Source organism: Meleagris gallopavo, chromosome 10 (genome assembly GCF_905368555.1).
Source record: "Meleagris gallopavo chromosome 10, MGAL_WU_HG_1.1, whole genome shotgun sequence".
Lineage (NCBI taxonomy): Eukaryota > Metazoa > Chordata > Aves > Galliformes > Phasianidae > Meleagris > Meleagris gallopavo.
In genome coordinates this window covers 5,589,807-5,645,886 of record NC_139413.1, presented here as the reverse complement: position 1 = coordinate 5,645,886, position 56,080 = coordinate 5,589,807, and the positions used below count along the sequence as shown (strand labels likewise).

Sequence of the window (56,080 nt, the reverse complement as noted above, 5' to 3'; positions counted from 1 at the left end):
TTCTCATGGTCACGTCACCTCTGGATTTGCTACATTCAAACAGACCCCACCTCCCCATCGCAGCCTGCAGACTGTGGCAGTGTCCTCAGCACAGGAGCCCAGCACACTGATGGAGATCTCCTCACATGGGCATTTCAGTCAAGCTCCCCTCCTCCCGGATCTGTGGGTGAGAGGAGGCAGGGAGAGACTGCAGGTAGCAGAGGGGACCACACAAGGTGACATCGAGAAGAAATCCCTTCTTGACAGAAGAAAGACTCACTGCTGTCAGCCACAGCACAAGTGCTGTTTCACAAGTGAAGTGCACAGGAAACACCTTCAGGATCTGAGAAAAAGTCAACGTGAGCAGTCACATAGCTCTTGGCCATGCAGCACATGCTTTAACCTACCTAAGCAAACTGGTGGATTTGTCCACTGCCCATTAATACATCTGATCTGCTGAGATCCTTCCAGGATGTAGAGATTTGGGCATTTCTATTTCAAAGTTGCACCTTGTGAATATTCTGGCCATGGGAAGGAAAGAATATCTCCGTTTTCAATATCTGGAGGTGGGTCACATTTTCCACTCTGTCCTGGAAGAACATTAACACTTAGAGAGAAAAGCATCAGAGTTTAATTGCAGGGGCAGCCTAGCCTTGAATTTATAATTCCGGTAAGACATTCCAGCGATATCAGGCTTGGTTGGGTTCAAAAGGTTCAAAAGCTGGAAACAGTTCTAGGAGAGGTAACTTTTCTGTTCTTCCCTCCTTCCAGTATGATACCAACTGGATAGCAAACAAGAGAAACAGGGATCAAGTGGCATAGCTAGAGATTGAAAAGAGGCAAGAAATTGCACATATTGTACATAATACAAATTGTACAAAGGCACCTATGCTTAGAGTTGCACTAAGTAGTGGTGAGGGATTAACATGGGTGATGTAATCATAGATTTATTGGTTTCAGTTAGAAACTGTGACAAAAAATAAGCACACTCACCTTTACGGATACATCTTGGAGTAGGTGACCAGCCATTCTTTGTGCACATAATTTCACCATCTTCATTTTCAGTACGATGATTTGTATTGCAGAACTATTTAGCTCTTTCACCTTTGTAATAGTTTTTCCAATTATTTTGGGTAATACCATTTTCCAGATACTTGATATCATATATTTCTAAAGAAGAAAAGTAAGTACATTTAAGCACATTAATAAAAACAGCCAAAACTGTAGTAAAATAATTCTTATAATGAAATAATCACCGTGTCCCCAAAACAGGAGTTTCATAAAGCACTAAGAACTGGCCTTGTAAACTGAAGTCCTTTCTGTAGTTAATAAGCAAGGCTGGCTAACTTCACTGCCTCTAGTGTCATGTACAACAACTTTGGTATGCTCTGCTAAGTCTCTCAAATTTTGTTGTGTGTGCTGAGACACATAAGGCATATGCTCCCAGGCAATTTTATATCCCTGTGCAAGTGCATCAGCCTCTCAAACCAGCTTTGGAGAATTTATCAACAGCTAAGCGTGCTGTCCCTACAGCATCCTGTATCCCAAAAGCCAAAAGACACATGGAAGGAATGTTGTGGTTGTGTTATTGGAGTAAGTGGCTGTTTCCACCGGGCACAACTCTGCTCATTCCCTGCATTGATCTCCTGTCCACTGAGGACAGCAGGAGAAAAATCAACCTTCAGTTGATCCTTCAGGTTCTATAGATAGGTAGAAACTGCCCTGTGACCAAAGATCTGGGTTATGAGAGAAGTCCTCAGCTCTCTGGTTTAAATTTGTTTCCCATAGTTGAATGATTAATTCAGTGCATCTGGATCTCTTACTGCAGACATTCTTACCCTCGGGTTCAGGTTGGATATTAGAAAAAACTTCTCAGAAAGGGTGATGGTGCATTAGAACAGGCAGACCAGAGAGGTGGTCTGTGATTCTATGATTTCCCATTGCCTCAAATTTGACTCATTCCTAATAAACGGAACAAATGTTTTTCAGAGGACATCTCTGCAAAAGGACAAAACACAGGCAATCCAAATCCGGCTCTGTACTCTCCATCTTTTCCTCACTGAAAGTCCATCCATCAATTCCTGGCCTCCACTTCAAATAAAATAGAATGGAGAATGCCAGCAAAATGGTTGAGCAACCAACCAACCAACCAGACCAAAAAAAAAGAAATAAATAATTTTTCCACTGTCTGACAAATTGGTTTGGGTTTCAAGGGGACAGTTACGGAGTCATGATTAAGTGGACTTAATGCACATAACCTGCCAAGCTGGCTTTTTGCATTCCCAGCCTAGAAGAGACATGGCTCTTCCTCGTGACTCCAGAAGGACATAATCTGGAGGAGGACGACTTCTGCAAATGAAGACATTTGTCAGAAAAAGACACTTGGAACCAAAGAGAGGATGGCAGTGCCTGCCTGGCATGAGGACAGCAGAGAGAGGGCAGCAGGAGTACAGGGGGAGTCAATCATTACCCAGTGACACAGCTGCCAAGTATCAGGAGCAAAAAGGTCAAGGACCTCTTGACTCGTCATTTCCCCAGTGCCGCTGTCCTAAAAACAAAGATCTTGGATATTTTCTTCCGTTATTCCTCTCTAGAAAGGGAAAACAAAGAGAAGGAAAAGGCTGCAGATACGGGAAGGCAGAGGAAGAGAGAGAAGTTAAGGTGTGCAGAAGTCTGTAAAAACATGATAAAAATCAACATTTCTAATGGCACCAAAGGCAGCTCTGCCCAGCATCTGCAGGCTCCTATTTGATTTTTTAACAAGCGCTACAGGAAAGAAGCAGCAGAGAGGAGCTCTCAACCTCCAGAAGAGCAACAGCAGATGGGAAAAAAGTGGTCTCTCTTACAGAAACCTACGTTTCCAGCCCAAAGCCCTCTGTCACTAATGGTGTGCAGCTTAGTGGATGGAAGTGGATTTGAGCAGGCACTGTGCTGCAGCTGAGGTGTGAAAGCTGAAGGATGAACATCAGCAGATGGACAGGTCAGAAAGGATGTTTTATGCCCACTGGGGAGCTGCTGGGAAGCACAAAACCCATTGAAACCACAAAGCTATGGATGGGTTCCTAGTGCTGTTGGCAGCAAGAGACAAGCAAAGCTTCCAGAGGCACTGCGGCTGCCTTGCAGGGCCGCTCTCATCCCTCAGCCCTCACTCTTTGAAGCACAGCCCCATTGTTTGCCCGTCTTTGAAGTGCCAAATGGGAAACATCACAGCAGTCCTGCGTGCAAACAATAAATCAGCATCGCATTAAGGAGGGAGGCAATGGGTAGCACCCACCTCCCATTTGCACTAATTGCATCCCTCTTGTTTTTGGAGGAATGCTTAATGAGGCATTTTTCATTTCCTTCTCCGCATCCCTCCTCCTCATTATTGTTTGTGAGCAAAATCCTTCCAGGAAAGGGCTGCAAGACCTTGTGTTGCTCTCTCCATTAGCTGAAATCCAAGGCATCTCTTCTTAACTCTCCCCTCTTAGCCCTGGGACAGCTCCTGTCCAGAAGTCCCTAGGACCTTTTCTCTTCTGCAAGTGCAACCCAAAGCACTTCAGACAGGGTCAAAGCCCCCCAGAAGCCCATGAAATCTTTTCCAGCTATAGCTGTGTCGGTTTCAAATACATCCCTCCATAGTAAAAGCTCTCCTCTAACCCCCACACCACCACCCAGCACTGGAGCTGGATGCCCTGCAGATCATCTCCTTGTCTTCACCAGTAACTACCTATTAGCAGATTCTCTGTTCTTCTTAACTTGATCTCCTGCCCACATGCTATTTTCCAGGGGTGCTGTCTGGATGTAGGCAGGATCCTCAGAGGAATGGCTGAGAGCAGCAGGTGAAACCTTATCCACTCCATTGTCTCTCACACCCAACTCTCATCACCACTGCAGCTGCCAGAGGCCGCCCAGCTCAGGGCTGCCGGATGAATGTCCAAAGGCACCTGGCTCTTTGTATGAGATTGTCCTTTTCTTGAGCAATCACCTGGCAAAAACAGGTTCCAATGTTTACCTGGCTTCTGTGTTACTTTAATTCTTACACAACCTGGCAGGAGGAGTGGAGGACTCAGGGACGTGCCTTTGTTATCGCATGAGTAAAACCCTGCTTCTGTCAGTGACACAAAGAGGACTGCTGCCACCCTCGTAACAGCTGCTAAGGCCAGAGGCACCATGGTTATGGGCAACCCATTGGGTTTGTTCCATGCATGGGAAGAGAAGCTGCCCCATCCCTGGAGGTGTCAAGGCCGGAGCCCCATCACTTAATGGGGGTCCAGGCAGTCTGATTTGGTGGGGGGCATCCAGCCCATGGCAGGGGGTTGGAACTGAGTGATCTTTGATGCCCCTTCCAACCCAAGACATTCTATGATTCATCCCAAATGTCTGCCTCCAGCTTCACTTTTTGCGGACTACTGTGGCCAAGGAGGAACAAACCCAGCCCTCATGCACAGAACCAGACACCACAGGCTCAAATCTCAGCAAAGAACACTTTGTCACCAAGCCTGAAACAGCTTTTGTGGATTTAACTGCTGCATAATTCCTGCTAATTAACCATACCCCTTTTGTCCTGAGGAGAGAAATACCTGTACAGAAGGCATCTGGTTCAGCCACTCTGGAGCAGGATGGCAGCACCTAACTCCTATACCTTGCCCTCACCCCTCCTGCCCCAGCAGCACAGATGAGTAGAGCTGCAAGCCAACAGGATGAGGTGGTGCCAGCAGGAGAGGGGCTCCTGCAAGCTGGACACTTCCAGCTGCTTTCCCCAAAGCAAAGCAGGACATTTGCTCATACCCTCATGCTTGGCTGTCCCAGGGCATTGCACAAGATCCCTTTTCTCTTTGTGTATCACAGACGCTCCCCAGCAGCAAGGAATCAAACTGCCTCATTATGGTTTTAGGACTGCTAATTGCCAGTTACAAGAAACCCAGCCAAAGAAGACAATGTCTCTCTCTACTCCCTGAAAGACAACACCTGCCCTGGGGATGATCTCTGGGTGCAGCAGCCCATACACAAAGCACTGAGCGGGTGATTTTTCCTGGCTTCTCCTCCTTGTGCATAGACTTGTTGTGACATGGTCATTCACGAGGCACCAGCCTCAGTGAGAGCTGAAGAAGCCCAACTTGCACCCTGGTTTTTACATCCATTCTCACATCACAGCCAGCTCTGCTCTTTTGGGATGCTGAACCACAGGCCAGCCTGGAGGAGCTGCTTCAGCCTGAACTTCTGGCCTGGTTTTGTTGGCCCTGCAGATTGCTTTCTTCACACTGCATTTGATTACCTGCCATATATCTGTGGGAGGTTTTACCTTTTATAACTTCCTCATATCACGTATTCAGGATTAACACAGCTGCTGCTAGAACACCGTTACGCTTGTATTCTTCATCCTATTTACCTTACAGGCAACCCATATATGTTTCCCATGCTCCGCTCCTGGGCAGTGCTGGAGATCAGACTGGTTTAGAAGTGAAACCACCCAACTACTCATTGTGCACAGTGAACAGCTTTGAGCAGCAGTATAAGTCACACAGCCCCTTCTTCAAGACCCACGCTCCTCTGTGTGCCAAGTGCATGCCCCAAGCACTCCCTGTGCTCAGGTCAATGGTCAATCCCAGTGAGCCCATCCCAACCTGCAGATAGCTCAGACTGATCTCCCTGTGTGCTGCAGTGATATTACTAAATCATATTTTTATTGCTGTCATACTGGTAAAAAAAAATATGCTCTTCAGTACAACCATTAACCACAATTACCACTCATTTGCACAGAATCTGAAACTAGATGTACATTTGCTCTTCTGCTACCAACCAATAAATCTCCCCAGGTGCACATGGACCAGACAGCAAGGCAAGAAATCACTTCTCCTGTAGCTACTTTTAGTTGCCCTAGCAAAGAGTTTTGCAAAAAGCATTTTCTCCATTTTTGTTGACTGGTGGATGCCCCGTCCCTGCAGACAGCCAAGGTCAGCCTGGATGGGGCTCCGAGCACCCGATGGAGCTGTAGGTGTCCCTGTTCACTGCAGGGAAGTTGGACCAGATGGCTTTTAAGAGTTCCTTTCAACTCAAACAGTTCTATGATCCTGGAACCCACAGCTTGTCCTTGGGCTCTGACCATCTGTAATCTCTTAGCCATGTAAATCCTTTCATGACGTTATGGGGCATTGGCCATGGTGTCTGCTCAGAGCTCCCCTGTGAAGTTTGCCTTTCCTCCAGGACAACGGGCATTTGGATTAAAATATCCGTTAACTTGCTGGATTGTTGACTCTCCCCTGGACTCTGGAGTGCAAGTGGTGCAGAATTGCTTTGCAGCTTCATGCAGCTCTTTATGGGTCCATGGGCATCCAAGCTTGGCAGGATCCAGCACGGTGCCAGCTAGCTCAAATTCAGCAGCACTCCAGCCTTGAGGCTTGAGGAATGGGCTCATGGAAGCATCCTACCAGCAGAGAGAAAGAAAAAAACAAACAACAAAAAACGACACCCTAAGGCCATAAGAAAGGCATTAAAACTGAGCACACTCTACACAAAATTCAGCATGGGCAAAGCTCAGAAAAGGGATGCTGCACAGCTCTGAGCTCCTGAGCGCAAGGATACGGGCCCAGGTGGGGCTACGTAGGGGAACCGAGGTCTATAAAGCCCCAGCACCCACCCATGCCGATAGGCGTGTTTCTTCCTTAGGCTTTATCACCGCATGCACTCGCAGCAGGCGGTGATGGTACGGGACCGGCGTCCTCCACCCGCATCCAGCGCTCCGCCCCAACGCCGGCAGCGGTCCGCGGACGCTCAGCGCCCCCTGGCGGTACGGGGTGAGCAGCGAGGCGCAGCGGGGCCGGGGCGGGCTGAGCTCGCGGAGATGTTTCTGCCGTGATTCAAGTTAATTAGCTCCGATGATGCCTCCGAAGGGAAACGTTCCTCCTTTCGATTCCAGCCGACTTGGGCCCAAGCCTGTTTTTCATAAGAGCCGGTAAGTGCAAACAGATAGGGCTCTTCCATTGGAAACAGGCGGCGTGAGACATAATTAAAGAAGTATGAGCTGGCGTTTCGAAGAACCGTTTTCAATTACTGCTATTTTGAGAGTATTAAGGGGAAATATTTTAAACAAGACCGCTTCAGAAACAGATGATGTTTGTCATTAGTTTTGAAATAATATTTGATTTTGAGACCGAGGTTTTCGTACGCCAGATCTCCCGTGGATGGCCACAGTGGGGCTGATGCACTATGGCATGGGAGCAGGAATGCAGGTCCTAGGGTTTCTTTTCCCATAGGAAATGCCCTCCTTCTCCCATCGCCCATTTTTCAGTTATAGGATCATTCAGGTTGGAAAAGAGCACTAAGCTCACCAAGGCCAACCCCAATCCCCCCCACACCATGCCCACAGAGCACATCCCTCAGTGCCACATCTCCACAGTTCTTCAACACCTCCACAGATGGTGACCCCACTGTATTCCATACTGACACCCATAGGTTCAGCACCACATTACCCAGCAGCCTGAGGTCAATGAACCTCTCCAAGCTTCCTTTGGCCACATGCAAAGTGGGCACATCCACGTTCCCTGAATCTTCTGGATTCTTCCAGCACTTTAGTCACTCGGGCTCCTATGAGACCCCCAAAGCCTTCATGAAGCCAGCAGCATGGGAATTGCCTGGCCATGGAGGAGGGCTCTCCGTTGACATCTGCCCAGCGAGCTTGTGAGGCTCAAGCAGCAGAAATGCTGGTCCTCGACGGACCATGAGAAATCATTTCCTTGCGCTATTTACAGCAGCCAAGGACATTTTTTTCTTCTGGAAACATCACAAGGAGGATGTTTCTCAGGGCTACTGAGAAAGGGGGGCGTCTCCTCTGGGGAATAGTGTGAGCTGGGGCAGCATCACAGCACATCAAAGTGAGCCCAGGAGGCCAAACCCAGTATTTCGCTGCTCCTGTGTCAGAGTGCAGCATTGCTGGTGCCAGCACAGGCTCTCATATGTAGGATGAGCATCAGCAGGCTGCAGGGACATCCAGCAAGTGAAGGCATCAACAGACAGCTCCTCTCCATGTTCCTGGGCCCACAGGTATTCCCAAATCCATGGCTGCTGGATCTGAAGCACACATGACAGCTTCCCTGTCTCACTGAGGGTTAGATGATCCCTGCAGATTCGGTGCTCAGCTGGTGGGGCTGGACATGGGTGGCAAGCAGGAGCAATGCCTCCTTTTCCATGCATGGATTTCACAGGGGCTGGAATATCAAGTGATTTTATAACTGGTGCAATTCATTCTCCTGTGGGTAACTCATCATTTTCTCATTGAGTCACCATTGCCATTCCCAGTGCAGTTTCCCACTCCTGCTGCCCACTTCGAGGCATGCAGGGGTCCAGGCCCTTTCCCCCCGTCTCCACTCCCATCCCCTTTCCCAGCTCCATCACTATTACCACCCCCAATCCCATCCCACCACCCCCCTTCAGCCTTTGGCACAGAGGTTCCAGCACTGGCCTATGGCCTCCTAGGTGCATGTATGAGCAGAGCACTGTGATGATCCAGCAAATCCTCCCTTCCCACACCCACCTCTCTCCCTTCTCACACCGCAGCCCCTCAGAAAGGGACCATCCACCTGCATCACCATCAGACACCATCCCTTGGCATGGTCCCAAGATAATCCTGGTGCTTTCCAACCACTTGTAAGACCATGACAACACCACCAGCCCTGATTTCTGCTTGCCTCCTGCTTCCATGAGCCTGCAGGAAGCATCCTGCAGAGAGCGGCCACTGTGTCAAAGAGCAGAAGGTTTTCAGCTTTGGCCAAGCTCTGGCAGGTCCCCAAAGCCGGGAAGGAGAAAAACGTTATGAAAACACTCATCAGAAGGCAGTGAGAAATTACATGTGGGTCACTTGAACTCCAGGCCCAAGAAAAGGGGTCAAGCCCACAGGGTAAAGCACAGCTGGATGGGAAGAAGCCAGAAGAATTTTGGAGGAGAAATAGCTTGATCTGTTAATTTGCTGACATTCCCCAGGCTGGGCTTTTCCTCCCCTTGGGGATGCAGGTCCAGCCTCACGTGCACACAACGGGATGTGGATAATGCCTCAGGGATGGGGTCTGGCCCAGGTGACTGGGACCATACATCTGCTGCGAGAAAGCCACAGTGCAGTGCAATTCTCCTTTTAACACACATTTTGGGGATCATGTGGTGCTTTTTTTACCATTTGAAGACATTTAAAAGAGCACAGGGCCTTGCTTTCGCATCCTCTAAATCTAAGTGAATACGTCTGAAATTTGTATTAACACTGATTGCAGAAAACATGACTTGCAAAAAACTTAGCGCAGTTCTGCCAGTGAAGTTCTTTCCTTTTCGCTTGCACACATTTACCAGTAATTATTGCAAACACCAGTTCCAGCACCTCCACTGCTGCCCCTTGCCCAACATCAGGCAGCTCTTCACAGATGTCAAACTTCCAATTTCAAAAGCAATTTGTACTTGAGAACAATTATCTCCCAAGAAACAACAACCTTTGCTTTGGGCACTTTGTATATTGCAGTTTTTAAAGTGCTGCTATTCAGCAGTATGAAAATTTGACGGAGAGCAGGAGAACATAACTTCATCTGATTTCTGTCTGTAGGGAAGAGCTGAAACCTGGCATAAGGGTTGCTGTGAGGCTGGAGATCTGGGCTGGGGAGGAGCTACCGAGACATGACCAAGCAGATGTTGCTTTAGCCATGAGCTGGAAGAGGCAAAGGGGAGCAAATCCTCTGTGCCAGCCCAAAGTACAGCTCAGCCATTTAGATGTAGAATTACAGAACCAGCTTGGTTGGAAAAAACCTTCAAGATCATTGACTCCAATCACTGACTTGACCTACAGAGTCCTGTCAGCAGCCCAAATCCCTTAGTGCCATGCCCTCACATCTGGGGACACAAGATAGAACTTCCCTCTGAAGAGCCCAAGACCCTCTACAGAACAGAGGAACCATGAGGACCACGTGACCCTTGGAAAGCACAGGGCAGGGCCAAATACCCAGATCTCCAGCCAGCTAGGTGGCGGAGGCTCTCCAAAGACGGCATCCCCCTGGATGCTGCATTCAGGGCCATGGGGAGCCAAGAGACACATTCAGCCTCCCTCTGCTTCCAACTTCAGCTTGCCCTGGAAGGCTCTGCAACTTTGCTCCTTCTGGGAGATTTATAGCTTGGCCCCGCGGCTGCACTCAGTTCAGAGTTTACATAAATGTTGGGCAAAGTCCATCGTTGACATTTCACGCCATCAAGGACCGTAACAGCTGCTGAAACAGCCAAATCATAGGGGTTCATGCCCTGGAGCGAAGGGGCTTTAAATCTTCCCCTGCCCAACCACTGACCTCATGTCATTGGACTGCTCCAGCTGCCGGCAGGGCTGATTCATTCTCCTGCAGGGAGATTTCCCTGGGCAGTTGCACAGAGGCACCATCAGCCCAAGATGCTGCCACGCATGATGGAGGCTCCAAGGGATGGAGCGCAATCACAGCCTCACCTGCACTTCAGGGAGCAAAGAATACCCTTCAACGTAAGAAAAAGCAAAGCCTGAGAATCAAGGAGACTCCCGCACATTGCTGCTCCCTGATGCTCAAGGCAGAGACAGAAGCCATAGAACCTGTTTACGACTTGAACAAACGTGATGAATGGCTGCTCCGAAAGCATTTCAGATGGGCTGCTCCTTGTCTGGATCTTCATAAGCTGATGTTTGGGAATAGTTAAGGAGCTGTCTTGACTTGGTTAACTTGATAGCCACAACGTTTCACCAAGCTGACGCAGGATTTATGTCTCAATCAGGCAATAATGTTTCGTAAGCATTTGGTTTTGGGGGAGATTTACATCCTATCAGAGATCTGACAGATTTACATGGCTGCCAGAGGTTGAGTTTCAAGAGGAGCCACCTGTGAAATACTGAGCATGGGGTCTTAGTGCTGGAGGGCAAGTCCCTGTGAACACCGTGTCCTGGCCCCCGCTGACGCATTGCCCTACTAATGTTTTCTAGTAATAAAGTGAAACAAAGTCTAAGGGAGCTGCCTGGTGACAGAAAGCATTTGCAACGTTGTTCCCTTCCTCCATCTCTTTGATGAGAACCCATCACAACCCAGCCTCAGGAAGGAGGTGATGCCCATCTCCTTCTCTTGTTCTTCATAGAAAGAGCCCAGCAGAGCTGCCACTGAGAGGAAATATCCCTGTGATGCAAGCAATGGCCACAACAGCTTCGTGCTTCAAGCAGATACACCAGCATCTTGAACATCTACAGGTATGGCCAAAAAGTAGCTGGAGTTGATGGCTGGTGTTTGATTGATGGCTCTGAGCATGTTCTGGCACTGGAAGGAGCCAGAGGTCCCACATCACTAAGTTGGCATGCTGAGCTTCAAATCCTGGCTCCTTCTCCATCGTGTTCATTGTTAATGTGGGAATCGCTATTAATCAGCAAGTGCTCATTTCCTCATTACTCACCCATAACGGGACAGGGCCAGCGTGCCGGCACCTTCAAGCAGTGGTTGTTTAATGACTCGTACCTTGAAGGCATCTCAGGAAAAACAAGCATGAGCAGAGTCACTCGGCGTCAAATAAACCACAGATTTCAGAATTTGCTGAAACAGTGACGTTTAAGTGCATGAAACTTCTGGAGGGGGTCATCAGATTTCAGATTTGGTTGCACAAGGTAGCGTTTGGCCAGGACAAACAACGAGTTGTGTTTTTTTTTTTGTTTTGTTTTGTTTTGTTTTCTTTAAACAACTCCCTCCAATCCCTTCTTTGGAAAAGGAGGAAAGGTGAAATATGGCAAGAAGGGCGCTGGGGAAACAGCTTTTCAGCCACACTGTGCAAACTCCTCCTTTCCCAACAAACAATACTAGGGGCAGGAGCCCCACAGCAGTAGCTGGGCAGAGGGACATGAGGGCTTGTCTCAGTCCCAAAGCATTGCAGACCCTTCCTCAGCTCCCCCCAGCACCTACCTTCTCTTCATGCCCTTCTCTTCCTTTTTCTTTATCACTTTTGCTGCCCCTGGGGAGTTTGTGTTACCTGTTCACATTTAGTGGAAAACATGGCACGTGCAGAGCCTGGACCCACCACTGCTCTCCTGACTGGAGATGCTCAAAACCTGGATGTTTTCCTGCTCAATCTACTGTAGGGAACCTGCTTTAGCTGGGAGTTGGGCTTTGTGATCTACAGAGGTCCCTTTCAGCCCCTACACCTACAGCTGTAGCTCAAGAATATAGCTGCGTGCATTAGTACAGAGCAAACAAATATCAGTTGCATGTGTACAGCACATGCAACACGCATTTCCCAAACGATTTTGGGCACAGGCACCTTCCTGCTCCTGTACAGCCCACGCTTCTCTCTGTTTGCTTCAATAAACTCAACACATGTGATGAAATCGACTTACACGCATGCAGCAACGCCGTCCTCGAAGAGAAAATCTGCAGAATGAGCCATCCTCAGGCGTGCAGCCCCTGGAGCTGTGCAGGTGGGGACACACATAGCTGCACGGAGACATCTGTGATTGTCCCCTGTGTGTCACTCCCGTCCCCACGTGGGGGCTGGAGGTTGAGATCTGCACGAAGGCGCTGCCAGGGCTCCTATCCAACAGAAGGAGTGTGAGTGTTCTGGCACAGTTAGCAGTTTAGGATGTGTTTTTTTAATTAGGAAAATAACAACTTTGCTGACTTTTCTATTCTGGTCTTGTTCTGCTCTCGTTAACTGCTCTTGTTGTATCAAGCAGCACCCCAGCCCAGGCTCAAGCCCTTATGACTGCTGATGGGAAGCATTTTGTTTCGTAACAGTGGTCTCAGCCAGCAGAGCACATGAGAACATTTTTTCACGAACATGAAAGATGCTATTTTAGAAACTGTTCTCCCCCATGTTTATGGTGCTCTGAGATGCGCCAGCTCAAACACTTTGCAGCCACGTGCACCATTTAACCCATTGAGGCCAGGCAACAGGGTGTGCAGAGTTCCCGTGTGCCAGATGTGTGGTGGAGTGGCCGTGCCCCTTGTAGGTTGGATTCCTGCTCCTTATTCATTTACAGCTTAGCAGCCTTTCCTCCTCTTTTGGCATCCTTTATCCTCAACAGGAAAGTCCTTCTCTTTCCTGATGAGCAGACCACATGCTCACTGCCTTGTCCACCTTGTCTCCTTTGTGCTTACAAAGCCCCATTCAGCATTGTGATTTCACATCTTCAGATCTCCCCAGAAACCAGGCCTGCAGAGGCCAGCAGGTCAGCTTCAACACAAGGCTCCAGGTAGGTCTAAAAGCTCCCACGCAGCACTGGGGATGCCACAAACCCAACAACACTAGGGCAGGAGGAGGGTTCCAGCAAAAGCTCCACTGAGATCACTATCCATTGTGTCCAACAAAAATACACACTCCCCTGTCACAGAGCTAAGTGGAGTCACCCAGAGTTATGATTTCCTTTCAGCAGATATTTCATCTTCAGGCTGTCACTTTTGCTCAGGCCACGATTAAAACAATAAACCCCAGAGAAGCCACCCTGCTCCCCGTCAACAGCTGCTTCTCCTCGCTGCAAGACATTCATCACCAAGAGGAGAGAGGGGAAATTAAAGACAGATTATTATTATTATTATCATCTATAATTTGAGGCTGCCACGCTGGGTGAGTGAGCTCTCCTTGGCGAAGCCCGAGGTGGACCTGTTGGTGTGAGGGATGTGCCACATGCCAAGCACCTTCTGCAAGTCATCACCCTGGGTAGATTACTGCTGCTTACCTCTGAAATCCTTCTTGGCCATTTGTGTTAGATTCAAAACCTCATCTTGACAAACAAAACGCCCAGTAAGTGCACCACCTTGACTACCAATGTGGCCCTAGACATCCTCACCCAACCCATTCTTCATCATCTCTGCCATGTCTCAGCTGGGATGGCAGCATGGGACCTTCATGGCCCTAAACAAACTGGGTTATGAGGATGAAGCAGGATCCTGGTTGTCCTCTGAGCCTGCAATCACAGAATCATAAAGATTGGAAAAGACTACTTAGATCATCAGGTCCAACCATCCACTTACCAACAACATTGCCCACTGACCGCGTCCCTCAGTGTCACATCCCCATGGTTCTTGAACACTTCCAGGGACAGCAATACCACCACCACCTCCCTGGGCAGCCTGTGCCAATCCACCACCACTCTTTTTGAGATGAGATGTTTTGTAATATCCAACCCGAACCTCCCCTGGCACAACTTAAAGCCATCCTCATCCTATCGCTATTATCTGGGAAAAAGAAGTCAAACCCCACCTCATCACAAAACGTCCATGTGCCATTACATAGACATGAAGAACCATCCAGCCAGGCTGACTGCAGGGCTTGTGAAGGAGATACCTAGAACTGTCTGCTTGAGAGATGCTGAAGAAAACAGCCTTCATCCTGCCAAGCTCTGGACACAAAACATCCTGCTCAGATGTCTCACTTGAGCCATGGTGACGAGTGGCTGTGGCAGACACATAGCAGCTTTCCTGGGAGTTTATTTTTCAAAGGGCTCAGTGTGTTCCATTTCAGTACGGATGGAAAATCTATTGTGTCAGTGCCCCGGCCATGCCTGCGCATATTTGCATTTTCTTTACAGTATTTTTAGAGATTTCCACTCCTCAGCCTGATTTGGGAAGAAGTCAAAAATGTGAAATCTTGGACACTACCACAGGAAAAGAAACTCATTTTTTCAGTCAGCATTAGATACAGCTCTCAGACGTGGTGATGGATGTGCTGCCAGCCTGGAGAGCTGCACTCACCCCACAGATAAGGGCCTGATGTGTCCCAGGAGGACTCTGTCCCTGAGGGAGCTGCTCCCAGCCCATCCTACCCAAAAGCCACCCCAAAGCCCAGCAGCGCTAAGGAGCCACGCCAGCAACATGGTTTGACTGCCTCTGCACTGAGAACTCACCTACTTCTAATCTGGTTGCATTTTGGGCAGATAGAACCAGCCTTTCTGTCCACCTCCATTGCACATGGTGCACTTTGGGGTGAAAACCTCCTGGACCAACAGCTGCACCCAGAAACCTATTGAGCACATTTATCTAGTGACTTCCTGTAAGAGCAAAGCTCTACAGCCACACAGCTTTCCTCCATCAGGTTGATGTTTCAAGTATTTCCCACACACCCAGGAGCACTGAGTAAAGCAACAGCCTAGATTCTCACTAAAGGGTGCCTCAGTCCATTGGCCCTCACCTCTAGCCAAGCAAATTTATATCAGATGAAGGTCAGCCCAACACCTCTGTGACAAGGCCAAGAGGGATGGATGTACTGGGATCCCAATGAGAGGTCATGTTAAGCTGAGCTCTGCTGGTGTTTCTCCCCAAAGCAGGGCCCCACATCTTGCTGAGGAGCAAAAACAACTCCAGTTCTGTGGTTGGCTTGGAAGCTACGCCATTTGCAACTCTGCTTCTTTTGACAACCAGGCAATCACACGCAAGGGGCTGAAATTATCATTTCAGTGTCACAGGAGGAGCTTAGCTCAAGGCAGGTAACTGCAGAGGCTCAGCAGGTACCCTCCTTCCCTTAGTGGGTTCCCAGACATCAATCACTCCAAACTTTCAGCCCAGATGCTTTAATTCAGTAGTCAGGAGCCCGGTAGGGAAGCAGGAAGGTAACCAATACACACTCAGGAATCCCCCCAACAACAACTGCTGTATCCCTGAAACACAACTCACCAACTTCAACCAAGCTTGATACCTTCCCCCACGAAGAAAAAAGCTCTACCCTAGCACCTGCCCACTCCTATTTTAACAGCTGACTGCACTAATTAGCCCTCATTAGCCTCTGTGCCCCTCCTTTGTTTGGCAGTGAAGCCTCTTCCCTATTGAGCTGATCCCATTTTGTCCCCCAACCAGGCAGTGAGACCAAGCTCTTTTCCTCTTGTGGTTTCCTCACCTCCCACCTCCTTGCCAGCCTCCTGCTTCCCCCACAGCAATGCCCAAGCCTTAGCCTCACCCACTCAGGGATCTTCCCATTGCCAGCCCATGCTGTAGGACCCACATGTCACACGTGGGGCAGCTGATGGGGACTGGGGAGCTTTTCCCCCACCTTTTATTGAAAATCATTTCTATTCTAGTGCAAACACTGTACATTTTACATCACAAAGCCAGAGATAATTTACAGGATATGCTTCTATGTGGGAGTCCCTCCCGTGACTTCATGTGGCAAAGCCCCCCAGTTTCATCCATCATCCATGCTGTGATTGCAAATCCCATTCACAGAGAATTGGTGCCTGTTCCTGTGTCGGGAAGGGGGGAAGGCTGAGAAATCAGTGCTTGCACAGAACAGGCAAGTATGACTCAAGATCATTTTTTCCCCTGAACCGTACTCAAATGTGGCAATAATGGGGGTAACCATGGCAACGTCCTTGGAGCTGCAACTGAACGCCTCCTAAAACCCCACAGCACTCCATGCCTTCAGGACAAGGCTCTGAATTTGCAAATCTATTTACACAGTTCAGTAAAATACAGATTAAATGTACACCATGGTAACACTTGACTTGACAGATGACACTGCATGTTGGCTGAGGCCATCGGCGATTGAGTACAAACAAAACCTGCCCATCGATCCAGCTGCACTCGTTTAGCAGATATATGTGAACAAAGCACTACTGATATTATGTGAATCCTTTGTGCAAACATCCTAGCAAGGGCCTTGAGATGTGTTTCTCTGTCCAGAATGAGTAACACTGGTGGGGTGCAGGAGAGGGCAGAGAGGCAAGGAGCGGGTGAGCCAGGTACTGGGCAGACAGCTGAGGAGCAGCCTGTTGCATCAGTCCCTTTTCCTTCTGATCTTGTAGGACACAGTTTTCAACCATGGCTCTGTTTGTGTAGGTGCAGGAACCAAGATTGAGTTTCTAAATGAAGGCTGAGATTTCCAATAGGATAACCAAGCCCCAGGAGCTGGAACTGCATACTTGTGATAGAAATAGTTTGGTTAAGAAATGTGGCTCTGTACTACAGAAGGAAAGGCCAAAAAAAAAAAAAAAAAAGGGATCAAAACAGAACATCAGGGATTTCTTAAAATCCCTGGTCAGTCTTGCTTTCTTTGCTTTGTGTTCTGTTCTGTATAGCTTTAAGCCCTGATCACAAGTGTATTTCTTCTTTTGTCAAAAATACCTACACAGGAAGAAAAAAAAAGTCCACAAGCAATCACACATGCAATCAGCAGCACAACTTACACCCGTTTGGATTAAGGGCTTTGTTTCCAGCGTAGCTCAAATACCTTGTCTGGACGTAAGTTCATACTCTGCCAGTTTAAATTTCACCTTCACTTTAAAGAGATTTATTTCTCATTTCCTGCAACCTGCTATTTTAGACAACCAAACCCCTGTGTCAGACATCTGCACATGCCCAAGGCAGCAAACACCAAGATGGAGACCTCAGACCTAAGGAGTACCCCTCATGGCCAAGCTTCATTCTCTTCCCCACATCCCTGTGTGGACCATAGATAAGCTCTGCTGAATTCAGTAGGGCAACTCTGGGGTTGGCATGGGACACGTCTCTTGGAGAAGCACTATTTGCCATAATTAAACCCCTTCCTCACCCAAGGTTTCCAAGAGGCAGGCACAACAAGCAACACGAAAGATCCCAAGATCTTTGCTTGCATGGAAGACACCCCTTTTGGGTTGCATCTCCTCTGCTTTTCAAGGAGAGGAGGAAATAAGGTCCTAATTGGCCCTTCAGAGGAGGGAGGGCAGGTGGGAAGAGTAAAGGAGAGTGGTGAAAGCTACAGGGCAGGTGGTAATGATAGGTCTGTGTGTTCTCCCTGCTGAGACATTACCCATCCTCTCAGGGATTGGTGGAAACTTTCCACCGGGATGTCCCTGTGCATTCCCAGTCACACGAACCTACCCAGTCAGATAGATGATAAGATCCTCATCTTATTCTATCAGGATGCAAGTGCCCAAGAGAAAAATCTGCATAGAATTGTGGCTTCCCTCCCGCCCCACTGCTGTGGGCTTTCCCATGGGAAGAGGAGAGCCACTGTGAGTGCTGCAGGAGGCTGTGGGGAAGGGCTCTGACAAGGGTGAGAGAGGCTGTGGCTGGAATCTCAACGCACGGCTCCAGGAACCTGGATGCAGCACAAACATCCCAAGCATTTTCAATGGATTTTATTTCGTTTAATAAAAAACACCAACCAAGCTTGCATGTATATCTTATATATATAAATATATACAGTATATATAAAACAAATGCATCTGGACAATGCCTCTCCCTGTGGCACAAGCCGTAAGGCATGGAAAGGAGTGTCCTAACAGTCCTATTCTTGGCACTACAGAGCAAACCCTTCTCCATCCTCCCCCCACTCACAAACACACATTGGTTTTTCTTCTTCTTTGGCTTTTTGAGGCAACGTGTGTGAAGCCCACAGAGATCTTCCTTGTGTCGTGGTCCAGGCAACCTGGCAAGGATGCTCCCAGCCCATCGCGCCAATGGGCTTCTTGCAGTCAACATCAACGGCATTGCCTCTGTGGAACAAGGGATGTGGGAGGGGACGGAAGGTCAGGTGGATACAACGGAAAGCAGTGACCAAACAATTTCTTCTTCTAGGGTGAGCTGGGGTGGGGGAGCAAGCTTTGCGCCTCAGCGCGGTGTTGGGTGGGAGGCGGCCGCGGGCTGAGATCAGCGAAGGTTTCTTTTTGCAGTCCCATACAAAAATGGAAAACAACAAGGGTGAGACTGTCCTTAACTGAAGAAGCTCATAGTATATTGAGCAGAAGCAATAAACCTGACAATAACAAGAAAAAAAATGGTGGCATTATCCCAAAAGGAAGGAGGAACCTTGTCACTCGAGCGGTTCAGTTTGCTCCCGCTTTGGTCCCAATGTTCAGTTCTGGGTTGGGGTTGGCTTTTTTTTTTTTTTCCTTTTTTCTTTTTTTTAATATTTTTTAATATATATATATATTTTATTTCAGCACAGAAGTTGCGAAGCAGGACGGGTGTTGTCGTATTTTCTCCTTCTGCGAAGCAGCTGCCTCCAGTCATTAATTGACTGTGGGCACTTGATTCCTCTGTAAACTATATTCTTTTGCCTTCAGTCTCAGGTTGGCAATACTGTTGGCCATATTCATGCCCTGCGCCGGGCTGGCGTTGGTACACGTGGTGGAGTAGGTGGCCATGGCACTGCAGGGTGGGGAGAAAGAGAGAAACATTGGGTCACAGTGAGGTCCCTGCACTGCAGCACAATTCTGCATTACCGAGGTTAAACGCTGGGGTTTCCATCCCTGTGGGATGTGATTCTTACATGAGCATGGGATTGTCACAGCCCTTCACAGAACACCCTTGGAAATGTCTGCACTGCAGCCCACTTGCTGAGGGACAGCCAAGGCCAGAGTTGTTCAAGGCAAGAGGAAATTTTCCACTTCCTATTCACTAACCCAAGAGGTTTGCAATGAGGTCAGGGTGCCCGGCCTGCCAACTAGCCCATTGTCCTTAAAACTATTCCCACTGGAAGCAACGTCCTTTTGATGAGACCAAGTTTTGTTTTTACTGCTTGAGAAAACACGTCACTTCTGAAACATATGTTACTTCAAAGAAGCGCTCCGGGAAAAACTCATTTCAACAGTTGTGATGCCTGTAGGTTGCAGAATCTTGGAAGGCAAAATTCCACATTTTTTTTCCCTCAAAACTTCAGCTGATCCTATAGAACAAGCCTTAAAGGCTGAGAGGAAAAAAAAAAAACCAACAAAAAAAACACATTTTTGCTGCTTTCAAATCACGTCTTTGTTCGTGAAAAACAGTATTTTTGGCAGTGGAGGCTGAACAAAGATGTCAGAGTCCTTTCTTATCCTACAAAAAATTTGCAAGTCTGCTTTCCAGACCACTAGAAAACTTGTTTAACTCATGCATCCCAGGCTTCTGCAAAAAGAACCCATCCCAAAAGCCACCAAACTATCTGATGTGGTGCATTTCTTTATGGGGGTCCACAAACAAACACCGAGTGAACCAGAGATGCCAATTGCATCTCTTGCATTGTCAGTGCATTTAGGAGGAAACTCCAAATGGTGTTGGTGCTCAGCCTCCCAGATCACCTTCCTGGGTAGCTCATGTCTGACGTTCTGAGAAATACTCTCCTCTACCCATAGAACCATGGAATCATAGAATCTTGAAGGTTGGAAAAGTCCTCTGAGATCATTTAGACCAACCATCAACCCATCCCATCATGCCCATGGATTCCCTCAGTGTCACATCTCCACGGTTCTTGAACACCTCCAGGGATGCTGATCCCCACACCTCCTTTCTTTCCAGCACCGACTTCCATGACTGGAAGAGTTTTTGCAACAGCAAAGCTTCCCAGAGGGTCATGGGGCTTGCTGCATACACAGATCCAAGCAGTGGCTGCATGCTCATTCCAATGCACTGGCACTGCCTCAGACACCATGGGGCAGACCTCCCAGCAGTTTAAACCCAATTCAGCACTGCCTGAATTCTCCGGCTGCCAGGAGATCCAGACCAGTGCTATTGGAAAGTCCCACCTTAGGCGATATTTCTCATTTTATAAGCAGGGGAAAGAAGAACTTCAGGGAGGAATGCTATATCTGCATGGAAACAGAACAGCTCACACCCATGGAAATGGATGCTAAGGGCCACGGATATACAACTGCTTACAACATTTGAACAGCACAAAACCTCTCGCAGGAGAGAAAACACTCAAGACACTTCCAGAGTTTCTAACATGGAGGTAAGACACTGAAATACACATATTAAAGCACACCTTTTCTTCCTATATTCCTCCAGACAACCCAAGAAATGTCAGTCCCTCCTGCAGCCGCGAGGGCAGGAACTGTGGGGTGAGCTGCTGAGCCCCTGCATACCCCTGGGGCTCAGGGATGCTCCAGTTCTTCCATGAACTTCCATCAGCTCCTTCCCCATGTCCACCTCTGGACTGCTCACCACCCTCTGCCCCGTACTGCAGCAGCAGTAGGAGGAAACCTATGCTGCCTGGGGCTTCCTAAGATGTATGGAGAGCTGGTAGGCACAGAGCAGCCTTTCCCACAGGTACATCTTCCCTTAGCTTAGTGCTGGAAGAAATGAGGAGAGGCTGAAGGATGCTCCAGCTTAGATAAAAGAGGAATTTTCAGCCTCGGGTGAAAACCATCCCCATTCTTTTGCTGACATTCATAAATTTGGCTGTATTTATGACTACTCCACTATCTCCCTTATTGAGACTCAGGTTTCCTCCTCTCCTCCCTCTCCCACAAGATCATTATTATTTTTTTTGGCGTCCAAAAACCATATATAACTGCTGCCCAAGTCCTGCCTACAACTCCGAGGAGCCTCCTGCTCCCCAAAGGCCTGGGGGAAATTGCTGCTGGCCTGCCAAAGCAAAAATTCACAGAAACACTCTCCTTTAGCAAGTTACTCCATCAGGAGCAGCACATGCAAAGGCTTCTCTTAACACTGCTCTGCTTTGAGCTGTTGTTCTAGAGACTCTCCGAGGTCTAAAGGTTGATATCAACCTGAAGTCCCCCCATTTCTCAGTCCAGATGCAGAAGCCAGGCTTTGTCCTCTCCTCAGCTGCCTATTTTCATGAAACATGGAGGAACATCATGTTTCTGAGTCCTAAAATCTCCCTTTCAAATACGGTTTTCAATGGACCACGGAGTCAAAGGTTGTTGGAGTGGGAAGTGCAGGCTGACAGCGTGACTGCTAGTCTTGTTTTCTTAGGAACGTACGCTAAAATATGTCTAACCAAAACATTTCAGCTTCAAAAAATAATAGTATCTACTTGGCTATCTATGCAACGCAGATCTGCAAATAGCTTTGGTTGACCTGTAGCAGAATGTATTTGGAAAATAAACACACTGATTGAAAACTTGTCCCAGATCTAACAGTAAAAACAGCATCGGCCACGCAGCTCTCAGTCCTATCTTGGAGCAGCTGTGAATCAGAGGCTGCTGGGGCAGCCCGAGGAGGTGGGGAGGGGGCAGAGGGCCATGCAAACACTCTGCACGGCTGTTTTTTCACCAAACGTCCAATATTTTAATAACCCTACTGAGTTCAAAGCCTTTATGAGGCTCTGACAACCTGGCCCAGGTGCCCATTAAAATGAATATGACTTAAGTGATGCCCGGCAGAATTAGAAGGCGGGGGAGCAGAAAGTGTCTAAAGGACCACGACCACCTCATGCTGGGGAAACCAACTGCTCTGTTCCTCTGCCAGTGCCACCCACCCCACTGCAGGGGCAGTGGGAGAAGACAGCCTTCCTGGTTTGGTGTATTACTGAGAATGGCCGCAAGTTGCAAATGCCTTTGGCTGAAATGCTTTGGCTATAAACAAGAGGAAGAAGTCAAGACATTGGGAAAGTGTCTTCTCACCATGGAGAGGCATTGCCAGGTGTGGATCTCACTTCAGGGGGAAAAAAAATTTCCCAAGACTCTCCCTTTTCCCTTGCTCTACTTGTTTGCACGCCCCTGATGTGCTGGGCTTCCCCTTGCCCAGAGCAGCCCCGGACAGCCCTTCCCCGTGTGCCCCTGAAGTTACCTTTGTAGGGTCTTCTCCTAGAAGCCGTTATGAAGCCCCTCGTGTAAACAACATCTTGGGAGGGACGATCTATTTTTAAAAGTGTGAGAGGTAGAAATGAGCCACAAGTGTTCAGCAGAGATCTGGTGCTGTGACCAGCACAGACTTAGCGGGGTGGGGAAGGACTTGTGCTTCTCTCCCCTAAGCTCGCCACCCAAACTCCTCCCTAGGATGCAATGCTTCACAGAGAGAAAGCCTTAACCTCTAATTGGGGATTTGCCAGTCAGTAGTCCTCAAATAAAATCCAGAGGATAAGGGCCATCTCTAAAACCAAACCGGTGGTCATCAGAAGCATCTTTTGCAGTTTCTGCAGCGGATGAACCTAAGACTTACTCTTCTGGAGCCAATAGGTGGGCAAGGGTGACCGCATGGCACTGAAACAACAAACTATCAAGGAAGCAAAATGTTTCCAGACCTCACTGTGCAAACAGTATTTGGGGTGCACAAAGGAGGTCAAGGCAGCTAAGGAAGAAAGGACCTGGGTTTGGTGTAACTCCTACAAGCCAGAGGGAAGCTGGCTGTGACAAAGCCAGGTGAACAGGAAGAAATTCAGCCAAGGGCTACAAGAACTTGACCAACAATGAGGTCACTACGCTAAAAAAAACCCACCAACCTCATTTTTACTTGCCTGCAAGTCAGATAGCTCCCCACAAACCAACATATCCAGTGGATCTTGCATCCACAGTCAGTTCCCACCAGGTTGTGGAGAGGACAAAAGAGAGCAGGGAGACCTGTGATATGTGTGGACATCCCAGTTCCATTCAGCAGATCAGGGCTGACACATCTGCATTTCTTTACCACCACTCCTTAAGCAATGCTGGTCATGGGAGACGGACATTGAACCCCAGTCTGCCACCCAAAAATACCAGGTCCTGACTGCAGGCAAACCACAGTACAGCAGGACAGCTCGTTCACACACATGCTTGTGCTCTAGCAACTAGAGAGCAACCACTCCATGCTGACAACTCTGGGGAGGGTTGGGAACAATATGCCTGGGGTGAGTTCCCAACTACTTACTGCCATGGAACAGCCACAGAAATCCTTCTCCTGGTCACTGCACAGTGACCAAGTCTCCCTAAGTGCTCTGCCATAACTTCTCCAGGCTATGCGCCCTGGAAACATTTCCTCCTTGCTTCAAATTAGATGCACAAGAGAAGTGAGTGTTACCCCTTCTGCTTCCACGTACTCCTACCTGATCCTCTTTCAATATTTCCAGAACTGCAGAGAATGTGCAGCCTCCCTTGGAAGCAGCTCTGGGGAGCCACACTGATGCTCTACCAAGCCCATCCCGCAAGCCTGGCAGTGAGATGGAGCAGGTTGGGAATATGTACAGAAAACCCGTGGGATGGTGAAACTGCTGTACCTCCAGCTGCCCCACATGAGCATAAACAGCCCATTAGAGCTATTGAAAACAAATGCACCTAAGGGCCGTGTTCAGGCTGCTCTGAATCATGCCAGCAACTGGTCAGCCCCAGAGGGGTTACTGACTCACCTGTAAGGCGAGGCGGTACCCCAGGAGAGATAGTCGGTGGGTCTTGGAGCTGGGCGAGGTACTATGGGCTGCTCCACGGCGGTCACATCCCCTGAGTAGGATTTGAGCAGAGAAGCATTCTTGCTGGCCAGCATGGCCCTCTCATTCCGGCGAAACTTGGCTCTCCGGTTCTGGAACCACACCTGGGATGGGAAGCACACAGACCAACCACCCATCACAACCAGCACTGCTGCGGTGATCGCTCCTTCACCACACCACCCCAGCCCTGCTGGGCAAGATGGGACTCTGCAAAAGCAAGTTCTCTATCACTGGAAACTCTAATGCAAGACAATCTGTAAGTCCGCTCTCGTAGAGCTCTTGTGTAATAAATTGACTCAGCGTGGTCCCTGTTCTGTGCTGTACAACCCATCATGTTCCCCAATGTGCTTTCACCTTCAGGAGGTGCAGGTTTGCAAGCTAAATGCTCAGCAGCTCAAATTAACATCAGCAACCTGAGCACAGGACATCCAGCATCCTAACCTTCAAAAGGCTCTATGAATACATCTGTATGAGTAGGTGGCAAGTATGGAGGCAGATCAGGCCTGGCAGTCTTCCTCAAGACATGACATCCTTGGGACTGCTACATGGGATAACCCAAGAGTTTGGTGACCTTACTGTCCCACGTGGACTTCAATGATATCTACTGCCATACTGAATGGCCTGACGATGCCAACTAGGTGAGGTATGCCTATACAGGCTGTGAGAATTTACCTGAACTCTGGCTTCAGTGAGGTTGACTCTGCGTGCAAGGTCTTCCCGTACAAAAGCATCAGGGTAGTGTGTCCTCTCAAAGACTCTCTCTAGTGCCTGGAGCTGGCTGCTGTTGAAGGTAGTCCTGTTCCTTCTCTGCTTTCTTTTCTTCTTCTCTTCTGAATTCAGCTGATCATCTAGGAGAGACAATTGGAGATATGAAAGGCTAGAAGTTTCAGAGTCCATAGCAATGTTGTGATGTGAATGTTAAGAAGCACCAGGGTGGACAAAAGTTCCAGTATGCCACCATCCTCACTGTTCTGCCATCTCCAAAATGTCCTCTGATTTGCCAGCTAGGCATGATCAGAGGTTGCCCTTGTGGGTCAGCTGCTTTAGGAAGGTTTGACATAATTTCCTGTCTACTTCGGAGAAAGATTCTCCTCCTCCACTCTCTTGCCCTCATCTACTTGCATGCATCTCTCACATATGCACAGACTTCACGTGCTGGTCTTTACTCCAGCTTCCCTGAGAGCACTCCTTCCAGAAGACATTTCTCGTAAATGGAGAACCTACACATGCCCACAGACCCAGTTCACCTCCCTACCCCATTCTGACGACACCAGAGACTTTTCTGAGTATGAAAAATCACAAACTGCTCCTCTCTGGGCTTCTAATTTCCAAGGATTGCCCTTAGAGAAATGAAATAGATCCTTCAGGGGTAAGTACGAATCCCATGCCTGCTTTTACTGGAACACAGCGTACTCATCTCTATGTAAGGAAAAGTAAGGAGCCAGCTACTACTCTGGGATTGACTATTGCCAAGGCAGTTCCACTCTCTGTAAGCCACTCTGTTTGGCTTAAACAGGAACTGCACTTTTCCTGCACCCAGATAAGAGACACCAATTTGAGCAGAGTTGGGGAGATGTTAACAAAGAGGTGTCAGGGCTAAACAAGAAACAAGCACAAAAGATGGTTTTACTTCTATGCTCATAGGCCTCTGCCTTGCACTTGTCCATCTTTAAGTGCACCGGTCCCCACATTTCAAGATTAACATGTGATGGGTCCCACCAAAACCAGCACAGCTTTCCATGCTGCCAAGCACAGTGCGTGGGCAGCGGTGGAGAGGTCCTGTTGTTTCGTGTAGGGGAACAGTAGCTAAATCTGGGAGGACCACAGCCAATATATGTATGAACACACATTAAAATACATCAATTATTGTATCTACAAAACACACAGTGAATTACGCTTGATGTTAATTAATATGCACCTGGGCCCAGATGACAGTACCACCACTCAGCGTCCAAGGGCTTAAATCATGCTATGCAGTTTCAGAATAACCCACCAAACATCATTCCTTTTGCCATACAGAAATGTGACAGCTCCCCTCATCTTCCCATTCTCGAGAGGGTACGTAAGGCACAGAGAGATGCTGACAAGGAAATTAAAGTCCACAGCTATTGTCCTCACCACCTGTTTGTGCTGCTTTCCACAGCCCATCTGGTTACAGTTACCGCACCTGAACGCCTTTGGAACAGCGCCTATCCATTTGGGAACAAAAGGACATTCCTCTTAAATTAAAGGAGCTTTTCCAAATTCCTGCAGGTTTACAGCCCTTCCATCCCCTCTCCAGCAGCCTGACAATCCCCATCAGGCTCCTCTCCAGCCTGGGGATTCCTAGGTGCAGAAATACACCCACAGCTCTCTAGTATCTGAGAGGAAGTGTTTGGAGATGAGCCAGGAGGGGACTTGCAATGGGATGTGCAAAGAAAATAAATACATGTAGGAATCCTGAGAAAGCTCCAGAGAGACTTCATTACAGCCTTCCAGAATTTGAAGGGAGCTTACAAGCAGGAGGGGGACTGACTTTACATTGTCTGACAGCGGTGGACAAGGGGAATGGCTTTAAACTAAAAGAGAGGAGATTTAGACTAGATGTTGGAGAAATGTTTCATTCAGAGGGCAGTGAGGTGCTGGCACTACTGTCCAGAGCTGTGGGTGCCCAAGGCCATGGATGGGTCCTGGGCAGCTTGAGCTGGGGAGCAGCCAGCTCACAGTGGGGGAATGGGGGGGTGCAGAGCCTGGGGGGACTTTGAGGTCCCTTCTGACCAAAGGCATTCTATATTTCTATGATTCTATGCAGTTCATCACATCTCAAGATGTGGAAAGAGAAACTGGGAAGCAGAGGGATGGAATCAAACTGGTACTCGTATAGAGCACTGTGCATATTTCTACTTGTAGGGTCTGCCCACAGCAGGGAGAGGGAAGCCCTGCAACTTCCACCCCAGAGTGCTCATCCAAAGAAGCTGCACAGGTGAGCACTGCTGCAGCTGTGCACCATGCAACCCAGCAAACAGAGAACCAGCCTCGGGGCATGATCACTCCTTCAAATGGCATAAACGCTGCAAGATCAGCTGCTATCAAAGTCAATGTCAACATGGACATTGTTCTTCCTTCTGAGCTCTCCATTCAATTCTCCTTTTGAATCTAAACTCTGTGTATGCAAATCAGATGAACAAATCACTGACAGCCTTGGGAGCTTCCCGGGAGCCCGCCAGGCTTTTCAAGATCCTCTCCAGCCCAGAAGACACCCAGTGGAAGGCTCTCGAGGCTGCCTGGCCATTGCTCAGATCCTGCGTGACGCTTCCATACGAGGAAACGTGAGCACAACGCCCTGAGGGACAAGAAGCAAGCAAGCCAAAGGCTGTACAAGGCTGGGGAACAAGAACCCCTCCTGCCAAGCACGTTAACACCATTTGCCTGGTTTCCTCCCGGAGCAAAGCGAGACAGCGATGATTCACAAAACTCACCTCCTAACCGCTGGGCTGAGCGGCGGAAGGATGCCGGCATTACCACAGTGACTCAGGGCCAGGTCACCTCCAGCCCTGGCTGGCACCAGGCAGGGACGTGAGTCAGTGTCCCGGCACCGAGCGGCAGAACTCAGCCTGCACTGTGGGCTGCAGCTTTGAGGTCTCCCTTTGCTGCACATCTGGAACAGCGCAGCACAGCTGGATCCAAGAGATGTGGGCAGGAGGAAAAAAAACTACAGAACAGCCGTGTGAGCCCAGAGCTGGGCTGACAATCAGCCCTGTTGGAACTCCTTGTCGCGTTGATACGCCATAGGACAACTAAAAACTGCTAACGAGGGAATGCAGGCACTAAATCCCATGTGTCTGCAAATGTCACCTTGCTCACAGCATTTAAGGCAGCCTTTATTGACAGAGGGTTTTTTTTGTTTTTTTTTTTTTTTTTACACCAGTCGCAGAAACATAGAATTGCTCAAGCTGGAAAAGACCTTCAAAGTATTTGCTTTTCCTTATCAGGAAGGAGCCCTGACAAATGGTACCCCTAAATTATGTTGACAGCATCAATGCCTGGAGTCAGCAGAAACAGAGAGAAGAGGAAACAAGCTCTAAAGTTCTTGAGATGGGTCAGGAGCCTTTCATCAACATTCTTTTAATCAGAAATATTATGAACAGCATTCTTCAAAGCCCTGCTTCTTGCGAGTGAGGCCCCTGGGGAGAAGGGGATGCACGTTCCTCTGCTCCGGAACCAGTGCTGGATATTCTGAGAAGTTCATTTCCAAATACCAATGTTTCATGCTGCACTGGGGGGATTTTGTTTCCTGTTTCCATATACGTGTTTTTCCTGTACGAGCTCTAAATTCACGCACTACTTACAAATCCAAATGCACTTCTAGGATGCTCCAGAGCACCTCTAACTGCTCCCAAATAACACAGTGTCCTATCCTTTCCTCCTTGCTCATCACGTCTCCCCACGCAACGGGGCAGAGCCACTGTCTTCATGTCAGGGACAGTCACTGGAGTATCATCAGATGGCTCTGTTGGGACGTCACATTGAAAATATAACAAACTATAAACTAAACTAGAGCTCCAAACTGAAAGCCTACATGTAAGTTACAAGAGCAGTATTTTTTCCAACAGTATACGTGCAACCGCAACAAATTTTGGATTTCCAGTTTGTAGGAATTCCTGCACATACTTGCTTTCATTCCAGGTCGGAATAAAAACAGATTTCCAGATGGGGTTTACATTGTGTGGGCAGTTTTGAAAAGTTTTGACCGGCTCTATGAAGTCTTGAAGCAGAGTTTAGAGAGCATGTATCAGATCTGAACTGAAAGTCAACAATTGGGTCTCATTAAACAAGAGACTGAGACGTCCAGCCGCAAATCACTTACAGTAAAGCAGGGCAGATTTGTCACATCGGTTATATAAACCGTAAACCAAGGAAGGATTCCAGGAAAAAAAAAAAGGAATCACGCTGTAATCACGGCCTGAAAAACAAGAAGTTACCACCAGAGTTTGAATATGGATTAAAGAAAACGAAAACAAATCTATTTCATGAGAGAAAACAAATCAAGAAACTAAAAACCCAGCAACTGATAACTCTTCTAAGGTTGAAAAAAATCCCGCAAGCCAAAAAAAAAAAAAAAGAAGGTTTAACTTGGAGTAGTAGAGCAGAAAGAAAAATAGAGAACAGAAGGAGGAGGAAAAATCTTTTGCTTGGGATTGAAGTTTGAATTTTAAGACCTTCGCAGGCACGCTTTGCAATTTTATCCACTCTGCTTTGCTTTCGGTTCCTTACATTCATCCAAAATACTGTCATTCCCAGTGTACAGGAATCGACATAAGAAAAAGAAGGGGAAAAAAAAGCTGGAAAAGTTTAATCAAAGCTAATTCTCCTTCTGTAGCTCCAGTGTCCCAGTAGGTGTCCACGGGACGGTGACAGGGTGCGAGATGCATCGCCCGTACACAAGACCTCAAATTATTTCAGTTACACAGAAAATTGCAGTATGTGAAGCTGTCTTGTTTGGATCACCAGGAACACGGGAATGAGAAGAGGAAAAAAAAGAAAATAATAGAAAGAAACAGATGCTGCATTTTTTAAAACGTCTTCGGGTTTGATTATCTCATGAACTAGTCAAGTTCACCTCCTTCACAAGAAAAAAAATGGCTATTTCATGAACAGGGTGTGGGACTTCAGAAAGGCGATATTGAATTTTTCACATCAAAACTGAGTTTTAATATAAAATAGAAAAGCATGTGCATTTCCAGTATTACCCAGGGGACGACAGCAGTTCCTCTCCGTAGTGTCTGCAATGTGGAACTTATCAGGGTAATTTCTAGCTGACCGCATACAAACAATTACATATCATTACAGAGCTGTGAATAGCTTTTGCATGGATTGCGTGCCTCCAGACTCCCAGCTCTGCTCTGGGAACTTGCTGAGGTGCTGCACAGCCCTTCACCAAGGCACCACAAGCCCAGTCCCAGCTGGAAGACACCACTCCTCTTTGGGATAGTTTCAGCTCTGATGCTCTGCCTCTCATCCAGAGGGAATCTCAGAGCCCATAGATTGTGCCATCTGCAGTTGCATGCCTATAAGATGTGCCTTCTCCCTGCCCATGTCAATGCTCCTGCTTGCTGGACTTGGTAGCAGCAATGAAGTTGAACAAAAAAATTGCAACCCAATGGGAATCCAGACATTCTTCCTAGAAAGGCATGATGTTAAGTGCTTATTAATGGGAAACGATATTTGCGGGGGAGGAAGTATACATCCTTCTCCAGAATTTGGTACAAAGCCACTGAGAGTCCCCCTAGATCCCAGAGACAAGCCTGAGTTCTGCTCTAACAGCTCTGCTTTGATATTTGCTAGGGTTTTCCTCCTGGGCATCCTACAGCTCAAGGCTTAGCCCAGCTCCTCTAACAAGCCTTCCCGCCGGGTCCTGGGGTCAGAGTGTTCCCATAATACAATAAGCGCTGTATGGATCTCATAAGCTCCAAGGCACAGTATGTTATGTGTTTGGAATTCCTCGTATGCTTTTATATTTTGTTTTACATATTGTAATTTTTATATGCATTACCACATTGATCCTTGGAAAATTAATTAAAAAAAAAAAAAAAAAGATAATCAAAAGCAAACACATAGTTTAAAAGCCTGCCAGCGGCAAATCATGTTCTGTGAGACTGCACTTTGTAACTGACAAAGAGACCAAACCACCAGACTGTGGCCGGGATCCAGCAGGGTGAGTTTACCAGGCAGGGTGGGGATAGGATCCAGCAGGGCTGTGGACTCCCAAGCCCCTCGTTAGGGCAGCCCAATGCCGCAGGCACACTGGACCTGAGACAGAAATGCAATCGCATGGATGCTCCAGCCAAACCTCACTGCCGTACCCAAGGCACGGAACCCATGGCACCCTGAAGAGGCTGTGCCTTCCCAGTGAGTTGGGGCACCTTGACCTTCATAGCTCCTGTCTCATTTTGGGGTCAGACCTGGAATGGGTGCGTTGGGCAGGGCTGAATATGAAGTCATGCCTTTGCAAGGTCAGGGTATGGCTTCCAACGCCCACATCCTCTTCCCATCAGCTCCCCTTCCCATGCCATGTGTCCTGATGTTTCAACTTAGAAACCTCCGCCCTGCTCCGTCGGTATTTTCTCATTTCCAAAGCCCCTCCCTGCCCTAGTTCATTCCAGATAATATTCATCTTTCCATCTCCCCAGCACCCTTTCTTGGCCTTTCTGAAGAAGCTCAGAAGCCTATCCATGTATAACCAGGCATCTCTGCCTCTTTAAACCTCAGTGTGCACATGAGGTACATCCACACACACACACAGCTACAGAGAACACTCCTCTTAAGAGTCCAACCTGCTCTTACAGACCGACCACATACCTATCCAGGACCTTCAGGCAGGAGCAGCCCAGCACCGATGTCCACATCCTCCTGGTCATCACCAACTGCCTCCAAGGCAGTGGCAATAAGCTGTCACCAGAGCCTGGCAGGGCCAGGTCCTTCAGTCGCTTTCAGCACACATCCCATCACAGAAGGCTCCATATGTTCACAAGCTGTAGACACAAGGCATTATTTCCACCTACTGGATTTACCTAGAGTTTCGTTTCTCAATTAATGAGATGTACTGGAGCCAGGAGCACAAGGGTGGTTGCACCAGCTTTTTTGGATGGCACATCCCAGGGTTTTTTTTTCAAGGTCCCTCCAAGCCATGAAAGTAGTCCTCCTTCTCCTGATGGCCGTGGGTTCAGCATGCATTTGTACGCACTCAAGTGGCTGTAGAAGCCATGAAGATGAGGCCCTGCAGCCTCCCTCAAACCACTCCCCCCATCCAGCACCTACCCAAACTCTGGGCAACACTGCTTTTATTACTGATTTTCTCTTACATTAAAAAAAAAAAAAAAAAAGTGGCAAAAAGTCCCCATGAACTTCAGCCAATGACACTTTCTAATGGGGAAAGTTAAAGCAGATACATGGATTAAGAAAAAGCTTTTGCCAAGGCAGGAAAGAGCTGCTTTGGGGGTATTTTTTTTTTTTTTTTTTCAGACCATAGACAGATTACAAATGAGCTAATTGGCATTTTGGGCAGACAATTCATTTCCAAATGCTCCAGCCGCTGCAAGAGCCTGCAAACATTACTAAGGCCCTCCAACCCACACCGGGCAAAGCTTGACTTGGGCTCACCTGCCCAATGAGCATCTGAGCATGCTGGGACCCTGCCGTGCTGAGCACTGCCATTATCACACAGCCCTACCCCAGCCAGGTCTGGAAATTCACTTGGACGTGGGCTTTGTACGTAGGACCCGCGCAAGCAGACAATAACCTGTGGGATGCACGCCAGCTGGCCCCGGTGGTGCACAGAAAAACTGTTCTCAATGGATATTTCATCTGTTTGTCATCCAGACACGCAGACCTTTGAGCTGCATGGCAGAGCAGGCTCCAGCTCACCTCGCCTGGCGGCCGGGGCCTCTGCTGTAGCCCAGAGCACCAACAAGAAGGGAAGGCTCAGAGCATGGTGAGAATGCGGAAACCAGCTCCCCAAAGGCTGTGCTCCCCTTTCATTAGCATCCAAGAACAAATGGGTTTTCACCAGATCAGGCCACCAAGTAACATGCAAATCAGAGTGGAGCCGCTGCAGAGCTCCGCTCAGAAATCCAGATTTTGACCACTAATGCATTTTATGGGTCCCTCTTGATCACGACTGGAAAAACGATGACATGAGAGATCCAGAAATAACAGAACTTGAGCCTGGCTGTCAGCATCCAGCCCACCTGCCTGTTCCGAGCATCCCGACAGGGAACGCATTCCTCGGGTGGGGATAAAGGGCCTTTATATCCCACACTGCTTGAGGAGGCAAAGCCATTGGAGCACTTAGAACCATTTTGGAGTGTAACTTATCCGACACAGCAGCATTCTGCAGAACGGGACCACAGAGAGGATGCTCCAAGGGCTCCCATGAGCCCCATGCCCCCTCTCTGTGCCATGCCAAGAGAAACCAGGCTGTGCCCTGCCGCCATCCCTAGCCCCTTCTGGGCAGGGAATGCATTTCACATTAGCTAATAAATTGCTACATCTTATGTTTCCTAGCCTGCTGGAATGATGAATATTTCGGAATGTGTTTTGAATGGTTCCTTGCCAGAGTCAAACAATCATCTAGAGATTTTAAATCAAAAGGCTGAAAAATGGAAATCTCTGTCTGTCCACAAAGTTCACTGCAGTTTGAAAAGCCCAACTCCCAGCAGAGGAGGCACAATGATTGTTGTCAGAGCTCCTGCGAATTGAGGCAAATGAATGATGTGCTGGAAACCGTGCTCCCTAACACGGACTAATAACCTTTGCCTTCAGGTGATGAATATATTAGCAGGTTTTTGCTTATTGCTGCCCTTCATCAGGCTGCAAAGTCAGATATGCTAACCTTGAGGATCAGACGATTTAGGGAAGCCATATGGAAACACAGGGTATTTCTGCCATAAATTGCTGCTCTCAGTCTGCTGCAGGGCTAGCAGATAAATGCTGCTTTTCTAGCCTAATTTAACACAATTTAAGGGCTTTTAAAGGTTCTAGATAATTAATTGCGTCCACTTTTTCACTTACACTACAGCCAGCCACATGCCTGCCTAGCAGAAGAATAACTCACCCAAAACAAGACTCAATAGCCCACCCAAAGGGGCACACAATTAACACAACCGCACACCCATACTGCGCCCCACCTCCTGCTGCAGCCTCTGCATCTCATCGCTGCGGTAGCACAGGTCACTGCACACTGGATTGGCCATCAGCAACTATGGCTGAGCAAGCTTAGCACTACCCCATGCAGTGAGATGTGGTCTCCGTTGATAAAGTAGAGCAGGACATGGCCATGTCTCATCGGAGCAGTCAGAGCTGGAGTGGGTCCAGGAAATAAGCTTCCCTCTCCCCCGTGGAGATGGGCTGTCTAGACACATTGGCAAAGCTGTGAAGTCAAATTTGCAGGGCTGCATCGTTCTTGTATATAGCGTGTTAAAGACACAAGTTCCTGTCCTCCAGCCTGTTAGCATCGGTGTTTTTTCATACTCCCTCATGTCAGTCATGTCCAGCAACACCAATTACTTTTACTGAGAAATTCTTATACAGAATTCTTTCCTCTAGAAAAAACATTTTTTCGATCAGCCCACTGGCAAAACCATTTGCTGGTTATTTTGCTATGCTTATTTTCGCTAACAATTAACGTAAAAATAAAATAAGTCTAGTAGAAAGCATTCTTAAGCCAAAAAACATCAGAATTCGTATATAAATTGCAATGGAAACCTGAAAAAAAAAAAAAAAGTTATCCAACTAATAAAAAAATATTGAACAAAACTACTGGGGGTCAGGCGATGTTTTCCATGCCCTCAGGGCCCCACTCAACACAGCACTTAAGGGCAGGCTGAAGACCATCCCCCTCCAGCCTCCAAACGATAATGGGATGAGGGCTTCTGCTCCATGCTGGAGCCCTCCTGAAATCAGTAAATGACTTTCAGCCAGACTTAAGTTCTTGAAGGTCGTTAGAGTATGTTAAACAGATTTCTACATCGCCGGAGGCCCTTGCAATGAGCTAGAGAAACACGTGTCAGAACTGCACCTCCGTTTCCTTCCTTGCTTTGCCTCCCCCATCCATTTAGACATTCTGCTCTCTGAGGACACATTCTGACGCTTCATTCACAGCACTTACAGGGGCGTGGACAACAAGGAAGTCACTTCAAACTAAACCAGAAATAGGTCATATCACAATTGCGATCACAATCATAATCAAAACTACTTTGGGCACATTGCATAAACACAGACAGCAGCTCATCATCTGGATGTAGGCAAGCAGCAGTGGGATGGGCTTCTCACTCTGCTCCACCAACTACATCCCTCAAGAGGGCTTCTGAAGCCACCCCACCCCGAGGCAAGAAAGCTCATCTGCTCCCAGAAATCTCAAGAGCCTTCGACTTCACTTGGGCAATCTCCACCCAGTTGCAGGAATAAACACATCAGTCCATGGCTTCCTCGTCATGCAGCTCTCCATACAGCTCCTGGAAATAGGCACTGGGATGGAGGCCACAGCTCAGGCTACCTCCTGCCAGACGAGGTCCCTGCCTCGTGCTGAAAATGTTGAGATGGGACTGGTTGCATGGAGTGTAACAAAGATCAGAGCATCCAAAGATCTACGGATCCAGCTCAGAGAGAGCTAAAACAGAATGGTCTGATCTGCAATAGGTCCTCTTTTTCTTGTAAACGCAGCTCATTAAATGTTTGCTGGAAAAACAGAAAAGCATTTTCCACTGAGAAGGGGACATCCAAGAAAAGCCCTTTTGGACATAAATTGGCAAAAGGCTGCCGAGCATTTATCTTCGGCATAGAATGTGCTCTGTCAGGAGGGCTGTAACTAACAATATGCTGAAAAACATGCCACAGACTTCCACTGTATTTTATTTGGCGCAAAGGGGTTATTCCTCAGCACAAAGTATTTGCAACTGGCATTGGTTAAACAAGAAATTACAACCTTCAAAAGATCCATTTAGCGTCGGCTGCAAAAGTACGGAATTTGCCATCGGCTTCGATGACAACAGACTGTGCCATGAACATGCCTGGCTACGATGCTCAGTGCAAGCTGCCAGTTCAGCAGGGCTCCAGGAGCTTCCTGCCCCTGCTCAGGAGGATACCACCAGTTTTAGGACAGTGATATCCCTGTCCCCAAACCTCATGCGGCTGCTGACTTCAGCCACCAGGCTCAAGGCACTGCAAGCTGATTTCCACGAGGACCAGCAAAGCCAATGGGGAAATGGCTCTGGTCAGGCTGGGAAGAATCTCTAAGCCACAGCTCAAGTCAACACCACAGATAGATCCAAGGATGAGGAACTGAATTAATGGGTCACTTGGTCACCATGTGGCACCTGGGGTAGGAAGGGGGGGGAGGGGGAGTCCCATTACCCCCAGCAGCTGCCCCTGGTGCTGCCAAGTGGCATCCCAGGACAGGAGATGGTCACATGTCCCTATCCCACAGGGTCACCCCCACCTCTCCATGCAGAGGAAGAAGCTCTGCCAGCATACTCCCCGGACCCCAAACCTTTTTCCATTCCTGTTTGCTGAATGCTCCAGAAAAGGAAACCTCAGAGGCCTTCCTGGTGTTTGCTTTGCACAAGCACCTTGCCTTTGTGGGGTGCACGTACTGAAGGGAGAGGGTGACTGTCCCCCAGCAGCCTAGTGCTATCTTGAATTGGCCCAGAGAAAGTAACAGAGCTTCTGGGTTCAAAACGAGTCTCCACATCAGCTGTCAAGAGTGAACTCTGCACAGTTCAACCTAACTCAGTGCTCTTGCTGCAAGCCCAGTGTCCACTCAGTGAGCTGTGAAGCGCTGCTGTTGTGAAGCGCTCTGCAGGAACTTTACTGCTTCCTTCCCAGCGCCAGTGCAGCTACAGCAGACATACAAAGACAGGGTTTTATTGGGCAAAAGCCCTTAGTTTACCTTGCTCTGGCAAGGTATTCAACCATTCACCAAATTTCTGCACGAGAAGGGAAAATGAAAGCTTTTGCATTGTTGCAGCCCACGGCAGTGAGCAGGCCATGTGCTGCCCAGCACTGTGGTGTCTGCAGCCTTCAGATTAACTCTTGCTCTCGTGCTCCTTCCAACTAGGAGCTTTCACTTGGCTCCAGATGAAGTACAGCCTGCAAACCTGCTCTGGGCTGGGGTGGAGGAGCTGGCATCAGTTGGCTCCAGGTGCCACCCAACATCACTCGCATGGGGAAAAAATGGTCACAACACGACCAGCCTAAAAGTTCATGGGCAGCAAGCTGGATGCTCCCAGGATCTGCAACCTAAAAAGGTAAATAAAAGAATAAAGAGTCATGATCAAGCAAAGACACACGGATCTGGAGAGTGTATTTGGGTCTCACTGTACCAGCATGGCACTCGTAAGTGACAGCCCTCCCATAAAGAATTTCTGACCGATTCTGGAGCCTTCTCCTCCCCTTTCATCAGACAAAAAATAATTCACATTTTCTCTCCCAACACAGTCTTGCAAGCCAATATTGCCTAATGATTGCACTGAAATCCCTTCCAGCACCTGATGGGAAGAAATGCATCAAGCTGCACGTCACCCACTGCCATAGGCTTGCACCGGAGCGAGCGCCAGCAGCATGCCAAGGACACAGAGACTGCTCTTTGCACAGACACTGCTTTTACTCTGCAGATAGTTTAAGTGCCCCTGATGAATAGAGATGCTTTCATGAATCAAAAGCAAGAGGAAAAAAAGAAAAACCAAAAAACAACCCAACCCAAGTCATCACATAAATTAAACCCAGGAAATATTCTGACCAAATCTGCTCCCAGCATTAGGAGGACTCTAAGAGAAGCAGATGAAAAGCTCCTATTAAGTTGGAGAATTCATCTCCTCATCGCTGCTGAAGGATGGATGGGTTGCTAAAACAAATATTACATTTCATTCTGGCTTACAGCACTCTGATCTTGCATTACACGAACAGGGGAAGCAAAATGCTCCCAATGATCGTCATTCACACGCAAATGAATTCAGGTCTTCCTTTTGCCAGAGCTGCCATGAGACACATGGGTTTCTCCCACAGACCTCTCTGCTGTTGGATATTTGTTCTACACTAATCCTGGCAGTTTTAATGGACCTATCACCCTGGCACAGAGTAATAAAACACTAAATCACAGAATTGTAGGGGTTGGAAGGTACCTCTGGAGACCATCTAGTCCAACCACCCTGCTAAAGCAGGTTGCCTACAGTAGGTTGCACAGGAAAATGCCTATGTAGGTCTTGAATATCTCTAGAGGAGACTCCACCACCTCCCTGGGCAGCCTGTTCCAGGGCTCTGTCACCCTCAAAGCAAAGAAGTTCTTTCTTGTGTTCAGTTGTGTTCCACTTTGTGGCTATTGCCTGTTGCTGGGCACCACCAAAAAGAGCCTGGCCCCATCCACCTGATGTCCATCATAGAGATATTGGTAAGCACTGATCAGATCCCCATTCTGTTTTCTGCAGGCTGAACAGCCCCAGGTCTCCCAGCCTCTCAAACCATCTCCCCCCTCTTGGGCACAAGCTGCATCTTTCCCTCGTTACAGCTTACAGCTCAGGTCTGAATCCCAACATCTCTTTCCATTTTGGGATACCCTCACAGCTCTTGCTCACAGCAACACCCCAAATGATGGGTGCCCAACCGACCCCAACCACCTGCAGAGCTGCACCACTGGCACTGCCTGGAATGGGCCAGGCTGTCCCAAAACAGTGCAGAGCCCCTGCAACGGACCCTGGCACCTGAGACCTTGCTGCTCCATGCCATGCTGCAGAAAGACCAGTCAACCCCATCTTCAATGGGACATGAAGAATGGACAAGGCTGTGGGACCCGGTGCAGACAAGCTACTTTCAAACCAAAAATTGATAATAACTTAAAGAAAAAGCAGGTAATGCTGTCAGAAAACCCCACTGAAGACCTCCAGCCTCTCTCTGCTCTCCCTCCCCACTGCTCCCAGTCCTGGCTGAGCTCAAGGCAGGCCGTGCCTTGCCACATCAGAGCAACACAAGCTGAAAAAGGGTCTCAATCCTCTGGAGCACCTACAACACAGGACATCCTCTCCATGGAGATGCGCTGTGTGAGCCTGGCCCCCACCACCAGGACACCAAAGCCAATGTGCAGAGTATGATGGGGGAGAGCCAGCAATGGAAGGGAAGATGCCTCTCAGCGGAGCTCGGACACGATGTGTGCTACATCCCTTACTGCCTCGATGGCTTTAGAGTCATTGGCTAACTTCAACCGCAATTTGAGAACAACACGAACTGCAGAGGTAACCCCTACAGCTTCCAAAATCCGGTAGCCTGGTACAAATGAAGAGATCTAACGCACCCGGCTCCTGCAACCCACACCGTCCGCCCACATTTCCTTCCCTTTCCCTGCTGCCTCGGCGCATTCCTGTAGGCTCGGACCAGTAGATGGCACCAGAATAACAGCAAAGCCCCTCTGGTTCTGCATTAGCAGCAACAACATCCCCGAATGCAGACTGGGCAGTGGTACCAGCTCCTGCTGGGTGGGCATTTTCCCCTAGGACAGACCTGCCTCCTTTTGCACACACAGGGCACCCTGAAGATCTGGGAGAAACTCAGAGACCTTCTAACTCTTCACACCCAGGACTTACTTCAGAACTCAGTCCAGTAACATTTTAAGAGGAGTTAGATTATTTTGACCTTTCCCCTCTCCCTACTATCAATCATAGCCCAGTGAAGTGCAATTCCTCCAAACTGTCTTCCAACCATTTCTCAGCACGTTTTTCTTACTGGTCCTTTTAGGAACACATTTGGAAACCGCAGTGCCTGAATCCTCCTTGGCCAACAGCGCACAGCTGTGAGCGCTGGGCAACACCTACTGGGTCGGGATGGCTCCAGTCCCTGCAGGCTGGAGGGATGGATGGTGGGGCAGAGGGTGAGAGGTAGGGCTGTGCACTGTGAACACTCCCAAGCACCCACCTCTCCCCTGCTCTTTGGTAATTCCCGGTTTTGGTGAGCTCCTCCCTGGTTGGCAACAAGCAAACACAAAATGGAGGGAAGTGGGCAGCGAGGGATGGCTCTGACTGCTGTCACCACTGCTCCTTGTGCTCAGTGCCAGCCCTGTGCAGCTGTCTCTGACCCTTCCAGGGAGCTCAGCCCACCAATTCAGAGCCCCTCTGCCCCTAGATGATACTGAGTGTGCTTCTCCCCCTCCATCCCATTGATTAGATTTGCAGCTCTCCCTGTTTTCCTCATTTTACCCAAAGCCAACTGCGTTGTGATTGTAAGAGATGCTGCTCACACAGACTCTCCAACTTGGCCAGGAACACCAGAAATCTTCTGCAACTGCCTATTTTCTTCAGAGCCTCAGTCAAGTCTGAAGAGGTCCCAAAATACAAGATCAAGTCAGGCCCTTCCATCGCCTGATGTTCACCCTTTGTGGCTCTGGAGAGGTTTTCCTATCTCTGCTATTCGTAACAGTGGGACTTTGGAAAGGGGATTGTCCTACAAGTGAGCATGGCAGCTGCTTCACATAAGGGCCCGAGTTACGATCAGCGATGAGGACACGTTTTTTCTTTTGTTCCTCACTATGTTTTGCTCCAAACCTGTAAACAGTTTTGCACCGCGTGGATCTGCATTCTCCATCTGGTCCTATGATCTGATTTCCTGGCAGGAATACCCCTGACATGGAATCACACAGGAATGCTGCAGCACATCCCTCCATCTCCCAGCCAGAACAGAGCTGCTTGGCCCACTGGGGTCTGTGACCCAGCCACAGCATCTCACCCAGTTACCCAATTGCAAGACCAGTGACTTGCATCTTCCAAAAGGGCTTCCAGGCCTTTGTAGTTGGAGAAGCCAACGCTCTCTTTTCTACTTAGTTCTAGTGACTACATCACATTGTAAAAAAAAATAAATGTGTTTTCTGCCTCCTCTGAATGCTCGTCTGGCTTTTGCTCACAGCCCCTGGCTCTTGTTCTATCTTCTTCTGATGGATTAAAGAGAAAACAAAGAACTCTTCCTAGAGAGTCATGGAAAGAGGGATTCAAACCCAGCATCGCAAGCGTCTGGAATGGCTCTTGTCAACACACTGAATGAGAAGGAAAGGGATATGTAACACAAGCAAAAGCCAGCAGGGATGGGGAAACCCAGTGGAGAGCAAAGCCCTGCTGAGGCAGCCTGTGGCCAGAGGGGCTGGGGCACGAGAAGCCCATCACTGCGAGTAAGCCACGGCTCTGCACCCAGTCCTGCAATGAACACTGCAACTTTGTTGGCCAGCACAGGCAGAGTACCAGGCTAAGAAGATGTGTGGTTGCCTGCTGAAGTCCCAGTATCACTGTAACGTGGGGCAAGGACATCCAAGAGACCCTAGGGCAGGATCAGCTATATGATATTCAGTCCTTCAGATGTCTGTCTTCAGCAGATCTTCACTTGGGGTCTCCACAGAATCCTCCCATCATCTCTCCCAGGGCTTCCTTACCCTGACTAGGGCTGGGAGGACCCCTCCTGCTGCAATACCTGCATGCACCTGAAGATCAGTCTATACCCGCCTTGAATGTATTTGAAGGCTGTTCTCCTGTCATCTTTTGCCCTCAAGTACTTCTTTCCTCCTAGACCATGGGTTCTGCAGCTCTCCTTACTGCTTTCTCTCTCTGGACTTTTCACTTAGTTGGTGCCTTTGACACTCAGCGAGCACAAGTGGAGCCAAGCACAAGAGAACACTCCATAAGTGAAGCAGAACAACAGGTGATGCCAGGGGATGAAAAACATCTGCCTCACCTCATAAAGATGCAGCTCTTGCATTGAGCTGGAGAGTTGGTCTGATGATTCACAAAGGGCACAGAGCCACAGCACTCCTTACACCAGATTCATACCCCTCTATAGAGGCAGCAGGTTGATAGCTCCCTCGCTGCCTTCTTACATGGCACTGTGCATTAAGGCTCGGACCATGGCTTGGAGGAAACATCTGCTCCATAAGCCTCACAGAGAAACAAGAGTGATTGCTTTCCTTTGGGGTGAGTGCCAATCCCTGGCTAGGAGCCACTGGTGTGGATGGGACCAATCCATCTTGCTGGGCATCACAGCCAGACCTCACCCCATGTACAATGATGCACACCCTGTGCCACACAGAAGAAGGGTTCACACTGAACAAGCCATTAGTCAGCAACGTGGGGTTCTGCATTCTTCTCCAGGCCCCTCATTTTCCTGAGGAGAATGCCTCAGAAAACCCAGTGGGGGGGAAGAGGAATTCACAGTTCCCTTCCAAAGAGCAGTCTTTTGTTTGTTTGATCATTTTTTTAAATGATCAAGTAACTTGTGAATACAATTTCTGATGATTCTCACATCCTCCCAGCTGGAGAATGGTTCATGAACAGGCTCCAAACTCTGTAAATGAGCTTGTTAGTCATAAGCCTTCAAACAGGCTTGATAAACAACTTTCAGCCCGCAGGATATTCATCAACCATTCTGTCTGCCTGGTCTCCTGACACTAATTTATTATTTACAGTGAGAGATCCCTCTCCTAAATCACAGGTGATTGTTTCTCTTCACTGATTAGCTGTTTCTTTGTGGGATTTTTTTTTTGTTTTTTAAAGGAGAAACAATGAAAACCAAATCACAAACAAGCAACGCATAGCAAACTCTTATTCCGGAGCAATTCCATTTAGTTTCCACGAGACACATCAGAGTCCAAATGAAACAAACTGTAAGCAAAGATCTTTTTGGCCCAACCTTCCAGACCAGGCAATAGCCAAGAAAAAGAGCGTGATCATCCCAATGGGCTGCTGGGAATTTCTGTTGGATACCAGGTGCTCCTTGCATCCTCTGGGCTCAAGGAGAGCCCAACCATCTCATGGTGTTCAGCAGAGCTGAGCCCGAGGAGTGGGGTGGGTTCAGGTGTAGCTGGGCTCAAAGCAGGCTCCCTGCAGGAATGAACTTGCTGGAAGTTGCTCTGGTTCATGGAAAGGGATCTCCTTAGCTAATCAGCTAATTAAGAAAGAAGGTGGTCAACTGCAGAGATGGAGGGAAATTAAATAACAACTAGCTGGGGAGGAGATACAAAGGGAAGAGAATATTCCCAAATCATTGTTAAAGCCAAGCTCTCATATACCACCTATCCCACAGATCTCAAAGCCCCTTATTAAGACGTTGGGATCATGACCCACTTATATGGGCAGGGAAACTGAGCACAAACAGGTGAACTTGGCCAAGATACTGCAGCAAGAACACAGGAAAAAGGCATAAATGCTGCACTAAGGAATTTTGGAGCAATATAAAACTGGGTCACACCTACTGACACCGGGCAGGAAGAATCACACCAAAAAACATTTTCTATTTAGATTTTGGGTGCAAGCCCAGTACCAGCACAAAATCTGTACCTTACAAACCCCAAGCAGAGCAGCCCCATGCAGTCTGGGGACTGCACAGAACAGACCAACACCCTCTCTGAAAGGCTGCCTTTCATGTGAACACAAAATCCAGACCTATGGTTCCACCACCTTAGGTCCCCAGAGTGCAGAATCCCATCAGCACTCAGGTGAAGGAAGTAGGATGCAGAGATCAGTTTCAACCCTGTCCTGAAAGCTTTTGTTTCTCTCTCACTGCAAAATCTCTGCCACCTTTGCTCGCCTATCCTCAAGCACTTTGGAGCAGACAGGCTGCACTACCAGCCTGGGTGTGCAGATGGACTTCCCAGAGCCAAATTGAACAAGCAGGCTTAGGGAAGAGACACAGAACATCCACCAACTCCCTCTATCACTGTCAGCATGAGAGTGACCCATCCCAAGAAAGGACTTGACGCTGGGTTCCCAAACCTCTGTGCTGCTCCCTTCATGGGTTTCATGGGTGACAGTCACCAAGGTGCCATGCAGAACCATTACAGCCCAGCACCTTTCTCCACCCAAGTCCAACCCATCCCCACAGAACCCTGACTGCTAAGCTGAAGCTGAGAAGCAGCAGCTCTTCAAAAGCTGCAACCACAATTCTTTTTCCTAAATACGGGTCGTATTAGTGATGCTTCCAAAAAGCAGATGATTTCCAGAAGCGCTGAGCAGGTCTTTACAGCTTCACCAGCTCACCACCCTCAAACACAATGGAAACAAGAGCAAAGCACAGACTAGCACAGCTCCCCATGGGCTAAAAAACCTCCTTGATCATGACTGGTCTGGCATCTACACGGGCTACAGGACAGGGCTGGGAGCAGCCCGGACCCTTCCCCACAACACCAAGGCACCCTGCTTTGTTCCCAGCGCTGCCGCTCTCCTCAGGTCAGGATGCCATGTTCCCTCTCCATGCTGGAAATTTCATCTTGCCCCCAGACACACAGGGCCAAGGATAGATTTGCTTTTCCTTTGGTCAAGGAGGCCACCGGAGAATTCATCAGCTGGTGAGCTCCTTGTCCTCAGGTCCTGATGAATTCCAGCTCTCGGTGCAAAAGCAGTTGTGTTGCCTGAGCAGCCCGTGGCAATGAGGAGAGGGCCTCGGGCAGAGAGCAAGTGGCTCTTTGGACATCAGCCCTGCCCAACAGTCTTGCTGACTGACTGCAGTTTCTCCTGTCGGAAAATGCCTCCAGCCAGAAAATGGGGAAAATTTAGGTGAAATATGAACTGGACGCCACGATAGGATGTAGTGACTTGTTAACAGCACAGCTGGCTCCCCTCACCTCTCTGCTCTCCTTCCCTTCCAGGAACACATGGCACCAGGAGGTCCCGGGCACAGCAAATCCAGACTGTCTGGGACAGTGCTGTAAGCACTGCTATAACCTTTCCTTAGCCTCTGCAGTGAGAGAGGCGCCCAGAAAGCTACGTAAGCTGAAATAGATGAAGGCTGGCTTGCTCATCACACTCTCCTCCCGGCTTCGGCCCTGCAGACGCCAGGCGTTCCGCTGCAGGAGGCCATCCCAGCTCCAGCACCGCTCCCAGCCCAGCCAGCGTCCTCCGGACGCTCTCATTCTGGGGAAATTTGTCTCTGAGTAACACTGCAGTGGTCCCAATGGACGTGCAGTAAGCTCCATCCCCACATCAGGGCGCCTTCCACGGGGGCCCAGCAGAAAGTGCAGGAAGAGAAACGATACCTTCTGTGGCTGTGGTAGAGCAGAGGCAGGCAGGAAGGGAAATGGCAGGACAGGCACATGTCACACACCGACGCACCAAGGGACAACCAGCAAACTGAGGTACTGGAGGACTTCAGAGCCCTGGCTGTCACAACATGGAGTGACAAAGCACAAACCCCTGCAGACCCAGAAGAGCGGGTGGCAATGGGGTCTACATTCACAGGCTTCAAGCCATAGAGTTTGTAACATAGTGCTGTTCAGAAGGTCTTTTCTGCACGGCCAGTGAGAGGTTGAATTCATACTCCTTCCCCTCAGTGGAGCATGACTGGGACTGAGGGCATTTCACATCCCTCAGAGATGGCAGCTCTCCCACCAGCTCCAGCCATCACGTCCACACCAACCATGCAACGCACCATCCTTGAAAGAACAAGACTGAAAACCTATGCTCTGTGCTGCACCACCTGTGCACAGGTTGAAACCTCTGTGTTCTGAGCATAAAGCCAGAAGGACAGTCCAGACAAAGTCAGAACAGAGTCCTGGACAGCAGCTCCTCAGCCAGGCCGTGGGGATTCTCACTTTGCTGCAGAGAAAGGGAGCAGGGTGGGGAACCAAAAGGCAGTGATTCATCCTCCCCAGAAACAGAGGCCCGAGGCTGGGATATTGTGACACTTGGTTATACTCGTGATGTGCTTCATTATGCAATGGAGGCCCAGCAGGAGTGCAGCTCCCTCAGGGCTACTTCATACGGGTTTCCAAAACGATTAAATATACCATAAACAACTTGTGACTGAGAATAAACACCTATAATCTCATCAAGCCATTCTGGAGATCTCAAAAACCACGGGAGTATATTCAGTCAGCAGGCAAAAAAAAAAAAAAAAAAGGGGGGGGGGGGGATAGGAAAGACCATTGCCTTGAAGGAATTATGATCCTGTAATTCTGTGCCTGCCTCGTCAGAGCACTCAGCTTTAAAACCTGCCAGATCCTCCTGCTCATGCTGTGTCCATGCTCTCTCCTACCCCAGGCTCCCTACCATCACTGGGTACACGTTGCACCAATGCAAAATGCACAAGGATGGTGCCCCTGAGTACAGACAGCAGTGCCTCATCTCTCCACAGAAATATTCCACCAGCCTCGAAAAAAGGTTTTTTTTTTTTGCATGACTCAAGGCTGCTGGTCAAGCCTCTAAACGCTAATACTCATCAATTGGCATAGGCATAAGCAGCCCATTGAATCGCATGCTATGACTTGTGTGAGTAAGGACTGCCCAAATTAACCTTGAGATAATATTTTCCCATGCGATCGCTGTTTTATATACCACCAAAAAGATAGAAAATGGAGTGGCTAACAGTAGAAACTCAGCACAGATGACAGAAAGCTGATGTTCGTTCAAAGCCTGCTGGAAGTTTAGACCAAACCTTTAAGCTTCTTTTTTACGAGACGTTTCAAAATCTCATCTTCATGGCACTGTTTTCATTACGTCAGGGGAGGGGGGGAATTAAAAAGAAAAAGAAGTAAAAACTTTCAGCGAAATCTTTTTCAAATTAAGGAGTTGGAAGCGTTTGCGGATGGGCTGCAAACACAAACTCCATCAGCAAATTAGGAGACCATGAGAACCAGGAAGCAAATCTGATTGCGATAAAACAAAGTGAAATGCAGAAATAAAAGCCTGGTTTTGTCCATCTAATGGAGGGCAGCGCAATCGGCACCCTCAGACCCACTCAGCTCCCTCCTTCACATTCACATGGCTTTCCACCCCTCTGTTAAAAATTGCCCATTTTTGTCCATTCTTTGCTTTCGTTTTATTTTTCTTCAAGGACTCTGCTTGTGACAGAGCCGCACTCGTGACTCTTGTAGGCAGACAGAAGATGGAGAAATCTACGTGAAAAAAAATGCTTTTCCAATTTCAAATCACACCATCCAAGGATGCAAGAAAAAATATCAAACAGTGGGCAATGCTTAACCAAATAATCACACACCAACCGGCCTGAGAGCAAAATGACAAAGCGGGCAGGCTCTGGGATGCCCGCCGCACTGCTGTTGTGCACAAAGATCAGTCCCGCAAGAAGCAGCGAGCTGCCCTAATTCTTTCAGGCAAACAGCCCAAAGGAGCACCTCAAAACGAGCACCCATCCCCAGTTTTTGCATGAGTGGCTGGGAGGGGAGGGCTGGGTTTGCGAAACTCATCCCCGGCGGCACCGTGGATGGATGCTCACCGCTGCCGCGCGGTTCAGGCTTCGCTTCGTTCATTTGCACAGTGAGCTCCTGCCTCCTGCCCATTCTTTGCCTATCTCAGTCTGAGCAGCTTCTGGGAATGAGGGCTGCATTTCACAAATGAAACAGCCCCTTCAGAGCTTCAAGAGAAAGCAAGTTTGTAAAAAAAAAACCCCACAGCCCTGCTGCTTTCTCCCCACGTACCTCAGCAGCGCCTGAACCGCTCTTCCCATTGCAAAGTAATGGCAGAGCTCTTCCTCTCCTTACAACATTCCCGATGGTTTTGGTTCTTTTTTCGCACAGGATGGGGAGGCACCAGGACACCAGATCAGCAAGAAAAGGAGAAACAATTCAACATACACACAAATCATTTTCTCTTCCTGCAGCACCTGCACCTGCTTTAATTAAAAAGGGGTGATTAACAGCACAAACAGCAGCCGTGCATCCTGCAGCTCGGGGTCCTGCCCGCCACAGCCGGCAATGAGACACGGAGGCAGAGGGCAGGAGCCCAGTTTTGGTGATGGAATCACTCCTGCCCTGGTTCATCCCTGCATCCCTGTACCCAGCAAGCTGCCTAAGCACAACCCATCCCCAGCAGCCTGACCTGGGCTGGAAGAGAAGCACAGCCCCAGGCTACCACCCCCTTGTATCCAAGAGAAATTAAGGGACAGTAATAACTCCAACATGCAGAAGCTGAGCACGTCCTGGATCAAAGTGGGGTTTATTCATTCCTCACAAGAGAACTGAGAGCACAACCAATTTTTCTTCTGCTGCTCCCTCTCCACACTGTTTTACGAGCCGTCAACAGTCACACTCAAACAAACAAACCAAAAAAAAAAAAAAAAAAAAAAGCAGATGGCAAACATGCCATCTCCAAAACAAACTGTTAGCTCCACAGCCCCATGCTCAGAGGACTGATCCTGCTCAGGACCACGAGCTCCGGGAACCCACCATCGGGCTCCTGCCACCACCAAAGGGCACTGTGTCCCTTTGCTAGGAAGCCCTGGGAGCCCTCCCTGCTGAACTGGGACGGCATTTCCATCCCAGCTTCGGTTGGTCTCGATGCAAACCCTGCTAGCAAACACGGTGCGGCTGTATCTATTGGGTGGTTTTACAACGAAGAGGAACTCAGCTCCCAGCTGCAGGGCAGCGGCACGAATGCTCACCATGCAGCTTTTCAGAGCTGCAATTTTAACTCAATGCAGCGATGGTTTTGCAGCATCACTGATGAAATCCTGTTACACGTTGACAGCTCTCCCCACACATATTACGATCTTAGCTATTCCCAGAGATGCTGTTTTCCCTTCTTTTCCAACAGGAAAAACGCTTTCCCCTCAACCCCTTCACAATGAATTAATGGTAATGTAGTTCCCCCCGTCCCGCAAGTCTGGATAAAACTTTGTCATCTCTGTGTCACCCAGCACTTTGGTTTGCTGCTACAGGTCGGGGCAGAACACAACAGCAGGCCAGCCGACTTTCCTCCAGATTAGTAGAACATTTTCAGTACGCCGTACTTCAGTACATCCCGCAGTATCTCCAAGCAGCTTTTCCCTTCTTGTCCTCAGTTACACATAATAACAGAGCTCGGCGTTGGCTGTCCTGCTGAACCAGCTCTCATTTTGCACCGTGCTCTCACACAGTCCTTTCCCGCACACACAGCAGAACACTCTGCAGGTGGGGAAACTGAGGCACGGAGTAGCACTGGGGCTGCTAAACACATCAGTGAAACAGCCACGCAGCCCAGATGACAGCTCTGCCCAAGGAGACAGAGAGGATTTATCCATGCTATTATTTTCGGCTTGCTTTAAAATACTTCTAAAACTTCCTAATTCGCTGCAACGGCATCCAAGCTTTTACATCATTTGGAGAATCCCTGATTGACTTCGAAGGGCAGTTTGCCCCCTGCTCGGCATTGCTGGATGGGCAGCACATCCCTGGACCGGGATATGGAGTGTTCAATGTTCTGAGAGCAACGTGGGCAGCAGGGGAATGCAGCCCCTCTGCTCCAAGCTGAACTCAGCAGCGGGAAGCACCACGAGCAACCCGGGGCCCAGTTAAATACCATCAACGAAACTGGGGGCAAAAACAAGGAGGGAAAAAAGAGCTGTTGGCAGAACTCGTTGCTTATCTCGCGGGTCGCCCGGCCGCAGCCTGGCAGGACAGGAGCCGAACCACAGGACAGCGGCGATCGCTGCCGCCCTGACCCACTGAACGCACACTTTTAGGGCCAGAAAATGCATTTTGCGGCTCTCAGGAAGGAAAGTTTTTAAAGCGGTTTCCCAGCGGCGCTCGATTCGCTCCCGTCCCCGCCGCAAAGGAAAAGCCGCCCCGGGACGCTGCCTCTCAGCCGGACAGAAGCGGTCACCGCGCTGAAGCCCGGGGGGTCTCACGTTGGGGAAACGCCGTTTTTTGGGAGCGTTACCCCTTCGTCAGCCCCGCCCGGGGAAGCCGAGAAAAGCCGGGTCGGGGCGGCGGAGGTGGCTGCGGGGTGTGGGCCGGCTCCGAGCACCCAGCGGAAAGTCAGCGATGGGCCGGGGGGGCACAGGAGGAGGCTTCCCTACAGCCGGGGATGGGTGGCGGTCCCGCTGGCCCGGTCCGTGCTGGCACCGCGACGGTGCCGCTCGCTTATTTACGGCGGCCGCCAGCGAGAGGCAAAAAAAAACAAAACAAAAAAAAAAAAAAAAAAAAACACCACAAAAAAAACGAAAAGGAACGAAAACCGTGATTTTCGTTTTTCCTTTCTCGTTTTTTTCGCCTCTCGCTGGCGGCCCGGCTGATCTCGGAGCGGAGGGGGGAATTCTCACCGGGAGCCCTCGGAAGGGATCCCGCGTCCTTGGCTGTGCTCCCCGCAGCGGCTGCCGCCAGACCCGACCCACAACGAAAAACGCATCCAGGGTGCATTTCTAACCGAAACGAGGAGGGGAACGGCAGAGGGACTTGCACACCTACCTCACCCCAGTCTTCCGCGGCTCTCCCGTAGCACAGCGCTGCGCTTGGAAAATACCGCGCAAGCTTGTGCGCCTTCTCCGCAGCCCTACTGCGGCCCTTTAGGACGGGCTGCCCTGCCCCATCCCCTACCCCACGCCCGGGGGTTGCAGGGGCCCGCAGCAGGCGGCTCCGGGAGAAGCGGGACTCGGCGAGGAGGCGGCTTCGCTTTGCGACCACGCACGGAACCACGGCGCTGCGCGCAGAGCTCCGAGCTGCGGCCGGCTCCGATGGGACGGGCGATGGATGGACGGATAGACGGGTAGCGGATGGACGGACGGAGGCACGGATGGAGAGATGGATGGACGGAGAGAGAGAGGGAGGAATGACGGATGCTCTGCCCCGACCCCATCCCGCTCAGCCCCGCGCTCTGCCCCGACCCTGCCGCGCCGCTCCCCGGTTCTGCTCGGTTCCCCAAGCGGCGGCGGGCTGTCCCCGCACTTACTGTCCTGCTGCGGAGTGTCGCTGCCGCTGGTCAGCCCGGGGGACTCCAACAAGCTCCTGCCAGGCTCGCCGCCGCCCTCGTCCCCCTGCGCGGCCACCATGTCGCCCGCCTCCTCCAGGTCCAGCAGGTGACTCACGGAAAAGTTCTTCTTGGCTTGTAAATTGTCCAGGCCGGCGGGGCCGTCGAGGCGGGCTGGCAGCAGGGCCTGCCTCTCCATGGCGTGGGCATAGCTGGACGCCATGGTGCCGACCGGGGGCTTTTCTGCCCTCGCCCCCCCGGCGCCCACAGCCCCCGCTCCCCCCCCCAGCCGCCGGCCCTTCGAGGGGGGAAGCGCACGGCCCGAGGGCGGGGGGAACGGGGACCCGACGGCGTGGGGCGGCTGGAAGGAAAGCCCAAAGGAGAGCCGCTAGGGTCGGCCTTAAAACATGCCGGAGGGAAGAGAGAGGCCGGCTCGGGGCGCCGGGAGCTGCCGCCGGCCGGGAAGAGAACGATGGCTGTGGGGCGGCTGGGGCGGGTGCGCCCCGTCCCTCCGCCTCCCCGCCCGGCCGCTCCGCTCCCCTCCCCTCCTCCTTCTCCTCCCTCCGCCCCTCCGGGCCGCACTTCAAACGGCGGGGGCGGCCCCGCCGGGTACCCGGGGAGGGCGGCCTTGCCGGGACGTGGCACCGGAGCGGGGCCCCCCACCCCCGGCCGGGATGAGCGGCGGCTGCGGGGGGCACCGGGCAGGACCCCCCCCCCCCCAGTCCTCAGGTTGGGGGAGAAGCGGTTCTCAGTCCTCTTTAGAGGGGTGCGAGGGTGGGTGTGGGGGTATGGTCAGCGGGAAAAGAGGTGGGTACGGCCCTGGGGGGAGCAGAAAGAAAGGGTGAAAACGAGAAATACAGATGAAAGAGTGATAGAAATGGGAGAGAGAAGAGAGGGGAAGAAAAAGCGCAACAAAACTAAGAAACAAGGCAAGAAGTAGCAAAAGAAGAAAAAAAAAAAGCAAAATAGAAGCAGAAAAAAAGACCCAACAACAGTCAGACCAAAAAGCAAAAGAGCAAAGGAGACTGAAAGATAGGAGGAGGACCCTCAGAGCTCTGCAGCCAGCAAGCCAAGGTCCCAGCAGGTCCTGGTGACGCAGACAAGCAGAAGGACAGGCAGTGCTCAGCCTTTACAGCAGGGCCCGAGGACAGCCTGGTGGGTGCAGAGAGGGGAGCGGGTGCTGGCACGCTCCCACTGGGCCCCCAAGACCCCCACATCCCGATAGCTGCAGCATGGGATCGGCGCTGCCACAGCCAGCCCAGAATTTCCATCCCCCCTGATCTGGGGAAAGAACATTTGATGCCATCAAAGGGCTCCAGATTGAAAACAGATGTGCTTCCCCGAGCCTCTCCATGCATTTAATTAAGGCTCAGGCATGGAGGAGACAGTTTCATCATTAGTTTGCTTTCAGGCCCCCACTCCAGTCCCAGTTTACCCTTTGCAGTCTCAAAGACCCAAATGAGTGTGACAGGGCTCTGTTGTGCTCAGCTTGGGGCAGAGCAAGGCTGCCCAGGGCAGACAGTAGGGCAAAGCTGTGCACACGTGTGGGCATACTCACACCTAAAATACTGCACGTGCATCTTTGAGCCAACAGCAGTGCCTCACTGCATACTAGTGTGTTCCTTTTGGGGATGGGTATTAATGTAAGGGACCGCTTCTCAGACAGTTTTACCCTCTTTCTTCTCATTCTTCTAATCAGTTTTGCAGCTGACAGTTGTGCTGAGGAATCTGAACCACATCCATCCCCTTTGCACTGGTATAACGCTGCAATGGGATGATAATAGCAGGGTGGCAAAGTCTTTGACCACAGCAAATGAGAATGAGCCCAAATGCAGCAGCCACAGTTACAGAAATTAAAGAAAAGAGCTGCTTACTCTTGGAAGGCCTCAGATATGCAGGGATCTCCATTAAGAGGTGCCCTCACCTCCACTGCCACCCCTTCAGTGAGGTCTGAGAAGGGATGGATCCTGGCTCCATACCTTCTGGTCACTCAGGTTCATTGCACACACCTGAGCTCCCCTGGGTTGGCCCTGCCATTCCACCAGGTGCTCAATCACTGCGTCAGGCTGTGACTTAGTATTTCCACTACAACTGGGGAGAGACTGCTGTGACCCCCAGGCAGCCCCACCAGAAGCCACAGAATGTGGAATAGCAACTCTCTGTGCTTCCTTCACTGATATTCTCACAGATGTCCAAGGAAAGAAGCATATCCATTTATTTCTCACATGTCCCCCTGCTCAAGGGCATCCTTCAAACAAACCTCTCTTGGCTTCAGGATATGGGAACCCAACCCAGTACCAGTAGGTGCCCTGCAGAGATGATAAGTGAAAACATGTTGGTACTCCACGAGTGCTCCCCATAAGAGAGACATAGACATAGCAGCAGCTCAGAGCCAGGATTAGTGCATTCTGCTCCAGGAGCTTTCATCTATGGGAAGAAATCCCACTAGGAGACGGAAGGGTGCTCTGTGTATACTCAGTGTAGCAGGGTATCCTATTATACTGGCCATCAGGCAAAGCTTGAGGGAATGGGTAGGATAGGAGAAGGCACCTTCTGATGTGCAGGAAATAGGTCACACTCAGCCCAGCTGTAGTTTAGCTTCTTAGCTCCACCTCTATGTTTGGGGATGCCAAGCAGCTGGAGGGCTTGAGGCACATCTTTTCATGGCCTATGAGACCAGGCTTTCGAAAAGCCCACCTGAGGCTACTTTGGCCAGCTGTATTATCTCTATTTTCAGAGCCTGGCACGGATCATAACCCGGATAAGATCAGACAGGCAGGAAGCATTTCCCTACCAGACTCATCCTGTGATAGACCAAAGCAGCCCCAGAAAACCACGAGCAAAAGACAAACAATCAGAGAGATGAGGATGGGGAGTGGATGTTCTGAGCTCCTGGGTGAGATATTGCAAATCTCACACTGCTATTACAACAGGAGTAGGATCACCTCCACAGGATGAGCATAAAACATGCCCTTATCAGCCATTTCATTTAACTTGATTCAAAGTTTAAGATTGTTACCTTATGTGAATGCTCAAGGAAATCACCTGTGTGCCTCTCCAGGAGAAGAGGATAAGGTATTTGCTACCAACTCAGACACTTCAGTTTCATCCTTTCTGAGTGTCCAATGGCCAGCTTGTGCACTTTTTCTGGATAAATAGGCACGAGCCACACCACGGTCTGCTGAGAACTCAACACATCTGATCTCATTGTCAGATGGGGAAACTGGTGCGCAAGCAGTTTGTCCTTGGCAGCAGACCCAAAGAGAGGTGATAGGATACCAGAGTTCTCATAACCTCAACTGGGTTCTCATAACCCCAATTGGGTCCCATGCTCACCGCCCAGAGCCCTGCCTAAAAACCTGTCTCCTACCTTGTAGCCACCTCAAAGGATGTAAGACAGAACCAAATGCTATGATTTTCCTCCCTCTCTTCCCAGTTCCATATCGAGAAAGAGAGTCTCTAAGTCAAGCATCCATCCTAATTCCTGCAGTTTTCCATGAAACCCAGCACCTGGCAGTTCCTATGTTTCTCAGCTCCAATAATATGGGCTATCCAAGTGTGGTATAAACCTTCAGAAATGTTTCCTTCACTTTTGCACGTGTCCAAGCAGGGATTTCCCAGCACCTACAGCCATAACCTTGGTTAAAGTTCTCAGGTACAACAAACAGGACAACCTTTCAAAGGGTCTTGCAGCCCACAAGAAATACTCAGAGCAGACAAGCAGCTGGAGCATACCAGGACCAAAATATACACACCATTCAATACTACTCTGCAGTCCTTGGCCTTGACTGTACAAGGTGCTCAGCTACTGTGAGGCATGCAGGTGTCCTCAGTGCTGCTCTCCTGCTGTTGAGATGGGTGACTGAGCAGGCAGGAGGCTGCAACAATGTTTGTTCCTCTTCTACTGACAGCTATTCTGCAGAGAGGTTTCCCTCCGATAGACTTTCCCCCCAGAAACTTCAGTTCCCTACAGGCAAGCCAATGAGAGATATCACATTGGGGCAGCTCTTTGCTGCTGAGCATTTCTGGGCTGCAGCAACATGGTTCCATCCCATTCTATTGCATCCCATTGCACCACATAGCATCCCAGCCATGCCATGCCATGCCATGCCATCCCCAGCAATATCTCCAGTGCTGGGCTCTCCTCTGCCAATACCCCGGTGCTGGGGAGCCAAAGCACAGCTCTGCAGCTACGAAACCCTCTTTGCAGCTCTGTTCAGGGCTGGATGAGAACAAGGCTGAGCTGGAAACAAAGGGCACCTGCACAAGGACATGTGTATGTGTATTGCCTTACACGTGTGTGTGCACACATTGCCAGCCTGGAGGCAGCCCTCTCTCCCACAGACCCACAGACTCCTGCTACACACTTGGGTCAAATCTCCCTCTTTTCCTCCTCTCCTCTCCATGCAGAGCTGCGTTATTAGATCTGTGGGGACCAGGTAGTTGACGGTCATTTTAGGCTGTAAACTCAACATCACGGTTTCTTTTAATCCCAAACATCTTGATATCATCTGGAAATGCCATGAGCAGTTTATAATTAGGGTTTAGCATGCAGATTAATACCAGCAGCTCCAGGGTGAACAGACCATCAGAGTCTAATCAAAGCTTAAGTGGGGCAGCAATTTAAAACCAAGATTTATTATTCCTCTGCATAATATTTTGTATCAGGGGCTGAGTTCACATCACACACAATCACTCCTGGAAGCACTATCACATCTCCAGCCAGACCAAGGTGGCTTGTTACTGGTGCACAGTGGTGATAACCATCAGGCTTTGGGAACTTGCTTAGGGATCGCAACATTGGCACTGCACACGATTTAGGTGCACAAGCACCTGGGCTGGTGTTTCTACCGGCAGGGTTCTTTGCTTTGTAAAATCTGCCCTGCCCAAACCTCCCATAGCCAGTTTGGGATGAGGCCTTGCCCTTGCCTTGTCATTTAGAAAGCAGAAAAGGATGAGGGGGCAGGCAGAGCAGAGATTTGCTCATCTGTTTGTCTGTACAACACTCAATTTTCAGATTTCAAGGCAGATTGAGCTTCAACTGCTGCCACCTCGCTTTCAGCAGAGATGACAAGCAAATCTACCAGCTGGAGATAGAGAGAACTCGTTTCCTATTTTTCTTCTGTAGGCTTTCCAACAAGTGGAAGAGAGGCTAGGAGGGAGGGAATCTCCTCATCTCCAGCCTGTAAGGACTGTGGTTCTGAGCTGGAGGCAGCTCTTCATGCTGTGCCTTTGCCCTTCCTGGGGTTGCCAGCAATGAGAACAACACAGAGCACCACAGCAGCATGAGCAGGCAGTGGTCTTTTCAGGTTGTCCACCCAACCCACATGGCTACCTGGGGGCACTGAGACGGCCCCAGTTAAACAGGGCATGCTAAACTGGGCTAAGCTGGGCGTTCCCAGGGGCTCAGTGGAACTGGCTGCAGAGCTCCCTGCAGAAAGGAGCCATGGGTTTGGATAAGCCAGGCGTTTAAGCGGGGTTTTATTACCAGGCAGGGTAACAAAAGCACTCAGAGGTCACCCGGGAACTTTAATCAGCACCAAGGGTCACTGGATACCTGGCCTAGCTGGGCCGAGGGCAGGGCCCAGGGCACTCAAATAAATAAATAGATGTATTGAAACCACCACCGCTCTTCCAAATCATCGCCTCTCTCTCTCTCCCCCCCTCTCCGTGCACATTATAAAGATCTGTGCTCTTTACAGTCAGACGCTCGAATGGCCCTCATTTCCCCAGCAGAAACTCCAAGATCTCCTGCAAATTTAGCAAAGACCTTTATCCACAAACTTTTCTTTCTTTTTGGTAAATCCCTCGCTGCTGGAGATGAAAGTTCAGACTGCTGCGCTGCTCTCAGGCTGGATATCAGATATCCCTAACCCCGCAGAGAGAAAGCGTCCCACCAGCTTCTC

The 56,080-nt window shown here is 49.5% G+C and overlaps 1 protein-coding gene across 2 annotated transcripts; it reads right to left on the bottom strand.

Moving 5' to 3' along the window:
• Positions 1-18,008: 18,008 nt before the first annotated feature.
• On the bottom strand, positions 18,009-50,712 carry PRRX1 (paired related homeobox 1). Of its 2 annotated transcripts, XM_085231225.1 has the most exons (5): positions 50,157-50,712; positions 24,679-24,854; positions 23,929-24,110; positions 22,398-22,466; positions 18,799-19,037 (listed from the first exon to the last, which is right to left on the bottom strand). In XM_085231225.1, the coding sequence occupies exons 1-4, from the start codon at positions 50,395-50,397 to the stop codon at positions 22,415-22,417; spliced, it is 651 nt and encodes a 216-aa protein (XP_085087351.1). In that variant the 5' UTR covers positions 50,398-50,712; the 3' UTR covers positions 18,799-19,037; positions 22,398-22,414. The 2 variants fall into 2 exon arrangements, with proteins under 2 accessions (XP_085087349.1, XP_085087351.1); XM_085231223.1 differs by lacking the exon at positions 22,398-22,466 and having other exon boundaries at positions 18,009-19,037; positions 50,157-50,707.
• Positions 50,713-56,080: the final 5,368 nt, after the last annotated feature.

What these genes read in the sequence shown, in the direction of transcription:
- PRRX1 (XM_085231223.1), bottom strand. Translation starts at nt 50,397, where the DNA reads ATGGCGTCCAGCTATGCCCACGCCATGGAGAGGCAGGCCCTGCTGCCA. An exon ending in CGACACTCCGCAGCAGGACA is followed by an intron (nt 24,855 to 50,156) that starts GTAAGTGCGGGG and finishes TGTCTCTCCTAG; the next exon opens with ATGATCAGCTGAATTCAGAA. An exon ending in GGTACCGCCTCGCCTTACAG is followed by an intron (nt 19,038 to 23,928) that starts GTGAGTCAGTAA and finishes CCCACCCTGCAG; the next exon opens with TGCCATGGCCACCTACTCCA.